At 38.2% G+C, this 72,089-nt stretch overlaps 1 protein-coding gene across 2 annotated transcripts; it reads left to right on the forward strand.

The window, feature by feature from the left end:
* Positions 1-258: 258 nt before the first annotated feature.
* LOC136410181 (homeobox protein abdominal-A homolog) lies at positions 259-29,490 on the forward strand. 2 transcript variants are annotated; one of them, XM_066392218.1, is made up of 3 exons: positions 259-1,370; positions 6,717-6,749; positions 26,867-29,490. In XM_066392218.1, exons 1-3 carry the CDS (start codon positions 722-724, stop codon positions 27,271-27,273), a joined length of 1,089 nt encoding a protein of 362 aa, XP_066248315.1. In that variant the 5' UTR covers positions 259-721; the 3' UTR covers positions 27,274-29,490. The 2 variants fall into 2 exon arrangements, with proteins under 2 accessions (XP_066248315.1, XP_066248314.1); XM_066392217.1 differs by having other exon boundaries at positions 260-1,370; positions 6,717-6,761.
* The last annotated feature ends 42,599 nt before the right edge of the window (positions 29,491-72,089 follow it).

Raw genomic sequence — 72,089 nt, forward strand, 5'->3', positions numbered from 1 at the left:
TTTGCCCATTCCACAATATTCCCATCTCTCTCATCTCATCATACCTTTGATTGCCTCTCTCTCGCAGAGATGGCGCCACAAGAGAATATTTCTATATGTGGAATATTGATCATAATGCTACTAGTGATATACTTAAAACGTTGCACATCACAAAAGTGGATGGGAATTCCGTGCAACGAATATCATAAATAATTGTTTACGTCCAAAATATTTTGGTTGCAAGTTTGTTAAATTTTATTTTTGTTTTGATATTTTTTTGAGAAAAAACGTTTAAAAGTATTTTGCGAAAATTTTCCAATAATTATCGCGGCATTAATTGAACAAATACGACGGAAAAATCTGGTGGAAATCGGCATCGGCAGCATCACAGATCATCTGCGAACCGAAAGTTGGAGTGCGGCGTGGCCGGACGCAGGGCAGGCACCGCACATTCTGCGCAGTGTTGCCATTGGCGCGGGCCGCACCTGCTCCGATTGGCGCCGGATGGAGGGGTGCGCCATTACGATCTCTAGTACCGCGGATAAGGCATAGAGGGCTATAGACTGCACATACATGGGTCATAAAGGATTCGAAGAAGTAGAGGAGAAGGACGCGTAAGAAAACACTCTGGGTTAAACGAGTGCCGGCGGTCGTAAAATAGCGCGGCGCGAAATTGCTTCACGTTCCGACGGACTATGGTAATCAGTGCGCGAATCGGGTGCAGTGGTCAGGCCCCAAAGCGATGAGTTCCAAATTCATCATTGATAGCATGCTCCCGAAGTACCATCAGCAATTCCAGCATCAGCACTTGTTCCAGACGTCCCCGGTCAGTACTGCCTCAATCGAAGCTAGCTTAGCTTCAGTCGTCAACTACAGCTCGTCCGCCGGTTCTCCAAGCGGTTCTTCCCCTCAGCACTCAAACAGCAGCGCCTCTTCCACATCTCCGGCTTCCAGAATGTATCCCTACGTGTCGGCAGCGACCGCGGCAGCTCATCACCACCACCAACAACAAGCGGTAGCTGCCTTCAATGCTGCAGCTACAGGGTCTATGGTGCCTGGAGGGTTTCCTACCAGCGCCAGCACCGCCGCCCTTGCAGCCGCTGCAGCTGTAGATGCAGCCACAGATAAGTCTTGTAGATATACAGCTGGGTTGACTGGCAACGTGGCCCCTACAGATTCGATGGTGAATTACACCTTGGGGCACCATCACCAGAATGGTGCGGCGGTGTCGGCAGCTAGCTCAGTCAGTGCAGCTTCAGCTTCGATCGCTCAGTTTTATCATCAGGCAGCTAGCGCTGTTGTCGATCCTTTGAATTCTTGCTCGCAACCGACGGCAGCCGGAGGACAGCCCATTCCTGACATACCTAGATATCCTTGGATGACAATCACAGGTAAAATCAACAGTTCTTTTCCAGGGTTTGTGTCCAGATTCAAATTTGAGCTTCACATATTTGAAGCTGAACAGAAGATACGCAGGCGATCTACTGTAAATGGAAGGAAAAGTTGTTGTTTAGTTGTTATTAAATCAACAATGTTGCCAATTTCTCGTTGAGCTGGGCATGCGCCACTTTCTAGTGACTTTTGTCAGGGTTGAGACATTATTGTAAATTGCTCTTCAGGAGGTCTTAATTTTGGGGCCCGACGGATTGAGGTTAAATGGGACGCTGAACGACGAAAATTTGCTTTAAAAAACTATAGAGAACTGCTACAATCTCCATACTAAAATTTGCTAAAAGTATATGATCCATTGCGCAAGATTGTATATTGATTAGATTGCATACGTCACGCATGCGCGTTAATCCAAGCTAAAAATTATCGCGCATTGTGTGAACGCCATTTTGGTTATCAAGTATGTTTCATAATAAAAATTCTATTAAACCTCTTAAATTGAAATCGCATAATTACTTTTTAAATGTAATTTGAAGACTAATTAAAATAGTAATAATTACAATAAATTACATCAATGTTACTGGCAAAGTGGAATACTAAAAATATAGCGTGAGGCGTTGAAAGTTTAGGAAATTGTTTGAAATATTCCTGGAAATTCAAAGAAATTCACATAAACATGCGATTTTTATCATATATCTTGCAGCCTATTCTAGTGGAATTCTTTCTAAATAAAGGCGAGAGTTTTGGCATTTTTTCCTAAGTAGGTATATTCATAAAAATTTGTATTAAACGAATGAACAAGACCAATCAAAGCACCTCGAGTTCCATTTCCACTTCCTACGGCCCTAAAGTCAGCTTTGTGGTATATAAGTAGACTCTGCCCTACGCTGAATTTCCGAAAATCAAAGAAATTAATTTCCTGTAATCTTGATAGGGTATTCCATAGGGTATCATCAAAGAGGTCGATTTGATCAAAATCATGGGAATCGTTCGAGCCATCTTTGTAAACTAAGGGAAATTCTCTCTATCCTTACAATTTTCAAAACCATCCTATTTTAGCCTATCCCAGTGGAAAGAATTGCGGCGGAATGTAGGAGAAAGTTTCTGTTTACTAACCACGATGTTAACCAGTAGTTGAAAGGCTCTTACTGCAGCCTTTGATTACACAAAATCTCATTCTAATCTAGTTTTTCGGCCATTATAAAATTCTGCAGTTTTTCAGCTGTGATCTTTTGTTTTAGGGTAAAAAGATTCAGATGATCTAAAATTTCCTAAATTTTGTAGATGTTTGTTCTTCCGCAGAGAACCTCTACCCTTAAGATCAACGAAATATCATACTAATTATTCACACATTCATTGAGACCTTCACAGTGATGCACTCATTTCAGTTTTCACGTATTTTTCAATAAAAATTCATATAAAAAAACTTCAATTATATCCGTTCAGTTTAAATATTACTTTTTGAATTATTTTTGATGACGCTCTCATGAAAAAACCTACAAAAATTGAGGAATGTCTGCAGATGGAGGTGAAAACACATTTACTACATCAGTGATTCATTTCATGTCAGCTGGCATTGCTCACCCGACATTGAATTATTATATTTTCGAGTATTTCTCTACAATGTAGAAAGCACTGTTATTATTAAATAAAAAACCATTTTGGAATCCCATTATGTCCAATTAAAACTGTTAGTTATCAATGGGCAGTTGGTCAACGAAAAGGAAACCATTACGAGGTTAAAAGGATTAATGGTACTAATCCTCGTCGGGCTCTACTTTTTCCTCAGCTATTTTTAGCTGATTATGTAAAACAAGCAATTAGAACACAATAAAAATTAGGATTTTATTGCTCTCAAGCGATTAAAATTAAGTATTTTAATGAAGAATCTGTCTGCTTGGTTAACTATGATGATTTAGTGTTTATATAGATTTTAATTGGGATATTAATTTTTTTTGCTTTGAAGAGTTAAATTAGGGCTTTCCCTCTTCCGTGAAACAACCCCAAGAGAAGCATATTCAAATGCGCTTAGTGGGGCATAAAAACTTCTACGATTTTACCATAAACAAACAATTTTTATCGAGGTAACACTTTATGGGTGCTTAAAGGATGTTTTACAATCTTTTTATTGGCCAATATTTACACACTAACTTCTGTGGCAGCCTTTTATCACCATTTTTCCTAACAGTAACCATTTCGACAATTAATCGTTTTTAAACGGTAATAAACATTTTACGAGTACAGACCGAGGAAGATGCTTCCTTGTTGTGAATGGCCAGCTCCTGGTTTTACTACTGAGATTTAGTAACATTTTGTTTCAATTGGCAAACTCACCAGTCAAATAACGATAATTTTATAGGTCTATTAATACATATTTTAGTAATAAAACGGCCTTGATTTAGCAACAAGGATATCTCATGTGAAGTAAGTGGGAATAATGGTTCTAATAGGTTTTATATGCGGTCAGAGAACGGAATTGGATTTTAGTGTTCTCTTTGTAGTTTTTTTGAAAAATCGCGCATATTTATCAGTTCAATTTTTGGATCAAATTACGAGCCAAAGCTATAGGAATTATTAATGAGTTCTTCGAGTTTTACCCCCTTAACCTAGCGCGCTATTTGTGACAACACTTGATCATATCTCTAAGTCTGAACTCTTGTTCCGACCTCAAATATTCAAAAAATCGTAAATATAGTAGTTACAATAGCGAAGTACCTTTGATCGCAGGTTCACGCCCCTTTTACCACTGACTCGAACGTGTGTCTTGTTGGAAAGTTGGATGTCCGAATAACTACATATATGTATTCCAATCAAATGCCGGCAGTTGTGCGATGTTGAGACATATTAAGAGACTTCTCAATGCCTGCAGAAGGAAAGTCTATCCTGTCGAAATGGAAATGCTCAAAATTTCCTACTTAGTTGAACCATTTTCTAGAACTTTGCAACAATTCCTCAAACAATCTCTCGATCGTGACAGAAAAAGACTCTGATGATGATCTGTCGAATACCTTTTAGAGCATCATGATTTTAGGATGAAATTTTTTTGGTTTTTAGAAATTAAGTAGGATGCTGATCATTCTACTTGCACACTCACAGAATTGTCTTTCGAAATTCAAGCGGGGCAGGGAGGCGTTAAGTGGCTGTAAAATGCTTGTAAACACCCCAAAAGTCGAAAATTTCCCCCTCTGTCTCATGAAATTATTGTACTGCAAATGTGTACTGCAAAATTCGTTTTGGGGTGTTCCTCAGAGCACTGTCTTTTCCTCCGTACATTACGTATCAACGGCCTGGCGGCCAACCTTTTGAAATCTGAGTCACAAAGCCATACTAAACTGCAGTTAATTATGTATTCTAATAATTGCACTATGGCGATAACAGCAAACAATATAAATGAGCTGATCGATCAGGTCATTACAATTATTGGTTTACAGCTTTCTTAATGGAGAAATAACCCTTTTGTTAATAAATCTAAGACTAACTACATGATCATTACCCATCGTAAATTCTAACAGTAACAGAATAATGTCAGAACAATGTTTTTCACCCCGTATGATGTACCCCCATATTTTTTAAAATAGACTGAACCTCAAGCTAGCAAATATGTACCTTTGGTCGCTCAATGGTCGCCAAAGGTCACGATTCAATGCGCCCTTATTGAAAAGAAGATGGTTTTTGTTAACGCTTTTTACACTGTTTAAAATACCTACCTCTTATAGTTATATGTGGTTTACAAATGTCATGTATCTTGCTAATCGGGTAATTTTTGTGGTATTATTATGGCATTTTTGCATTATTGTTGTGATTTAACTTGATATAACTGAAATATTTTTGCCTCGAGATTTATGAATGGCAAGTATTTTAAATATTCTATAAAACTATAATAAAAAAATCTTTTTCATCGAAAACTGTTAATTTTATAGTCACCGACAAGAGTACTTTTTTTAGTGTAAGGTTTTGGTCTATCTAAAAGAGTTTAGCTCCTTCATCTTACAGGCTAAAAAAACTGGGTATTATTCTATTAGAGTCAGGCCATCTTTGGTAAACTAAACAAGGCGCCTTTTTAAACAGTCAAAATTAAGATTTTGTGCTGTATAAATCCGGCAGATTGCTCATAGGTTCTGGGATACTCTGCATATTGACTCACAGTACTGCAAACTGATCACCTTTTGCAGGTATATTGTGCGTTTACTTATTACCGTTTAAGCTGTAGGATTTTTTTTGGGGCCAATTTGCAGATCCTGGCAAAATTTGTTTATTCTTTAAAAGAATAAAAACTACTATTTTCCTTGAAACGGACATTTTATTCCTATTTAAATTTTAGAGAGGTATACGGGAAATTTAAAATCGACTTTTTTCTTTGGGACTTTCTATCCTAAACTCAAAGCCAAGGTTTCGACGAATACCTAAACTTTATGATATCTGGAAAACTGGAAGACGTTCATTTCAAAGGAATGTCGACTATTCTACAGTACAAAGAGATAAACAGACTTCAAAATACCTGTAAATAGATAGAATCCCTAGAAAGGGGCGTTGAAAGTTTCCCTCAGCCCAATAAATTGCGTTCCACTGGAAGAGGATGATTTCGAACAATATATGCCTAAAAAACGATTTTCCAACAATTTCCATGATCTTTACAGCAATGACGATGCCGTATTGAGCGACCTATATCGAATCATAATGTTAAGACCTAAATTTTTTCGATTTCTAAAAACGTAACTTCGTGGTTATCAGTCCGTGGGTCTCTTATATTCACCAAACTGACGTACTTTAATTGAATTTTCACTTTTACAATTAGACGCTTCTGCTCCACTTGATTTAGAGGATTATTTCGAAGAATTTTGTTGCGCTGCACGGTAATGTCGTAATAGAATTTAGTGCACCCCAAGAAGGTGAAAATTATCCCTAAATTATCCTAAAATTTAAAAAAATCTATATTTAAAGTGAAATACTTAAAATCGAGCTTCTTTTTAGTCTCAATGTTACTTTAATTTTAATTAGAACCCGGCATCATCCATCCTCCTTTGCCCTGTTTCGAAAAAGTGATATATTTTAACAAATAACGATGTCAACAAAATAACAATAATTGTTGTTTACATTAGATAAACGTGTATTGTGGCCGCTTAAATTACAATTTGTGTTTAAATAATTGCCAAAATAGGCCATTTAAATAAATTAAGCATCACCGAAGCCCCAGAGTATAATAAAACGTTTAGATAAATGTATATGGAATACCAATTCAACATTTGAAAGACACTTCAAAAGTTTTATTTCAGGTCTTGTCGAACCAACGAGAAATTGGCAACTTTAGATTTGATACCTATTTATTCTCTATTTGTTTTCTTTTTTAGACTGGATGAGTCCCTTTGACCGGGTCGTCTGTGGTGAGTACAATGGTACATATTTTTTGATTTTCTTATTTTAGTTTTAGTTTATTTTTAAATACCCCATAGTAGTTACGGTTACCAAAACACTGCATTGGTGTGGCAGAAACTTGCACCCCTTTTCAACCTAACCCTTCTTTTACCTGGAACCCAACAGAAAAAAAGAGAAATCTTTTTGCACGGTATATTTATTAGTGAAAGTTGGCTTTTAAAGGGTTGCACTGCGTATCTAAAATACGGTCAACTAGCAGATGCTTATTTAAAGCTCTACTCGCATTGTGTGGTCAGTACTCGCCAGAGCTATTCCAGTCTGCATAAGTACCTAATATGGTTTAATAATACGGGTAATAAATGCCTTCAATTTACATGGACCTTGACTGCAGTTAATAGAAAAGGCGATCGTAGGATGCCGTTTATTTAGGCATTATGTGAACGATGATTATTTAATTGCAGTGAAACATTCCTGCTCGGTGCATATAAGAGCCAAGGAGAAAAATACCCTTTTTTCGACCGCTGAAACACGTACATAAACTGTAACTTGAATACCAAACTGAACTGGCCGTGAACTTGTATTCGGACAGCGTACATTTTTATAATATAAATAAAGTTTGTCAACAGGCCGTAATGTGTCACTTTGTATTAGCACGAGGCACCATCTTGGATTACCCGATTATGGTGAATAAAGCATTTGAACTGCCATTTTTATCGCCATAACGGTCGGTTTGTGGTCAGTTTATTTTTGAACTTTATTGTTTCATTATACATTTTGACGGTCTCGCTATCTTTATAAAGATTTGTATATATTTGATTACATTTAGGACGAGTCGTAATCATCCTTTTTGGATTAATTTTAATCATTGGCGAGGTTCCAGGGACTTTCAACTCCGAGGCGATTTATTAAAGGGGGACGCTTTTAAGTTGAGAGAAGCGTTAAGTGGTTTACAAAAAGTATTTCTTCGTTAAACTGCTGGAGAAAATAAGTTAAGTCACCCTTAAAAACGCATATCCCCACCGTCATCCCTGCGAAGCAGCCCTTAAAACTTTTACGAGACCCTTTCACGTCCCACAACGTCTATATATTAGGCCCTTTTGCCTGTCGCTAATTTCATGGAGATGCCCTCGTATGTACTTACCACAACTGTCAAAATGGCCCAACGTTTAAACCGCGGACCCTTTTTGGCAATTTCGAGTACGACTCCCCCTCGACCAATATCCCTACAACTGATGTCCGTAGGTCCACTTCAAGGGACTTTTACGGAGGGTCAATAAATTTTAACTAAAAAAAGTGTTAAATTGTCTCAGAGGAAGTTTTTGATGGTCTTATCGGAGTCTGAACGTCTCGAGACTCGCATCGGAAACATGCATAACAGCACTTCACTAAAGCCTGGCAAGGTAATTAATTAAGCCTAAACTAGATGGTAAAAAATCTCTTGAAAGTGATATAAACCATGCGGAATAATTTTGTGCATGTGTAGGCGCCTTGCAGTCGAAAACAACATATACATACTTCATAAGCCAGCTTTACTTTGCTGCTTATCGAGCAGTACCAGGGGATATTTATAAGTACTTTGAGTGTTTGAAGTTTTGATTGTTGGAGATAGTCTAATGAAGACACAGTTTTCCGAGTAGTGAACCCATAACTTAGGGCCAGCGTCAATTAACGGAAAGTTCAACTGTGTTATTTGAAGTCTCTTGTTCCAAACGGAAAGCCATTAGGGCTGGAAATATCGCTCAACTTTCCCACGACTGGAAAACCATCAAGTATATTACCATTAAATGTCGGTCGTGAAGCAGTTGCAAAATAACTCTTTAATCGACTTCAGTTATTTTTCTCTAAATCACTTTTAGTGCCCATTAAAATTTTAAAAATGATTTTTTTTATTTCTGGATGCATGAAGTTGTTACTACTGGTGACAAATGTGAAGTTTGAACTCTCCGAGGGACTTCAGTGGTACCGCTTATGGTGAACATATTTAAAAAAATGTTAAAAATAAAAGAAACAATTACCCTTCCAGCAGAAAAAGTAACTAAGAAGCTGAAAAAAATCCTGAACTTTCTGCCTTGCTATATGAAATGCCGGCTATTTAATGTGAAATGGCAGGAGGCTTCAAAGCGTTTTGTGAATACCTACGTACAAAGGAGCTACGAAAATTACTTATTGTTATAGTTCTACCAGCTAAATACTAACTTATCATTGCAGCAGAAATTTTGTCACGCACCCATCGAGAACACAAATGTTTGTAGTATAGTGGGTGATTTGCAAAGCCAACATTTTTAAGTTCATTGACCACCACTGTCCCTAAGAAAATCGCCTCAAGAACATGCAGGCAAACCGTGTGTGACTGCCAAGAAATCCAAGACAAAAATGAAAAGAAAAAAACACGGAATAACAAACAAACGCGTGGGTTATTAGCAGTGCAAGCACGTTTAAATGGTGATTTATGGTTTTTCCTTCTTTGGGTGGATGGTTTCTGGTTTGTTTGGGCTTCTGCGGGTATTTTGTAAAATTATTGAAAACTGATATTTCACTCTGTGTGGATAGTATGTGAGTCAGGCGATAAGTTTTTAGTCACAACAAGGCACTTTTAGATACCTACAAATTTTAAGATCTTTTTAAACAAGTACAAATTATTGTTGGGTGCTAGAGGGTAAAAAGTAGAACGATTTGGCTAAACTCGACTTAGACAAAAGTTGCTTGTTCTCTTTCAAATTGTACCTAAGGGATTTTGGGCACGACAAATGCACAAGCGTCACCTGTCCAGCTAGCTAGCGCAAAATGGTATGGAAATAACTTCTCGTTCCGGAAAAGTTTATAAATTGAAGATTTGCTGCCCCCCCCCCCCCTCTCTTCAGAGATGTATCTGCTGCTAATCTCTCAATCCCCCAATCTTCTACTGGTCTTTTGCTGAACGAGCTATCTTAAATTTTAAATAAATTCCGAGATTCGGAGAAGAATATTCTTTTCAAATCTTTGTGTCAGTGTTTTTTGTTTTAACTTACCTTTCTGGCGTGCTGTGTGTTGCCTCACGAAGTGGATACACATTGTGCGATTCGAAGTCAGCTCAATAAATCGTCTTTTTGGTTGCTACTTTCATAATAACCGAGTGATAGCGAAGACCACCCTCAAGCAGTTGCAGATTAACTGGAGGAGGAACCCTGAAATTGTTGTTTTGGGAGTAACAAAATTAGTTTCGACGATTTTTATCTGCTGGTGCGTTATACTCATTTGCATCAATGTTTCTGCAACACCCCGTATATCTGCAGTAATTTTAGGGTTATAAGAGCTCTTCTTGGGTGAATCACAAATTTGTAATTCAAGAGTCAAATCACATATATCATACAGAGGTGCCGTAAATAGATCCGGAGGCCCCCCGCTTTACGACGTGCTGTACGTCTGCGGCATGCACAACTTCCACTTTCCCCGTACATGAGGCCTTATCTTGGGACGTCTCTAGAGCCCTCTTCAAGCTATTTTATGGCCGACAGTCCGCACTCACCCTCGCACACCCCTTGGTGTTATTTGGGTGCAGGCAATGTTGCCGAACATAGGCAATTTGCCTGCTTTGCGAATTCGCATTTTTTATGTAGAGGGCACTTTGTAACGTTTATTTTTAAGACGGCTCTAAAAACCCTTTTCCAAATCAATAAATCATCCTTTACGAGCTTTTATTTTTATTTGACTAGCCGTAAATCTCTTTTCCTAGTTGCTACACACTTCCAAAATTTTTATTGCCGTTTTATGGTCGCGTGGGACTAAGCCTCCAACAGTTAAAAATAAGAAGTTTTAAGAATTAATTTTTTTTATTTTGGAAAGCAATGTTCGGGCAATAATTCATTCACTGCAAATCACCGACGTTTTTAACGCTTATTCAACAAGCATATCTAAAGGTCAAGCACAATTAGTGTTAATTTCAACATATTAAAGGTTAAATTTAATTTAAATCATTCTTTGATGATAGGCGCATAAAATCGGTTTTGTTTTAATTTATCTTTGTTGAAGTGTCCAAATTGTGCAATTTTTAAAGCTCAAAAGAATACCGAGCACTTCAGAAAACGCGACAAATTGATGAGACTGGAAGAATGAGGAGAAAACATCGATAATAACAAATTCATGGCCACCATCAACTATCGCATGCAATAATAAGCTCATTCCAGAAACCATATTGTTCCGTAAAATGATAAATCGAGAAATGTGAAATTCCCAGTATCCATCATTGAAGGACACTCTCACAACAAACAATTTTAAGACCCTTTGTACTGGTAGATCAAAGCCAAGTGCCGATACAAGCAATTTACCCCCCTTATAGGAGGAGATTATCAAAACATAATAAAACAATTAACAGCCAATTAGAATTAGTCAAACAAAGGGAGTAATTTAGTGTTATCGGCCGCGATGACATGTAACATGCTATTACAGCACTCGTTGCATTCAGTTAGTAAACAGATCGTGTTTATACGAGACGCCCTTTGAGCTATGTTTAGGTCTGGTTGCGATACTTTAAAGTTTTGGTTTGTTTTTTGCGTGAGGAATATTCAAGAAATAGAAGGAAAAGGGGCCGAATTTAATTAATCATCACATTTAGGGACAGCGGTTGGTATTGTCGAATTTGTATTCCTTCGCCTACCGATTACACCAGTTTGCGCAGAACATCCCTTTTATCTCATCTTGTCCATCAATTTCTTACAAAATTCCGAATCTAGTCACTAGTAAAATTTAATGGAGCTAGCGTTGGCAACGGAGGGCATGCCCATTTCTGATGTAGAAAAAATTGACTAATGTTAATCGTGTCGATGCGCTCCGTGAGCACAGCCAAATGAAGTTGCCGATATCTCGGGAACTCGTGGATAAATTCAATGTGAGTCAAAGGCACCTAGATTGGCTCATATAAATATATAAGTTTTCTGTCGATAAGTTTTTTCACTATGAAGCTTTTACCAGTAAAATGTAACACCTCGAATACCAATTTAGACTTCAATAAAATTCGCGAATGATTTGTTTGATGTTTAATCAATTTTTTAAGACACGTTTTTCGTTTTTCTACATAAGATATTTCTCCGTTCACTTTTTGAGGTTTTCGTCATGCAAAGCCTTCCCATCCATTGAAATTAAATATTAAAAAAATTCATTTCTCCCTTCCAGCACAACTCAATTTCTAAACCGCCTCTGGAAATTACACAACTGGGAGCACCCCATATTTAAAAAAAACCAAGAAGGCAATTTCAAATTTAAAGCCGGGCTTGCACAAGCCTTATTGGAGGCGTAAATTTCAATTAAGCTTCTAGAAGCAACTAAGACGCTTGCTGGTTCGAAGCACAAACAACAATTTCCTAATCGATTTTATTAGGGAGAGCCCCATTATTTCTACTTCTAACTTCGTTTAGCGTCAGTTGAGACAAGCAATTCGTTTTCGAGTTGGAGCAAATTAAATTTATTGTTCTGTTTTCCTCTCCCGGGGAACGGGGGAGGGTTGTTAAAGGGAGAAATGGCCGATAAAACTTTGGGTTTAATAAATTACAAAATGTCGTCTCTTCTTCTTAACCAGGTGGGCATATGCAGTAGAGCCCCATTTAATTTGGCGCCCAGTCCATGATTGACCAGAGGGGTCCGGCAGCATCCTTTTCCCTGGGGATGCAGCCCTCGGAAGGGTGTTATCTCGTTGGGCAGCAAGGATGATACGTGATTATCATACAAGCAGGTTTTTCAGGCTTAGGGGCATTTCCATGGCCAGTATTTATGGTTTTTGCTTTCGAAGGGAATTGGAATATTCGAAGGGGCTGGAATAAAATTGTAAAGGATTAATTCTGATGGTCCGAAGGGGAAGCTAAACATACAAATTCCCAGAGATTTACAAGATATTATACCATGCGAAAAGCCCCGGCATCTGAATTTACAGCTTGAACTGGCCCTTTCATTCCCGAGATTAAAACTCATATTTTATATTTTCCTCCTCCAGGACCGGCATCTCTGTCTGGCTCGCTCCGTTGCCCTCGCCCCCATTTCCTCGCAACTTTTCCCGATCCATTGCCTTTTCTTTCAGAGTTAATGAGTTCAGAAGTTTTCAAGACTCGTTCCGTTTCACACTTTGCTTCATAAATTAGCCCCGGGCCATTACCGGGATTGAATTTTTCGGCAGTTTAGTGACCCCCCACGCCATTCCACCACGAAAGTTTCCTTTGCGGTTAATATTCCGGGTTTCGGGATCCAGCCCCAATGTGAAAATGTGCTGTTCTAATGCTAATTTTTAGCTCGGGCGAATCGCCGCAAATGAATTGGCCTGTAATTTGCTGAATTTTGAAGCGATATTCGGTATACAATGGCGTGGGATCTGGGGAATCTCCTATGAACTCCATTATAACAAGTTGTCGAAAACCGTAAGATTTATGAAGTCAGCTAAGTTGGGGCTAACTTATGCCGATGACACATACATTACGCGGAAAGAATGTGAGGATAGTTTCAAGGATTTTTGGATGAGAAAAAAAGGGGAATTTTTAGATCAAGGGCCAGATATCTCAGAGAGCAAACACATACATCTCTGTTCTCTTATAATTTAACTATTAGAGTTCCTGTAGGCAGGAGGAAGAGGAGAGACATTTTTTTAAAGCACGTTCTCTTCTCTTATCCTCTTTTACCAAGTTTTGCTCACACGTCTTTGATTTAAAAAATTGCCTTTCGTTGCCGGACCTCTCGATCCTCCTCCTCATGCAGAGCATTGCCAGCTGACTCATAAGTAACAAATGCCAAAACCGTCAGTCTCCTTAATTAGTTTATTAGTTTACAGAGCCGTATTCCAATTAAACTTGAGAGTAATTGCGGTCGTAACAATAAATGTCTCCATTATGGTGAACACAATCGTTCAATAAGCGATTAAAATAAAGTCGTACGCGATTTTTCGAAACGATTCTCGTTGACTTAACGATGTTTATGATTCAATGTTTTATTGTTTGTTGTGTGTGAATAAATGAACGCGGAGTGATTTTGTTTTTTAACACGTTCGGCTCGTTTTCTTCTGATTATGCCGGCTTTATCGCTGATCGTAAAATGGTTAGCACCGTATTAGTATGGTCTTTGGTTCATGCCGTCGACGTCCAATAGTGGCGCCTTGGGTACCCAAGATCAATCAATCGAGAATGCCTAAATTTAACTTTTTCCATAACATCCCCTAAATTGGAAATTGAAAAACAACACCACTAAAACCATGCACTTCTCAAAATAGAGAGTCCTCTAAAACTTGGTCTTGAATAACGCCTATTCTCTCGATAGTCATCAGAAGAAACTGACTCCTCGTCACCCTCATATTCGTCACGGTCTTTATCATCACGCCAAATTTCCACAGCATTTTGATGTACAAAATGCTGTTTTCAAGCTTAAATTCTGTAACAAATTTTCACGTCTCCCTCATACATTTTGCCCCCGATTCATTCACATGCCATAAACTTAACGCCTCTCTACGTGCACTCCCAGCTAATCACCCTTATCTGAGAGTTAACGATATTGGTTTAGGCAAATGAGAGCAATATCATACCTCGCCTGCACAGTTAGTTATGCAGAACAAACTGGCGGTTTGCATAAATACGTTGGAAGCTATGTTTGGTTTAATCAGCTAATAACTGTTCATGACCTGCACTGAATAGGCATCTAATTTCGGATACTGTGTGTCTAAAGGTATTTGAGGAGGAATGTAATAAAACTAAAATTACTAAAAATAAACAGGCCATTTTAATATCTTATCCGGTATAATTTGATCCATAAATCCAGAGTTTACGTCTTACACGCACGCGAGGACCTGCGGAGAGAAAGAAGTTCACAGTCATATTTCACAATCGGTAATTTACGTTCCAGTGAAAACAAAAGTTGGTATAAATATGCCTAAATTAATCTAAATATCATTAAGTCTCAAGGCTCCTAATAAATTTTTTTACCTGTTTTCGATGCTGCTTGAATCTGTTGATATTTGCCTATGTATATGAACTGACTCATACGTGAATGCTTTTGTATGCGACTGGATATCATCGACTATTGTCTTCTTTTTTTTTCACAAAAACGACAGTTATAAAGGCATTTTTTGCACTATCGAGCTTTACCCCTCTCTTAATCTCCTTCTTGAAAACTCTTGAAATCTTTGTTTTTTGTTCTGAATAAACTGGGAATTGGAATATAGATGTTAGTCTGTAGTTGGGACAGCTCAATAACCCATAAACCTCCATCTAGGTGTTCTCTATATACACACTGTAGGATAAGATGCAGCCCCTGTTTACAGGATTTACAAGTGTCGTAATGATATCTTTACGAGGCCGTTAAAACTGAAGGTGTTTAGTATGTTTTACGCACCCAAATTACGGGCCTCTAAAGGGTTTTATGGTACTTTGGAGTAATGTTCGTCGCTTTTTTAGGTAGTTTGTGCCGGTTTTACTACTGTTTGTTTTGCCTTTGATTTAGTGTGGGAATTTCGCGATAAACAATATTTCTGGGCGCGGTTACGAATAAGAAAACCGATTTCTTTTTAAGCATGGGCCATGGGAAAAGCGTGACCACTTTGTTGCCGAGCGATTTTAGCAACGATCTTTAAGAACCCTAATCCCATAATGGATTCCATCCTCAAGTAAATTTATTACCCGAAACTTGTTTTATCCGAAGCCGGCCATAACAAGCCACTATCAGGTTATTTATCTAATTTGAATATCTTCGGCCAGACGGGAATGTTATTCAAATGTGACTTGGACAAGGACGATAAATTACCGGAGGACATTTCTTTATTGTGGACGCCATTACGGCATTATTCAGAATAATTTTCCATTGTGCGGTGATCCACGCACTTTGCATATCTCTTTGAGGGTCTCAATAGCCATTCGTTGACCCTCAATGACGAGCACCCTTTATTGGGAGATTTTTTTACCTCTATCATTGCAAATTCCATCTTTTTGTTTTAGGCACGCCTCCTTAACACGTATTTCCATTATTCCACATACAAGCTTGACCATTTACGTCGAAATGCATACGGCACCACATAAATCTTTCCGCCCATAAATGCAACTAATTTAGCGCAATTAGTTTTCAAAAACTCTAGAGGCAATAAACATCGTCTGCATAATGAGCCAGAGGCACCATCGAAATCGACAAAAGATCGTTATTTACTCGCAACGACAGCTAATTATGGCTACACATCCTTGTAATTTTCGAAATTGCGGTACCAGGTACTTATTATGAAGGATCATATTTAATGGCACCTTTCATTAGGTGTTCTTGGACCATGAGAATGGGCGGCTTGGGATATGATTGTGATGGTTCATAGAAAATTGTGTGTGGTTGTACCGTGAGGATGGTTATTATGTTATCTTTCTCACTTCAGCTCTGTGCTGAGGTCATAGAAGAAGTTCTCGCAGTGAATGAGAGTTCTTCTCAATAATAAAAAGATATTATGTATCCTCGGGAGAGTAGAAATCTGACAATGGAAACTCTTCGTTATCGCCAAGAGAAGAAAGTTTTCCACTAAAAGAGAAAACGTTGAGGAAAATCAGTTAATGGTGAAGTGGAGTTGAAAAAATCTATTTGATTAATTTCAGACATTTTTTAATTAAACATTCGTAAATTAGGAACTCAGTGAGTCATTCTAGTAAATCTGGTAGGAAAAGCATATAAAACGACCCTCTTTCAGTCAAAAAATAAGTTATATTCAGAGTGAGTCAAAAAGAATGGGCCAACACCAAATTGGAGATACTAGTGACGAAAATATTGTGATTAAGCTTAACATGGCTTATACCAATGTTGCTGGTTTAAGAGATACAATGTGTTCCAAGTTTAAATTGTATTTCGAAATTTCTTAATTAAGAAAGTTTTGATAGTATAAGTCTGAAAATTGGTAGTTTTTTGTTTTTTAGTGTGAGAATTGCGAATTTAAGGTTATTTTGACATTGTTTTTAGAGAGCGTTAGTTTCACTGTATTATTTAAATACTTTAAGATTTTTTTAAATCCCTTAAGCCATGCTTAAAACAAGTCGAGAATTTAAAAGAACGATCAATTTTACAAAGAAAATGCACTCTTGTTTAGGTTGTCTAAATTTATCGGTTTTTAAGTTATTTTGCATTTAAAAGATTCAACATATTTTGCTATGATTTTTTTATTCTCAAAAGATGAAAAGGTACGGAGAAGTAATTAAAGCAACAATACATAACAATAATAATTATTGGTAATAGTGATAATGACAAACTTCAAATCAAATGTTTCTGAATGTTAAACAAAATTTTCTTATTATTTTTAAATATATTCGTGGTTTCGCGTACCCTTTGCCGCAGCTCCTGAAGAGTATGGAAATAAAAAAAATTAAAAAAATGAAAAAAAATCATAGCAAAATATAATATTGAACCTTTTAAATGTAAATAACTTAAAAACTAATAGATTTAGACAACCTAAACAAGAGTATATTTGCTCTGTAGAATTGAGAGTTCTTTTAAATTCTCGACTTATTTTAAGCATAGCTCAACAGATTTTAAAAAATGTCTTAGATTACTTAAATAATACAATGAAATCAGCGCCCTCTACGAGCAATGTCAAAATAACGTTAAAATTCGTAATTCTTACACTAAAAAACATAAAACTACCAATTTTCAGATTTATACTATCAAACCTTTCTTTATTAGTGAGAAATTTCAGAATAATATTTTAATTTGGAACAAACTATATCTTTTAAACCAACGACGTTGGTATAAGCCATGTTGAGCTCAATCACAATATTTTGGTGATGAGTATCTCCAGTTTAGTGTTGGCCTAGTCTTTTTGACTCACCCTGTATGTAACAAGTCAAATCAAAAGTTATAAATGTTTTTTAATTTAAAATTTGTGAATTAGGAACCCGTAGAACCGCAGTTTCAAAATTTAAAGAAAGTGGATAGAATGAATGAGAGTTGTTTTATGATTATTCATTTAAAGAAACACCTGGTGATGTACATCATTTTACGTAAAATTACCTGAAAGCTTCTCATTTACAAATAACTTCTCATTTGTACCTCTTATCCGGAAAAAAATCTTCTGTAACGAGGAGTAAATGCGCATTTATCTCATTGTCATATGAATCAGACTATCTATAGGTAAACGAAGAATTTCATGGGCATTTTATGTCGGCAAAATTGCCATAAGCAGTTAACAACAATTGGCCATCTGCACAGAGATATCCGGTTATAGGTTTACTTTGGTAAACGATGCTAATGCAGGATCATCTGAAAAGGTGATAATAATGTGTAATAACGTATTGAAAACATGATAATATGAGAGTGAACTGAAGATTTTGATTTTAAGAAAATTCCCAAAGTCAGTCTACTACGGTGGGAACATGTTAATAAAGGTAATTGAACAGGAACAAACTAAACCTAAAACAATTTTCTTGTGCTGCGGCCACAAAAGTTTAACGAAAACCGCGAAATGAGAATTCCTGCTCATAAATTATTTTAATGGTGATGGGAAAATTTTACCTTGCTAATTGAAGATGCAGAAACAAATGTATATTCTTCTTCTTAATGTCTTTGAGCGGTGCGTCCAACTAGTTCGAGGAAAACTAAGAAAGGCTGTCCTAAAAGAGAGAAACGAAATATATAAAATTGCTCCTCAAATCCAAATCTCAATCAGATTCGTGAATTCACCAAAGAGTCTTTTTAGAAGTTTCTCCAATTCCATGCTCCTTATTATAACTCTTCCAGGTTTCCCGGATCTGTCACATTCGACTCCCCAATAAAGCAACTCAATAATCAAAGATAGCCGCATCAGGCCCGTTTCGGATTCAGGTCTTAAACGCCAATCATAACCAATATAGCACATGAGCACAAATTGCAAAGGTGGGGTCGGCTCTGGTTATCTTGGGGGGGAACAAAAGGCGAATTCGTTTGTTTCGAGCCAACGTTTACGAGCCCCCCGATGGTCGTTTTATCTGGAACACATTTCAACCCATCTCCATCAATCGATTCCGGGGAAGACTCCGGGAATGACGATTTAGTGTTAGTGCCAGTCTCAAATGGTCGTAATGTTTGATTTCGCCATAGCATGTAAGTGACAGCTCATGCTTAGGTGGCATGGTGAACCTGAAAGTGTAATAAAATTTAAATGCAATTCAAATTCCAAACAAAAATTAGATTCCAATGGTAAAAAGCAATTTATAAGCAAAATGGGGCAATTTAATTTTAAACGAGACCCGGAAATTTTAGCAATGCAGATCAGCTTCCATGCTGTGCCATAGATAAATTACGGTTTATAGGAAGCAGGGAAGGCCATAACGGCAGAGGGAGGAGTAATTAATGGTTTAATTGCAGCTGGGGTTGAATTCGTAATTGCAATTAGGCGATGCCACAAAATTTAATCGGGATGCGTATGTACAGGCAATTTTCATCTATCGGATTGTAATGGTATTTTAATTATTACTAATGACATTCGGTGTTGTGGCCTTGCGGAGTGAAGCAGTTAAAAAGAGGCTTTTGTGATGCCACTTTTACGAAGCAATGGAGTTTAATTTTAAGTAAAAAAACTCCCAGCTTTTGCCCATATTTTCTTCACGTGGTGGTGAGGAAAAACTCAGTAGTATATACAGCTAATTTCAGGTGATGCAACAGAAATATTTACAGGAAAGGTCGAACTCACTTAACGAGTAGCGAAAAAGTCGCTAAAAATGTTAAAATTTTAAATATAATATTACCTGGGATGAGTGGTAGAATTGGAAGTCCCCACCCGCTTCTGGTTACGTTTATGGCTGCGCCTACTCACAAGGAACCAGACAGTAATCAGCAGCAAACGGGCAAAATTACTGGTAGTTCGAAGATACAACACCTTCATAGGTAAATGAAGCAAGAGAAAAATTTTCCAAACCACAGAAAAATCACCTCAAAAATATTCCAAATTACTCAAATTGTAATTTAAAGCAAATCCATGTTATTAACTTAAGAAACAGGAGAAAAAACTGCGGAAAGGAAGGACCTTATAAGTGGCACCTCGTGTGGAGCTCCTTTGGACGTCTATGAAGCCACAAATTATTTTTCAAAAAAAGTCAACAAAATACTTCCTTGAAGATTAGAAAAGGAGACATAATGTGCAGTAAATAGTAATACGAAAAGATAGAGACGCAGAATATTGTTTGATCAAAAAAATCACGTGTCTTACGAATTAAAATTCAGCTATTTTGAGCATATTATGCAGAGAATTAGTAAACTTTAAAATGTTTAGGTACTGCCAATGAAGACGTATAAAGATAGGAAAAGAACTCTTTGACCTGCTTCGGACACATCTAAAGGCAACATTGTTTTCATTAACTCACACGCATTACTGTACATGAGAAAACCATGTTAAAACTCCATTATGCTACAAGTAAATTTTACTGCATATTAACTTTAATTATTATTGTAACTTTACAGCTAATAACTCATTCCGAAGCATAATTTTAATAACATTTCCACATGCCACGCCAGTCAAGTATGTGCAGTTGTGATTCATTGGATTCAATATATTTCAACGAAAGAGCTCAGACCTATACACATAGAGAGAAAAATATATTTGAGTTTGAGGCGCATCCTCGACAGCGCAACGTCATCGTCTCCAACAGGATAGAGCCTCGTTTATGCTGCACTCTATATGCAAGCGGCCATTGAAGCCATCGAAACCGGGCATAGAGAGCGGTTGTAATTGCAATGAGACTCTGGATGAAGCTCTGGAATGGCTGGAATAGAGCGTCGCACTTTTTGTGCCTGTCTCCCGTTTTATTCCGTGCAATCAGCAGTTTTGTTTATCGTTGTTTACGGCCAAAGGGCAGTTTGAGCACTGCTGCGGAAAATGTTATTTCGCACTCGTGTCGTAGTGCCAGCAGAAGGCTCCGATAAAATCATAATTACTAAGCCTTGATTCAATCCATAAAATTGAGGTTAGGAACGCTGAGTAGAGCAGTGTGTAAGCGTGTCGATTAAGCTCTGACCAGCAGCCGTAAAGGTTTTATGGGTACTAAACCATAAACCATCACATTACATCGATTTCGGGACTGTTTTGCATTGTAATATTAAATATCGGCTAATTTTATGAGTTTATTTGCGGCTAACGTGACCAAATGTGTGAAATAGGTTATTTAGAAGCTGTTACTTTTTATAGTTGCAGACGGTGGTAAAACAGTGTCTTAATTGGACCCGTTAGTTAAGCGATCGAAACATGTTAAAACAGTCGTAAAATCAAATTCCTATTCAGTTAGCCCATTATAATTGATAATTAATGGTTTAGTGCAACCACAGGCTAATTCATTAAACTTTAAACAGTTATTAAATCCCCTAATTTGTTCTCCTAAATTGTGATAATAAATTGCCTGCAAAACACCTTCCCGACAAGCGCCGCTAATCCAGGGAAACGAAAAGTAATAATTTCACTGCTTCCTTAATTTAAATTTTCACCTCAATTCAGGCTTTAAAAGATTTGTCAGGTGCTATCATTAAGTGCCCAATTTATTTCAATATTGCGCACCATAAAGCCAAGTGAAATCCGAAATTATTATTTTGGCGTGCGTTTGAGAGCACTAACTTTCTCCTTTTGATCTTTATTTTTTAAGCGAACACACCCTTTCGCAATGCCCCAATTCCGAAGAGCCCTTTCTTTTTTTAAGCATTTGCATCATAGTCAACCCCTTGTTGCAACTTTCTAGTTTTACTACGTACCCCCTCACAGGGGGCCATAAACCCTTTTTTTTTTTATTAAGGTAGTGAGAAATGAAAGTTTCTTTTCATCCGCCAATTCCTTGCCAAATTTACAGCTTCAGGTACGAGAAAAAAAACGCCACAAAAGCATGATTTTCTAAAGAAAGAATGGAATTATGTTTGTAAACATTCACTTTACATAACGAGATGTTAACCTCCAGTGCCCTTACGCACTCCCCAGCCAACAAATCTCATTTTACTGGGCAGTTTTCCAACTTTATTCCATCTCTGGATACTCCAGGAAATGTACTTTTGGAGATACAACGGATATTGGAAAACCCGGTCGGGAGTTAAATGGGGTAGGAAAATGATGGGAACATCTGTTAGATTTCAACCCCATTCAAGGTACGAACTAAAGTCATATTTTCAGAGGTAAAATCGAAAAACCATCCAACGAATTTTTAATTAATCGGAATGTATTCGTAATATATTGGATTACATGGTCTGGGTCATTAATTGCACCCCGTGCCCTCTCCGGGTGATTTAGCTCGGCATTCCGGACGTCGTCGGCTGCATTGCATAAGGGGTGGTCGGTTGCCATGGCAGCAAGGGTAGAGGGTTTTACGCCATATTGCGCCCAGTATCGCTTCGTATTGTATTCACTACATCAGAGATGGGCTTTTTGAAAATGGAATATGATGTATATGGAGATCGTGATGGAACCGAGGGCTTCCCAGAAATGGGCATTCGTGGCGGTTAGTTAAGGGTTGTTTTTTCTGGTCAATACTAAATTTGCAAATATTGTTCACGGGTTTTGGGAGCTGTTCGGTTCAATTCGTTAAGCAGTTGATTGTTGGCGGAACTGGACTTAATACCCTTGACAAAATATCCTTTGATCTGATATGTTGTTCGACTTTGTTGTAAATCTAAAACGGGACGGTTCGCAACGCAATATTTACACAAATGTCGGCATTTTTAAAGCCGTAAAATGATATTCAAAATTAAAAATTTTATTGCTTTTCCCCGAACCCACGGAATTGTGCCAAACGATAAAACTACTTCTTTTATAATTAGTTCTAGACGTATTGTGGGCAATGGCATTTGATTTCAGTCTTCGCCTTGTCCTTTCCAATTCCCACACTGAATTATGACTTTTTCTCACTTTCCCTGCTAATCAGTAAAATCCTAAATACATCATTATTCTAGGCGTAGCAGGGTTAGTATTCCTTGTGACTATTAACAATGTCAGTAGTACTAATAAGGCATACTAAAACACCGAGAAAAGTTTGCTTCCTTTCGACGCGCATATAGGTAAAACTTGCACGCAGGACATTAGTATAATAGTCCCAGTCAATTACTGTCTCTAAGCAAGGACATGTTTTTAATTTATCTATGACTCACCCTCGTTTGAAGCCTGAAAAAAGGCTTAGAAGTAACAGTTTTTCTTGCACTCTTCTCCATGATAAAGCCGGCCATTCCGGTGATTGTTTACGACATTGTTCCTCAAGCGATTTCGAACAGATTAATGACGGGAGATAGGACCCTGTTGGGTTATTAATGGCCATAGTTACTGTTGTATACCTTCCCCATAAGATAAAGATAAAACCCAAAGATAAAGGGGTAAAATACGCGACCGTGCCGTTTAGCCATTCGCAAAGACCTAGGATTGAATGCATGAGGGACTTGGGGCGATGTGAGTTCTAGAAAAAAGCGAGGCTCTTATTGGGAATTTAAAGAAAAAAAGTAGATCACACAAAAAGGAAAATCACAATTGGACGTGCCTAGTTTATGAAGAATATGAGTTTCGCAACACTCCGGAACCAACCAAAGCGAGTGTCCAGCTTTCTGCAAATTCTCAATAGCTGTCGTAGACACACGACCTACGTCTTGTCGTAATTTCTTGTCCTTGCAAGTTTCATTCTCGCGGTCCATTATATATGTACGAATTTACCTGAACTGTAGGCGGATGATGGGCTAGGCGATTCATAAAGATTTCGCTAACTATATGGGCCAAGTCCGATCCAAGCAGCCAGAATTAGGCATGATAAGAAAGCTCGTCTAAGCAAAAGAGGGCGAGATTCGCAGCCTTCACAAGGAAGCCATAACTATAAAAGTAACTGGCGAGGGAAATGAAAAGTGCGAAGAAAGGTAAAAGGGGGTCGGCAACGTCATCTAGACGGGACATTGACACATTTTACGAGCCCCTAGATGGGGGGAGGCGACGAGACTGTTGCGTGCCATTTTTTGTCGAAAATTTGCTCAATCGGATGAAGCGGGATTACGGAAATGGGTCTGAGGCTTGTTTTCCTTGCCGTTGAGGCCTTATAAGCAGAAGAATCGGTTTTATTTGTAATTTAACGATGCTTATCCGTGGCCACAAGTCAAATAATTCGTGGGGAAAAAAGAAAACAAATAATTGGCTATATAGTTCGTTTGAAGTGAAGTGAAATGGCCCCAAAACGGCGGCATCTAACAATATCATGTGTGATAATAACCAAAAATATTTACGTTGATCCGCATCGCACAAAGAGACTGGCACATCGTAAATGTCAGGAAAAATTGCTAGAACCGTTCAAACAAATAGTAACCTTGTTTGTTGAATATTTATATTTGAAGACTCTCGTTTTATTGGTTATTATAAATAATCTCTGGTTATTTGAATAGCTGCTAGTTTGAATTTTTTTTAACGAGATTCTTGAATGATCGCCAATTTCGAATTTAATTGCCAAAACCAAATCTCCGAAGGACCAAAATTGAAACAGTTTTTGCAACAATATTTGCCATTCTTTGAACTCGAAATCCGGCCATGACTACAAGAAAACCGTGATCGTAATATGGGAGCAAAGTCACGATTTGGGCACCGGGTGCAGCGGAACGAAAGAGCTTAAAGCCCAGAGAGGCGGATGCCAAAAGGGGATGCCCTTTCTACGTGCATTGAATATCGTATTTCACTTAAAGTACCCAAGTTTTTTTCAAGAAAAAAGCCCTTGAACTATTGGTCCTTAAAAACCATTGGAAAACTGGAAATTGATTCGTAATCTTTAGCGAAAAATACAATTTCGACAGTAAATTAGGGTCTATTTACAGACATACTATTATTATATATACATATATTCGTATCATAGTTTTGGGGATATATAGGGTGTTCCAGAATATGTGGGTAATCTCCCGGACTCATAGAGGATGCAACAAAATAACACAAGTTCCTATAAAAGTTTTTTCTACAGACCCTTCTTATGGAGATGCAAGCTCCTAAAGGGCGGCTCTGGAAATAAGTTTTTCTTGAATAAGTTTTAAAGTACTTAGTGTAATTAAATGATTTTTAGTATGATGGACGTTAGACGATGTTCCTTAAAATTATACCATTTAAACAATTTGACTTGTTTAATTTGTTGGGAACGGACCAGCTTTAACACAAAAACCATACTTTTTCTACATCTTGTATCAATAAAAACTGCAAAATAACTTTTTTGGATAGCCTCTATCTTAAACTAAAAAAAAGTATTCTCGCTCATTATCGCAAAAATGAACCGTTTTTGAGAGAAACCAATTTTTACCGAATATGGTTTTCATTAAATAATTTTGTATGTTCGATCAATATGGGTTCTTTCTAATCATATGCATTTCTTGGCTTTAAAAATTGAATATTGTTGGACTCTCCACAATGCTCTAAAATTGTTTTTTATGACCTCACAATGTAAAACAATTTTTTCCAATAAATTTTACCTTTTGTCTAAAAAATGTTGTAAAATTTAAATTATTAATTGATTGTAGTACACAAACCATATTCGGTTAAAATTTTCTTGAAAATGGTTCATTTTTGCGATAACGACCAAGAATACCTTTTTTTAGTTCAAGGTAGAGACTATCTAAAAAAGTTATTTTGAAGTCTTTATAGATACAGGGTGTAGAAAAGTTATAATTTTTGTATTAAAGCTGGTCCGTTCCTGGCAAATTAAAAAAATCAAATGTGTTTAAATGATATCATTTTAAGGAACCCCATATAACATTCATCATACTTAAGAATTATTTAATTACACTAAGTACTTTAAAACTTATTCAAGAAAAACTGATTTCCACAGCCGTCTTTTAAGAGCTCTCCGTGGAAGGGTCTCTAGAACAAACTTTTATAGGAATTTGTCAGGTTATTTTGACGCATTCTCTATGAATCCCACAGATTGACCACATATTCTGAGAAACCCTGTATAGGTAGACCCGATCAGCCCCATATTTAATCTGCAAACATTAAAGAAAATCGCTTCCTAAAAACTTATCAGAGCTTGTAGTTTGAGTTTTTTGCAAGGTCACCCTCCTGATGCTCTCTCAGTAGATGGAATTTGTTCATCCGTGGGAGAAAGTTTAATGTTCTCTCTACGTGTTTACGGACTTTTGAAGTTCCTGAATATCTCCCTCCATGCGCTAAAACCGGGCATTCCATTGCAGTGAGTTTAGTTTTCCACTCATCGCAACATTTGGGTATTTTATCTGCCTTGAATTTTTACTTAAGAAGGAAACGTTTAACTCTATAAATTCTCCAAATTTCAAGTTCGTGAACATTCCCGTTGCCGACAAAACTTTGCCCTTTTGACAACATTGAAATTCCCACCTCAGAGAAAACTGTGCTCTTGCATTAACCTTGATCTCCAAGATCAATTGCAATTCATTCTAAATAGAAATTTTTGAGAAAATTACGGTGTTGTTCCGCTACAAATATGCACTACGATATGAAAACTTTATGTCAAAAGAGCAGAAATCACCAGTGTCGAAAGACCTCTTTGCTTTTCGAAAACGATACGTTGCGGCGCCATACGAGAAGTCCTTCCATGTCCCTTAGGGGCGCAAATGAAGATAACGTCTCGCTTAGCTGCCTGGAAATGGCAGCATGTGCAGTTTCCAGGCTGAAATGTACGAAAGCGAGGGAATGTGAGAGATCGTGTAGATAGGGCTTTAAGCCGGGTAACTACCAAGAGACATTTTTGCCACATATACTCCCTTTATGTGATTTCGATGAAGCCCCTGAAGAATAATCAATTTTTTACTCAATAACACTAATGCAATTCCGGTAGAACAATTTGATGCGATGCAACCCTGTTCCAGAGCATTTCAAACGAGGTCCGGAACTCGAACGCGAGCGCATTTGCCAGGACGCTAAAGCAGCAATATGCATTCAAATATTTAATTAGGCACAGGATTTTGTCCGTTTTCAGACTCAGATGAAAATGGTTATGAGGAAATACGGTACGAGGTCGTTGGGGAATATGAGGCGATTTCCCCGACTTTATGAAAACTGTTTGTGCAGCATCTCTACGAAAAGTTATCGAGCTTTTGCGGTTTAAGTTCAGGCTTTGGTTTTCTCGTTAAACGTTCCTGCAGGAATTAATTCATATCTGCAGTTTCTGCCTACCGAAACTTTTATTAATAATTATGACTTTTAATTGCAAAATACACTGACGTAACTACGTTTCCCTTTCAGGTCCGAACGGATGTCCAAGGAGACGAGGTCGTCAGACTTACACCCGTTTCCAGACGCTGGAACTGGAAAAAGAGTTCCACTTCAACCATTACCTGACGCGCAGGCGACGAATAGAGATCGCGCATGCCCTCTGTCTCACCGAACGTCAAATTAAAATCTGGTTCCAGAATCGGAGGATGAAGCTCAAAAAAGAACTGCGCGCAGTGAAGGAAATTAACGAACAAGCCAGACGAGAGAGAGAGGAGCAGGAGAGGCACAAACAACAGCAACAAGAGAAACAGAAACAGAGCATGGGTGGTGGGGGTGACAGTCTACACCAGCACCACCACGATGCTCTGAAGATGAACATGACGAAAGCTGAAAGTCCGTCGGATCTTCTGAAGACTGTGACGAAAGTCCCTACTTAAAGAAGATTATTGTGCCATGTTTGTTTTTGTGTGCGAGACTGTTCGTTTTTAATTTTTCTGTTGTGTTTGTTGCTGCCTCTGTCTTCGAGGACGATTGTATATATAGTTTGTCTTTGAGGTCATTTCGCGATTATTTATGTTTTTTTTTTCATTGAGACTGTGTAGTGCTTGAAGATTTGAAAATACTTTGAGTTTTGCCAGTGGACTTCTCGGTAGGGAAGCGATCTTCCGAGGGTGCAAAAACGCATTCATTATCGTGCTTTATTATTGTTTTCTGTGTTAAATTTCGTTGTAAATAATTATTAGCCTTATTGCATAAGTTTCCCGTTATGATTTTTATACTTAAAGTATCTTAAGTTATTTTATATTATATTGTTGATCAGGCAGAGAAAACTGATCCAAAACTCATTTTTATTAATTGTTGTGATTATTTTCTTGTTGGAGCGTTATTTTTTGGTTCGAAGCTTTATTTAATGCAAACCGATTTTTTATTTTTCTCGTGCTAAGTGTTTCTTTGTGTTTGATATTGAGGGTAATCTAGCAATAAATCGACTAATTGGATCCTTTGTTAATCGTTGCCTATATGTGTTGCAAAAATGTTCACATTTTTATTTCGGAGATTTTTGGTGACTTTTCAAAATTGTGCCAAGCTTCGCAATTTTAATAACGGTAGATATTATTAAAACGAATAACTTATCCGCCGCAGTATCCATAACTACCTAACCATCACAAGATATATGTTACATGGTGGGTTGTCCCACTTTCTGGAAATATTCTAGTAAACTCTATACGTAATTTGGTGTCAGGGTAGAACAAACTTATATTACAATAAAGGTTTAGAAGTTTAACGCAAATGTGTATTTTCAGCAACCAAATATTTACAAGATATACATAACATTAGTAAGTATTCCCATTCATTCCTATTCCTGTAACGGCAACGCCGTGACATCGTTGTCTTGAGGGTGGCTTGGGAGAACGGAATCGAATTTGATGTTTACTAAATCCCTTTACATTTCAGACCTCCCCTCTGTCCAAGTCACCAACTCCCTCAGCAACTCTCCCTTCTGTATGCTTGTACAAGTTTATTTAAAATCCTATAACACAATATACCAAAAAAAGCACATATTTCTTACAATACAGATACGTAAAAGTGTACAATATTTTCAATAAAAGAAAGTTGTAACTGTGTGAAGTGTTCACGTGGAATAATTTTCTATTTGTTCATACTCAGTGTTTGTAAAAATATACAAGTATACGCTATTAAGTTTTGTTAACGTTTCTCTTGATTTCAATGATTCAAATTTTTCGTTCGAACAAGAGCATACAGCTGTTAAGCAAACATTACTCAGTGTTGTACCTAACGTATTTCCAGCCTAAAATTATTGTATTTAGACGAGTCGCCATAAGTGTTATAGGTGTACAGTTCAACTAACCTGATGTAAATATTGTAGGCTTAACACTTCAGCTTTCAAGTTCTTGGCTATGTAACCTAATACTGGGTGAACAACCATTTTCCCATTTCAAAGAAAGAAAATTCTGATGTTTTGCCTAACTGCGTATTTATTTTGCATTACTATCGTAAAGTGATATTAAGTGCATACCATTTGATATTAAGTGCATATTTGTGCAAACTTAAAAACATAACAATTTTTAAAATGGGTCAGGTTCAAATTTATGGTCGCCATTACTTTTAAAGTGTAGAAAGTGATCGTGTAGTGATGCTTTAATTCTCTTCGATTTTGTTGCAAAAGTCGACTTTTTGATGTTATTGTTCTTTCGCAACTATAAAAAAGTGCAATATTTTATTTATTTCGATTTCTTTTCCATTCTTGTTCACTCTTAATGCACAGACGTCTGTGCAATAATTGATCGATATTTATTGAACTGTTTATAGTACTCGATAAGTCTCGTAGGAGTTAAGTTTAAATTACTATGATGTTTCGTATCGTACGATGTAATATACGTTTTAAAAACGTCAGTAAGAGCTTTTGGTGGTTTTTGGCTCGATTTTTTATTAGAAAATGAGGCCCAAAAATATGCTTCTGGCTCTGCGACGTCATACCCTCAAACCGAATTAAAATTGAATGTACTATAGCTAGTTGTACTGTTAGTGGGCTACGATTAAGCTTTGATGCCATGTTTCTTATATTTACCTGTAAAACCTTAATATAATGTAAGTGTACAGATTGTCTGAACTGATTAAATATTTCTTTGGAAGATCAGAATTTTTATTCGCCGACACCAAAGCCACCACACAAGCTGCGGCCCAAATTGGACCCAGATGTGTGACATCTTCCAATCTTGATTTTATAAGAGCTAAAAAAGCGGTTAAGTGGGAAAAGCTAACGCCGTTCTGAAAATGTTTTTACACTGCTTCGCATTTGATTGATTTTCGAAAAACCCAAAGCTTGCGCTTTCGACAGCTGCCGTAGAATACTACAGATCTAACTTCGCCATTTGGCCCCGCTCTTACGCGAAAAAGTAACCTGCCTTGTGCGTACATGTCGCCTATAATAAGTGCTATAATTTGTTTGAAGTTGAGTCACCACAAATGTAGTCCGCGAAGCTTTCTAATGAGCCTCCCGGACTTACGTGTAGATATAGCTGCGTAGCTGTATGCACTGTCACTAGAAAACTGTCCCCTTGACTTAAAATAAGGTTGCCCTTCGAGCTAACGTTATGTCACTGAGTCCACTGCTTCAAAAATGAAAGTAAAGATATGAAAAAGAGCATTTTTGAGAGAAATGGATGCATGAAAAGCCAGGCAAATCACGGAAAAGTAGCTTTGGCATTCCATAAGCTCCAAAACTAGCAACTTTGTGAAGCACATACTCATCGCTGCGAGCCATGCTTCAAATCAAGTATTTGAGTCAAATGTTAAGCTCAATGAAACACAGAAAAATACTAACATAAAGACGATGACAGTCACATATAAAGATGCCCTAATCTAATCGAAAGAATGGCGAGTAAATAGAAATACAATGAAACTCAACGAAACAAGAAAAACTCCTGACGAAACGGGATAAAAAGAAAAATCTCATGTTTCCGTCTTCCTTGTTTCGTTCTACAAGAAAGTTCAGGTGAAACTGATCTGCCAGAAGATTATCACATTTTCCGATTATTTTAACATAAATAGGTTTTCCTAGTTCTCCTCCCTCTTGACAATATAATTAAATGTTCAACTCCCTGATGCATTGAGCTTTGCGCCTCAGCTTTTAAATAGAGCTATAATGAAAGACAGGGAGAAAAATGCGAAGACTTCAGTGCTGAAGCATGAAATTGGAAGTTCTCTTTGGGGCCCGATAAAAAGTGTCTTATTTATTGTTATCGCTTTCTGTAAGTTAGACTAAAATCTTATTTAACACAACGTTCTTTTTCAGCGTCATTTTTTAAACTATTTTTGAATATCATTTCCGTTATGTTTTACATCCCAATAAGACAAGCGAGTCGCCGCTTCAACCTTTAAGCGAGGAAAAAATCAAAATCGTAACTCTTAACATCTCGCCATCACAGAAACATTGTCTCAAATAATAGACTTTCCCTCATGAGTGACTTATAAATAAATGAATTATTGCCTCGTAAATATACGAGTGACTTGTTTATTAACTTGGCTTTTCTATGTTTTACGTCTGTAGCAACCTCTTCCTGGAAACCCCTATTAACACAACCGGATATCGTTCGCAGCTTTGATGCCACTTAACAACAATTGTTATTTGTTTTATGCGGAACTGGAACGGCGGAGGGAAGCGACACCGAAGCAGTAATAGAGACCTCAAAATTGAGGCTCGAAATCGAGTTGCGAAATGTGAATGCATAATGAAAAAGTGCGCATAACAATATGTTCCAGGCACATAACACACAATTTTCTGGGGTTTCCTTCGCCTTTACTATGTAATAAGGCCCTTTACGGAGCCTGGATAGATCGGTGGAGCGAGGCTGATGTGGGCAAATCGGCCATGCTGCGCCTAAATTGATCCATTCAATAACCGCAATGTGTGCTGCCGCTCTTTCCTGCTTCTCTTATATTTATAAAGGAACATTCACAGGGTTAAGGAAATTGCCTCGGCTTTAGGTTCGTTCCTAGGTGAGAAAAGTGGAAACCTCGACTGAGAAATTCCATTTTTGTTTCACGTGGCATATGCTCGGTACCCGGCTAATTATGGTTCCATGTTAGCTCTATCGTCAGTGCTCTCGCGGCATAAAATAATTCTTAACATCTGGTTAGGCAGGCGGTATGCGGGATTTTTCTTTTCTTTTTTTTTAACATTCGGGCGATTGTAATCTAATCCATTCGAGATGCCATGCATGGAAGACCTATCGAGGCAAGAAAATAAATTTTTCAGGTGCCATTATTTTGTTATCACGGACCGGCCGACGGGAGAGATTAAAACTTCTTCTCAGAATGATTCTTCTTCTTTGTTTTAGATCAGATAGAAACTAATCTAATTCCACATAATAACCCATAGATCGCCGTAAAACAAACATACTTTAAACTAGGAAAAGAAATGAATGAACCACTTCAACGGCAGTTGATACGGACTTCGTGTCTTTTATTATTTTTTGATGGGCCCGGTTTTACGGCTTTTCTTCTATCCGGCCAGAAATTATACGGTCTCCTTTTACGACCGTTCCACTTTTCGGCGTAGTTGTCAGTTTCAAATCGATTTAATAAGTCTCGAACACCAATTCAAGAATTCAGCTCTATCCTGGTCTCCTCCGGGAATATTGGCTCGAGGAACATTATTAGCCGAAAAAAGTAAATTGTACCTGAACGCTCCTCAGTCAGGTACTGCGCTCGAGGATGGACCAGACGAGGAGAAAAAGAAATAAGAAGGGCGACGAGACATAATTCTTCTTGTTGGAGATGGGTGACAGTTTAAACGGAATGGCGTATCGTGTTTCTTTTTGCCGGAATGCAAAGAACCCGATAGCTTATCCCGTGCTCTTGACGGGGCCGTTATTAATGGAGATTTTTATTTCGTTTTGGGACTTGATGCGTTTTATTTGCTGCTGGAGAATGTAAAATACTTGGTGCAACTACCAGGGAGATAAGTTTTAATTTAGTCGGTGCACTCGGAAAAATGGATTCTCTGAGACAAAGAAGCCGATGCCCGCGAAGCTTTAGTGTGACGTCATTGGTTGTACCACGAAAGATCGGGGCTAACAACTATCTAGCTACTGGGAAACCAGGTATGTGTGTTGCCGGGGAAGTCCGGTTTCTGTGCAATGACCAGCAAATGGTTCCGATGGGTGAACGCGTAGAGAAGGACGTTTAAACTTCCCTCTTTAGTCTGCTGAAATTCCTTTCGCTGTGGTGGCAAGGGGGCGATTTGAAGATCGCGCTTTCAAAGTTCAGGTATTCTTTGAATCAACCTCGCCAAACCAGCAGGGGCTCCGCAAAATCTTAGGAATTTTTTGTGCATGATTTGCAGAGATTCTGATCGATCACAAAGTTGCAGCGCCACATGCTTCTATTGAATTTGGCTTCTCTCCGCTTTCAGGTTTTAAAACTAGTTCTTTTCACGGATTTTGAGGTACGAAATTCCGTGGCCAAACCGAGAATAAATACTCAAAAACACACCTTTTTCTCTGAGGCGGATGATTCAAGATTTTTGCCCTTTCAGGAAATCATAGATATGCCTATCCAAAACTGGGAGAACTCCTAAAGTAAATAGAGGTTGCATAAGGAAAAGGAGACTGCAAGAGTCTTCAATAGTTCGTCAGCAAACATTCCCGAATCTATGAGCACGGAAACTTCGCGGATCTTCCCAAGTCCAACTATTTCGTCAAAAATCGCTTTGAAAAATGAAGAACTGAAAAATGCATTTTCGTCATGTGATGCTATGTTGCTTTAAACGTGGCTTCACGGTTTCGCAGACCCTGAATGGGATGTTCTCAGTATATGGAGATGCCTGCGTTACTCACCAGATAGTTCGAAAATGGTATCGAAGATTCGAATCTGGCGATTTCAACATGGAAGGTCGAGCTTGCTCAGGCCGACTTCAGGAGATTGATGAAATGCTTTTTAAGAATTTCGTACACGATAATCTTCGAATGACAGTTAGATAACTCACCAACACTCTACACAAGTCCGTTTCTACCGTGCACGGCCATCTGAAGAAGCTAAGATTCTCAAATCGACTTAATGTGTGGGTGCCACGTGAAACGAATCAACGAATGGTGCTGGAACATATGAATGTCTGCGATATGCTGCTTTAACGGCCCCAAAAAGAACCGTTCTTGAAAATAATCATAACAGACGATGAAAGTTGTATCCTATACAATAATGTTAGCCGCAAGAGATCGTGGGAGAACCAGCGACGCGTCTGTGCAAATAGGAGCCAAGCCAGGACTTCACGCAAAAAAGGATCTTCTCAGTATTTGGTGAGATTTTAAGGGCATGGTATATTATGAGCTTCTTTCACCAAACTAAATCATCAATGCAGTGAAATACAACCTTCAACTGGACGAACCGAAGACTGCCATTGCACGGAAGGGTTCTAAGTTGACTAACAGGCGTGAAGTTGTCTTCTATCATGATAATGTCAGACCTCACGTCGCAATGTCTATCCGTAGGAAGCTGTTAGACTTCGAATGGGACGTTCTTCCCCGTCCTCCATATTCTCCCGACCTTGCCCCACCTGACTACTATTTCTTTCTTTAAAAAATTTTCTTCGAGGCAAAGTATTCGAATCTTTGAAAATCTTCAAAAACCGTCTTGATCAATGCTTCGCCAATAAGAAATCTTCATTTCGGAGTAAAGACATCGTGCCGCTCCCCGAAAGGCGGGCCAAGGTTGTTGAACAAAACGGTACATATTTGCTTCAATAAAGTTTCCCTTTGTGTAAAATATTAAGCTCTTAATTTATGTTAAAAAATTGAAACAAATTTTCCGAACAACCTAATAGAAAGGGCTGGCGAAGGTTTCCGCTTTAATCCGATTGAGTTCCCTGCGTTGGAGTGGGCTGCAACGTGGCGATTTTGCAAAACACGTTTTTGAAGTGATTTCCTAGATTTGCCAGTAAATAATGTCCTTTAATTCTATAGGGAAGTATTTTCCGGAGACGCCGCCCTTTGTGCCTGTCCCGCCATCAAGATTTCCAAAATCGCAATCGAAAAAAGGGGGATTTCACGTGTCCACAGCCTTTTTGGTGCAACGTTCATTCAATTTTCACCCACCCGAAACATTCTAAATTATGTGAAAAAAACATCTACAAATCTCGTCCCTCGACACCAAACCGTGGTAACATTATCCATTTTCCAACCGAATCTCTTCGTTAGCATTGATCCTACACATTTACAGAATATCTCCCTGATCTAAATCCCCAGTAATTTAGCACCTTCTGTAAGAATCGACTCCAGTCCGTGCTGTATCGCACCCGGAGCTCTGCAATAAATTGAACGCGGCCATTCTCGTAAAATAGCCCGCCAACTATACTCGGGTGGGTGTAACAAACTTTCACGATAACGTTACCCAAGATTTGTAACCCATCGCTAATTAAGGAAAGAACAATCCGAAAGGGAGCAAAAAGGAATCCTCCAGTCTCAGGTGTATAAGGGGGAGGGGGGGATCGTGGGGATTTTTCTGGAGCTTTCTTTACCTGGCAATATCGAACCCGTTTCAGGGGATATCCGTCTCAAGTTCACAAGAGAAAAATGTCAGATGTTAAAATTTATTAAGGCCATTCCGCTGGTACACGACCATTTCAGGTAAATTAAACTTAGTTTTCCAATGGTTTGTTTGACAAATAAAGGAGGAGCGAAGTGATTTATGCGTTTCGAAAGGGCCGTGCTGTACATGTTTCTTTGCAACAATCGCCAAGGATAAAGCTGCAACAATTTTACGACAGTTTTATCGATACCTTTGGAACGTATTCCCTATAAGCGAGATTTTAATACAAAAGACGTTCCCCCTGATCCCATAGTCTACACGTCATCGCCAGAGGAGGCATCCCCATTGTGAGACATCCTTATATATCACATTTTTATTAAAGTCGATAAATCGTAATTTTCATATTCCCAATTCGCGCAGCTCTCGAGATTGGCCCTGCCATTAGGGAGTCACAAATTACGCTCCTGCTGTCAGACGCAGGTTGCCTCAACTTGCAGGAGAATGTTTTATAACTCTGTCACGCGGTCTTTCGTTTTATGACCGTTTTGCCGGGCCTATACAGGAATTGTTTTATTATGGCTGCCAGGCTGGAATTAATATTTGAAGCTGTGATACCAGTTTTAATGGCCGGTTTTGATACATTCGAATGATGACGGCCCGAGGCGCACAGACGCCGAAGTAGTTAACCCCACGTTTTTGAAGTCTTGGGTTGGTAGAGCCTCGTTACTCCAAATCCAAAATCTGGGATCGGAAAAATTCCTAAACGTGGCACGAATCACTTGGTGACGATCGGTGCGATCCATCAGCTCGAGCTGGATGGATTGCTCCCTCTCCACCAGTTCCCGAGATATGGGCCTTGGACGTGTGGAGGTGGGGATGTGCACCTTGGTTTTTGACAGCCCTCCGAAGTGAAGGTTATAAAAAATGATTTTTTTTTGGTTCTACAGCCTCGGTGGAGGTACCCGCGGTCAATACAGATTCCGTGTCAGTCAACGAGAGCAATAGATATCACCTCAATCGCTATCACTCAAAAACTTGAGATGCTTCCTGAAAATTTCGAAAGCTGCGATGAGGGCCCAGTTACAATCACTTTAAGCGCCGATCTTTTCGGAACCAGAAGAGCGAATGCGTTAATAGAAAAGAAGAGGGTGGGAAGCCTCAAAATGCTGATGAATACGCAGCGAGACAGAAGAGAACTTTTCTTGCAGCAGTAAAAAGTCATGCTTCATAAACCACCTTATGGGTCCAGATATTCCATGAATCATCCATAAGGTGATTTATGGACTATCTTTTGGAATATATTTATAGAATATCTGGGAAATCGTTGTGGTATCAGTTATGACGTCGAAAAATTGTGGTGGCAGCAAAATTATACTCATCCATCGAATTTAAAAGGGCTGAAAAGTGGTGAAAATGCGCTTCCATCCGAAGCAATTCATTTCCTGAACTTTCTGGTGGCCGATGGGAAACTACAGGTGCATTGCAATGGGATGCCGGCTGTTGTGCCATGAAAAAAGACAACAAAAAGTTCGAAAATATCTGTGATTACGTTGAAAAGGTTGATGAAACTTTCCTCGTTAGTCTGATGGCTTTTTCCCACTAAGTGAGGCAAAAGGGGAATATTGAAATTTACTTGTTTAAAGTGGTTTCGCAAACCCTCCAGGAATTCCCGAATCAATTTTCCTCATGTTCACAGTTTCTGGAGACACTCCATCGAGTGCCCTGTACCTTATCAAAAACGTTGAATGTGAATTTCTTTGATTTCTTGACCAGTGGCCGCCAATGAAGGTGTCTGGATATGTATGAATTTTCGACTCGAGAAGCTCTACCGCGTTCACGTAATAACAAGGGATTGTTCCGAAGAATAAGAACTGAACGGGTGTCCGGGGCGAGAATAAAACGTGGAGCACCCCCGAGGGAGAGTAAACCACCCTCGGAGGAGTAAAAATTTCACAAATTCGAATATGGTGATTGACAGAAATGATGACCGAACCGGATGATGTTGGTTGATAGTGCAGGAATAGGTGATACGTTCCTCAGGATTCAAAGGAGAGAAGCGAAAAGCCTTAACAGCAAAAAAGTGTCGATTTTGAGGGGAAACAATTCCGTTGATTAACAATCACGAACGTTCCATTCCGGTTGGAGACGAGCCTGACTAATAAACCAAACAAGACTCCTACCTGGTCTCGTGGTAATTATGATTAATTAACTAAAGCCAAATATGCGTGATTTGAATTTATTCTATATACGGGAAATCAGTTCTTCTGCTTAATTATGGGCAGTAGAGGGGAAAGACGAAATGATCAAAACAACTTGCACGCTGCTTTGGTAATAAGTAGATCACTGGCATGCGTCTAAACCGCAAAAGATAAATTAAACAAATTATATAGGAGCGACAGCCATGTCGGCGACATTAACTGTTTTAAATTCCACGAAAGTATCCGCCAGCACTGACCTAACTTAAACCTTTTTGCTTGGAGTCTCTAACTCTAAATAACAGCTAGCTTCCATCAAGGTGAATTAGGTTATTTAGCTTTATCACTTGTTTTTATTTTGTGAAGGTACTTGGGCCAAGAAATTAATAATTTTAATATGCACGTACGGAGATAAAGGTGGTATTTGTGTTTGCCCTGTGGATGTCGTAAAATGTGCAAGCTCCCCTTTGTCTGAAGACGTCATAAATACCCCTTTGGAAATTAAATTGCCCCAGTATCCCCATCACATAAAATAACCGTAATATTTTTATTGCATGTTCGCACATCGGAAACCCAATATTATCACACTATTTCAAATTTCAAATATTACCAAAACAAGCAATATACCCCAGTCCAATTCCTACAACAAAACATCAGCTGCAGAGACAAATCTGCGATCCGACAGAGAACCACCCCCTCTCTCTTTCTCCCGCTCTGTTCCGAGTTTAGGTGGGGCGAGTGACGTCACGCGTTCAGTTCCCGCCTTTGGCCGGCTTATGGGCGGGAAATAAACGAAATTTACGAGGTGATATAACTGCTATCTGCCGGCCGTCAAACGAACCATGCGGAGGCCATTACCAGTCCGCTATTGGTTAAACCGCTTAAACGACATGCCGTCGGGCATCGAGAGCGAAGGCGAGCAGGCGAGCGACAGAGAACGTCAACGCTCGGCGCGTCTGTGATTGCGGGAGAAATCGATTGAGATTCACTTATGTGCCAAGGGTTACGACACACGTTTGAGGTAGAAATCCGACAAATTGCGAGTGAGAGAGCATGATGGAGCTATAAAGCGGTCGTGAACGAGCATTGCCAAGCGTTTCGCGGCATATTTAAGATATTATAAGGGCTCAGGTTAAACGGAGAATTTGCTTGGAAAAAATATGTTATGAGCCGTAAAGGGCTTATCTTTTTATTATTTTATTTCTGGAGAGTGAGATGAGGTTGTTCGGAATGGGTTCGAGGGTGAGGATTGCATTGGATGCCCTCGTGAAATTGCGATAGCTATAGAGTGACTTTGACGAGAGGCGCAAAAAACTTGGAAATATTAATTAAAAGTTTCTGATGGTTGCCGCACCAAGGCTCTCAATCCATCCGGAAGATGTCCAGAGGTCATCCTGAAATGTAGCTTTATCAACCACCATCGTCAGTCATTTCTCTGCCTCCCATTTGTCCCTCCAATATAATAATTACTGCACAATCTGTCCTATCAACTCCCAAAAGATACGTGCAAACCATTTTCCACAACTGCGGTCATAAACTCTAACTAATGGACATAAAATGTCCTCCAGCCATTAAAACCCATGTCCCACTCCTTGTAAAATCAGGTAAACCACAAAGTAGAGCGTTAAAACACCACCGAAGATCATAAAATTGGCATTTACGATACTGCGCCTTTTTACTTTAACGATCTTAGATGATGTTTATTATTATCCAGGTCGTCGTAAAGTCGAACTTTGACGATTTCGGCGCGTGCCTAGGACACACCGTATATTTTCGTCAAACGCACTTTTACAGTTTTAACTGCAGTAAAAGTCGCCTTAACGGCCATTTTATTGCTGCCACGTTACTGTGTTACGGTGGCTTTTCTTATGCTTTACAACCACAAAGAACTGTCACATAAAAATCGCATCTCACCGGTTTGTAACACCTTAATGTCTCTATGATGGGACAGAGGATTATAAAGGACATCATTTGCACAGCTGGTAGTCCCCTTTAGAATCCTTTTGCTGCATAAATTATGCCATGTATAAGTACCCCCCTTTCACTGTAATCAATTTCGGGGAAAAAATCGTTTATCACTTAAATTTATATTTTTGTTTTTGGCTCACTCTATACCGTTAAACCTCTTTCTGTTTGTTGTAGGAAGAAAGAAGAAATCTGCAACGAAATGAAAGTGGCGCCATCTAGACCACGCTGTGCAAAGCGTGTGTGCCACAGGGATTTACAGCTGGGATTCGTTAACGAGGTGAGTTTATCTCGAAGTTACGACCACTACTAAAAGATGTCGTTATATGTTTTAGCTGCCCATAAAGTTTTTTTATGACATTTTCATTGGTCGCTTCTTGTTGTTTTCAAAGTGAAGATTTACTGTCTCTCGTTGTTTGAATTGTTTATTCAATTTAACGGTTTTCGTTGTTTTCAATTTTAAGCACTGTGAGAATTGATTACTTTGGAAAATTTTTATTTATTTTTTACTTTTCAACGGTGAGGAGCAAAACGGCCAAAACCAAAAGCAGTGTCTACTCTGCGGGTTTTGCTCTCGCATCTATGGATTTTTGATTATTTAATAAAAATTAGAAAGGGACTCCAATATCGTGACTAAATCTCTATTTTTTGCTTACTCACTGAAGAATAAGTTTTACCAATTCCAATTTACCAAAAAAAAAGGTAGAGCTATATAATTTTTTACCTCAATTTTCCACGTAGAGAACCACTCACAATAGTATCCCACTCAAAATTTATACGCCTCATTTCACTTTAAATCACCATCACTTTTGAAACCTCACTCGTTCAAACATCTTCCCTACAAAGCTCATCTATTACTAAACTCGGTACCTGGACTATCAACCATTCAACTTTCTAAGCTTCCACGAATTTCTTGAAGAAAGAGTTATTTTCATCAAAGGATTGTAAAAATTGGAACTTTCTACTTTTATTACCTTCTTTATGGTACCGCTTGCAGAAAATCGTTTTTATGAAAATTGCATACTCTAAAAAGCGATTTTTATTACCCTTTTAGTAAACTTGTAAAAATTTAAGGTAAATCAATCACCAAGCATCATCCCTCTTTCTTGGGAGTGACATACTATAGTCCCTGGTCGTGGTTTATTGATTGATACATATCAAAGGCCTCTTTTGGGTTGAGATTAATTTGAGGCAAAGGCACAGGCCTTAGGCCTCTAAAGTTTCAGGCCTATAGGGGGGATATTTCTACTAAAAAATAGAGGGCTCTAGCTGTATTTTCGAGCTTAAATCTCGCCTGAAAGTATCTTATATTCATGACTTGATCCTTCTTCTGAGAAACTCGACCCCAAACCAAAATTTATAACCAGGATACGACTTTAAATCCGTCTTGAAAGCAAAAATTAATGAGTATAATTTTTCGTCTTTTGAGTTCGAAAAACATGTAGAAAGCAGTTGTTTAGGTGACAGTTATGGCCGACAGGTAAACATGTTTTTGGGGTGTGCCCCTTGTGCTTTCTCGCCGCCATAAAGCTTTCAGAGGCTTCGGGTTTCTCAACCCATTTCGGAGATCCTATCTGCCGTATTGGGCTCTCTTGTGAAGGTTTAATTTAGTCGGCAGTGATTTAGATGATTTGTGATAGATTTTTGTTTCGGTTTTGTAACACAAAGAGGCCGATTAGGCTGTTTTCGTTAAAGGAAACAGGTTGAGGTATCAGATGGCAAATGAACAGAAATATATATGTATCATTGGAATTAAATTTTATTTGTTTAGTTGTTAGAAAGAGACAAATTAAGCACAGACATTGGCTAGTAAAGGTGCTTACTAAGACTTATTTTTAAAGAGGGTTATGCGAGGGATTTGAGGGATCTTTATGTATTGTAGGTGTTCTTTAAAAATCGCTAAAGTGAAAATTGTTCTCAATATTTTCCTATAGCTCCTACTGTTTATTCGATGTTTGCATCAAATAGTTCTTCGGTTAGTTCATGAATTAACGGTGAAAATCTACAGGGTGATTAAATTGCAAAAAAATGCCTACAAAATCCACTATAAAGACGCTTAAAAAAAGGTTTCTTTAATACAAAGTTTATTAAAATATAAGCAAAAAACTAAACAGTTATTTTCGGAAACGGTAAATTATAATTAAACCGTTCGAGTAAATTCTACGAATTTTGTAAATTTTAAATTTGCCAATCAAATCGGGGTTTCAGAATTTTTTCAGACCCTCTAGATTTCGAGCGAGTATTCCCATGAGATTCACCTTAGTTGGCATACTCTGTAGAGCTTCAAGGCCATTAGTATTAGCCATTTCTCATAGTCGCGATCACTTCTGCTTAGGTTTGTTTTGAAGAATCTGGAAGGGGTCATTTCGAATTTAAACAAAAATTCAGAAACTGAGCACCAAAACAGCAAAAAAAAGCGAAAGTACTTAATAATCATTTTTATTCTAAGTTTTTAATTCATTAATTACACTTTAAACTCATTATCAGGTACCATGGAGTAGCAGCTGCTGTTTTATAAGTTTACAATGTTTAATAATAGATTGAAGTTACATGTTATATGACGATTACTTCCTATTCATTTACTAATAAATAATAGAAAAAATGTGGAGCAACTAGACTTAAATGAGTAGCTGCATTGAAATACGAACCTCACGATCTTAAGTAACTTTAACAGTGTTATTACTAAGCAGAATTAAGGTAGGTAATCTTATTAGGTAAATTCGCAACTAATTAAGGTAAGATTTGAATTTTAGTAAGGAAACTACAATAATTCATTATACCTAAAATGCTAGTATATAAGGTGATCCAATTGCTATGGGCCACTATTCCTGTTTTCTAAACCGTAAACGTTACAAGTTCGATTAAATTAGACAAAAGTTGTCAAATTTGATGACAAGTTAAGATCTCGAGGCTCTGTTGCCAAAATGTGTTCGGTTTCGGAAGTGTTGGAAAAAAAGAAATTTTGCCGAAAACGTTTTTTTGTAAATAAACCGAACTAACTAAAGGTTAGGAAACTAAGGGTTTTTGAAAAAAGCTTTTCTTACAAAATTTTATTGGTTTTTAAAGCTGTATACACTAATGTTAAGTTTTAAAAAATAGCACTTTTAATTTCTGAGATATCGACACTAACTTCAATTTTTTAAATACTGACCTGGATTCAATTCTACAATAACCTGAAACATTCATTTAATTCCTTATTTCAACAGAGATACCTAATTTATTTTGTCCTACATTAGAGTTTTAAGATTAGAGCAAAATAAAATTTATATTTTCCAAAAGACAAACCTAAAAGTATATGAAAACGAAACATGTTTTTGGTAAAATTTCGTCTTTTCCCAATACTCCCGAAACTGAACAAATTTTGGCAGCAGTGCCTCGAGATCTTAACTTGTCATCAAATTTGACAACTGTTGTCTAATTTAACTGAACTTGTAACGTTTACGGTTTAGAAGATAGCAATAGTAGCCCATAGCAATTGGACCACTCTGTATACATATAAAAATACCTTAAAATATCGATGATACCAATATATGTATGTATATCTAGGTTAGTTTATCGTCTGGAAATGTTGAACAAATTACTAAAATTAAAAAGTTTATTACTGGAGTAATCGTGGAATATCTGGTATTAGCGTAGAATAAAGTAATAGTTACCGCAGTAGTAACTTCAAGGTTTCTGCCCTTGAAGCAAATGACTTAACATTTAAAAAAATTACTGCCATATAATAGGTTGGTATATGATTTTGGATAGCACCACTAAGGACATATAATTAACTACTGTTCCATACCGACTTAAGTAAACTAATTTAAGTAAGTAATAAATTTAAATGCCACAGTTCTCCATAAATAGGTAAAGAATTTTGTGGTTTTGTCTCTATATGATATAATCATAACTAATCGACATGCGATTTTTTAGTTAAAACCTAGAAAAAAAAAACCGCGCTCCTCACTAGTAAGGGCTCTACCTCTTTACCTGCAAGCGTTCTGCGCCTAAAGCTACAGTTCTACTTGATTGTTGGTGTCTCCGAAACAATAACCGCATAGTTTTAGGAAAAGGCGAATTTTTTAGTATATAGTTGCTTCCACTACATTGCAGGGTCACACTACGTTTCTCCATGTTATTAGAGGACAAACCATAGGAATATAATCCCTAATTGCTCATTAGGAGGCGAATTGGGGCCCATTTTAGGACCACACACCACAAACAAATGGAAAAAAAGGCGGAAACCCATTCCTTTAAAATAACAGCCAGTCTGCCTCGTATAGTTTCAGCAAACACGCAGGCAATTCCAATTTAAAGAAAGATACGAGGCACAGTTTAATCTTATAAAATATTCGCGCCCATTAATTTGAATAAAGGCAACATTAAAACTTCTCAAGGTGGCAATGAATCTCTCGTGGTGCAGCTTCGCGGGCGGCGTTCTCTCCGGTTTCCATGGAGACCCGCCTTTCTCCGCCAATGGCGGCACTCCGGGAGGTGGCTCCGGATGCTTTAGGGGACGGGATGGAGATAGTTCTCTTGCTGGGCCTGATGGGGGAGAGATGGACCTGAAACCCTGCTTGCAGCTGAAAAGAAAAAATAAACGTTGTGAAAAGTTTTTAAAATGGTTTTGGGGTATAGTTTCTCTCGGTGATTAAAATTACAATGGGCCTGATCTGGTTTATTGGCTGGTCTGTGGAAGTGACGACATGACCACTGGAAAAATAATTGAAAAAAAACCTGTACAAGCTACTCGGAAATTTTTGTTTTTTTTACAAAATTTCGCATGCAAGAATCTTTTTGAGGTTCAGCATCTCCGAAATTATCCCAGATAGTGGTAAAACCACATAGTAGAAACCATACTTTTTAATTTCAGCTTTCAAGTTTTGGCAAAAATTGACTAAATTGGGCATTTAGGATCAGAAAGACGAAAGGAGTTAAATTCAATTTCTTTAAAATTTTACAATGTACAGTACTTTTTGAGGCTCAATAGCTTCGGAGCAAATACTGGCGGATACAGCACATGTGTAACAGAAATTATCATTTTCAATTGAAGATTTTAAAGTTCCAAAAATATACAGGGTGAACTATTACAAAACGTTGGCAATTAGAATCGAAAAGACGAGGAGATTTCACCCACAAGATGTAAAATAGATGGTTCAATCAAAAATCTATTGAAAGGTACCCACAAACACGCCATTCCACTATCGTTTCTCCTCAGGAAGTATGCGTAATTTAACCATTTTGCATTTGATGAGGTTCTGAGAGATGAACGCAATAAAACAAGACTTTCAGGCTAAATATTGTTTATCCATACCTACGTATGATTATATTGATACAGGGTGTTTCAGAACTATGGGATCAAATTTCTAGAGATTATTCTATACTACGGTAGAAGACATTTGAGTATAAGAACTCTCGTTTGGAAATTTCTCCCTAAAGCGCTATGACCTTATGCCGCTTTAAGACAGTTATATGCAAAAATGTGTTGTATCAAGTTTTAGTACGTTTTATTTTAATTTGTTTCGACAAAATAAAACCACAGTAATTGTTCAAAAATCTTGAACTTAAATGCCCCTATTTAAATGACGTATATATGATTTTTACAGACTTAGTTAAAAAGTTGATAACCGTTTTAAACGACTTGAAATGCCGCAGTAATTTATGCAATCAGGTCTTGCTCTGTTTCCACTGGCGTTTCATAAATCAGAGACTTTATATGTTACCACAAAAAGAAATCTAAAAATGTTAGATTGGCTAACCTAGGGGGCCATAGAACTGCACCATCTCTGCTGAACCAATGTCGTCCGAACTGATGTTCAAGAATCTCTATTACTAGTATTGACTAAGATAAATATTTAGCAAAAAATATGCACACTGACACTTTGAGCAATTACTATAGTATTATTTTTTATAAATAAATTTAAATTAAACGTACTAAAACTTGATAAACACATGCACACAACTGTTTTAAAGTATTATAAGGCCATAGGCTTCAGGGAGGTACTTCCGGACATGGGTTCTTACACTCAAACGTCTTCTATTGTTACACTGAATAATCCTTAGAAGTTTGATCCCCTCGTTCTGAATCACTCTGTATATGTATTTTCATATACAATGTATAACAACTACTGGAATAATGAGGTTATACGGTTTTAATGGCCTAAATCTATTAGACCTCAAACATTTGCCTGCTCTGGTTGAGGCAAACTTTTTATAAGCTGTTTAGGGACTTCCTCTTCAGGAACTAAACTTGCCTTATTAAGCTTTGAAATAATTTTTTTGACGATCTCCCTTTTCTACATACTGAAGAGGTATTTTAATTTTTATACAAATTTCCAAAAGTATACAGGGTGTTTCCTAAATATACGACGCAAAATTAAGGGGATTTTCCTCGAGTCAAAAACAAAAGTCTCTATAAACACGCCTGGAATCGCTTAATTTCCGAACTACAGGATGTTGTAATTTAAAAAAAATGCTTTATTGTTATCTAAAACATGCTCGTATCGAGTTCATTAAAATGTTTCCCTTTTGTTAACATGCACCAAGGAATGCCCTATAAAATTAGATAGAGTGGACAGCAAATGGGCATCATCCATCCTCGTCCTCCTCTTATACTAGGTTGATTACAAAATGCAGTACTATCATGTCTGAAATTTTAGGTACCGAAATTTAATTCCATCGAAGGGCCAATATTAAGACCTGTGTCTTACTAGACCCAAGTCGTCGTGGTGACCGCGAAATCCGATCTAAACAATATTTATTCCATGTTTTTTTGTCCAGGTTTAATATGAAACAAACAAAACGAACCCTTTTTTGCGGCCTTAGCAGGCACCACTTTTATCTCGTGGCCTGCGTTGTCACATTTTTGCTCGCATTTGTCGATATCGTTTAGCACGTAAATCGTCAGTTTGTACCAATAAAGCTTAGTTATAGTTAGGAATGTTGGTGGGTGTTCGTGTGCGGAACACTATCGCTGAAACTGTGAATTCCGAGTGATTTGAACGTGATTATCTTGGCAGCGATTTTCCTGGATCACCTCGCTTTGGCCCTACGAGAAAAATCACATGAAGGATCCAAGGACAGAACCAGGTATGTGACAAGTAATGCTAAGCGAGAAAAAACGATTTTACTGCCTGAAATCAATTAATATTTTAAAGTTAAAAAATAGTCAAGAACTATTTTTTTCTTTTTATATTTTTAACTGTTAACCATTTTCTACATGAATATGGCAACACATATGATTATTTAATTATGGTTAATTATGGTTAATTAAGGTTCTTAAAAACACTTACTGCCATTGGGCTACAAAATCGTAAAAGACTCATTATGTCATCATATTTTGCTTTTGCAATTAATAGAGGACCTATAAGAAGACAACACTATTCACACTCTTAGAATAATTTATTTTAAATAGTAATGTAGCGTTATGTGCTGAGACTGGTAATTCAAACCCGCTTTCTTTCATATTCGGGTTCATAACATCAATTCGCTTTCTTATAGTAGAAGAAAGTATTGTTCCGTCGTAACTCCACCGATGGTAGACATTACGGTTATCCTCATAATTAACAAATATTTTCTTTAATTGCTGAATTGAAAAAGGGCATTTGGTGCTCAATATCGATGCAAAAATTTTGCATTAATGCTATTTAATAACGTAAAAATAAACTGAAAAGTCGTAAACAACTATCAGCAGCATCTAGCTGCATTTTCATGACAAAGCTGCTCCTTTCGTTGGACGCGTGGACTTAACTGGTTTCTTCCCTGTACGCCAAAACTTAAACTGTCCATTTCATATTATTATACCTTGTTTTCTTCCCTTTTTTAATGTGTGAAAACGTGCATCTCCATGCGAAGAATTAAACTGGCTAATAATCAGTATTTTTGAATAAAAAGGACATATCTGGTTGTTTCCCTGTACCCTTCATATCTACGTGGTACCTTTTAATCCGAACCAATCATCGCATCAGCCAATATGATTATCTATGATCAAATCATAATTTTGAGGTATTTTTCGCTTTCGTTCTTCCTACTCGGATAGCTCAATTGGGACGCAAATTTATGCCCCTTTATGTTATAGACTTTTTCCAAAACCTTGAAAACCGGTGTCAAAGTGACTCTATCTTTGAAACTAATACAAATATTACAACCATGTTTAGGCAAACTTCTAGAGATCATTTTTCATAAATTTGATGTATTTTCTTAAGTGTGTGAGCCCCTAATCCTCTGAGATACTAACGGTTAATATCTAAAAAACGGTGAGAACTAGGTAGGCATCACTTATCACAAGATATCTCATTCACTGTCATGTCACTCCGTTTTCTCTGTGACTATGCCTTCGACTCTTAAATGCGACTTCTCAACGACCAATAAGTTTATGTTCCATAAACCTATCGGTTGATAAATCGATTTATCTCTTCATGCCACGTGGGTCACAATTTTCCGGGACACTCACGCTCAAAGTTTATGAAATCACCATGAAAAGTTCGCGTTTTGGAAAATTGTGAATATCGTGAAAATTCGAAAGATAATTTACTTGAGGCCCGTTTTGAGCCAAATTAATCCCGAAATTTCCAAGATTCGAACGGTCTGAATTTCAAAGACGGCAAAAACTGATTGTACCTATATACGTCCCGGTTTGAAAACTTTGAAAACTGAAGTGAAGTTCCACCTAGAAGTTCTTTGAAAAGCCAGCAGGAAGAACCTGAAAAGACACTGTCAAAATCATTGCGTCATGAAAGGATTTCTGAGCTTACACATGCAAAGAGTCCTCATTGTTGCCGTTGGTTGATGGTATTCATCCTCATTCCTAATTTTTGAAGAATTTCCTGTTTCCTACGCTTGGAAGCCCTCATTTTTAGCTGCATATTCATGTCTTTCGACCCTAAAAAATACCATATATTACCAGACGATACATTCGCTCCAAGTCGAAGCTACAATGAAGTCATTAATTATGAGTCCCGCGTTGAAATCTGAACAATAACGGCGTATATCTTAATTTATTTGCCCTTTGATTCATGGGCTTCCAGACAGACATTTCTAATCTCAAAACCGGTTAGCGACAGACACATTTGTCTTTTTTCTGTGTTGTGTCCTTTATGGTGCAAGAGGAAGGAAGGGGCATCGCTTCACATGAATAAAACTTGGCCGGCAGACGGGCCATTCCCTACATAAGACGAAACTGTGAATAAATTTACTTAAGTTATCACATTTTGATGCAAACGACTTTATTATAACGCTATTGAATATAAAACAGAAAAGGGTGACATGAAGGACTAAATTTGTAAAGTTTAAGTGTACCGAGTCAAGAGGAATTTTTAAAAGAAAGATGGAGATTGTATCCATGCACTTAAAAATCGTGTCATGGGATCGACATAAACCCCCATAAAAATTTAAAGGGAGGATTCGTGGAATATTGGGATTTGCACCCTGAATATAGGGATCGCTCGCGGCAGCTCGTTCAGAGATAAAACAGGAGCGACAAAGAACAAATATTGTGAGTCGCATGAGTTGAGTTCCTTACGTGCCAGGAATGGGCGGGATGGGCAAGATGAAAAGCGCCATTGCGACGCCCATTAGCCCAACTTTGGCCCGCGAGCTGCTGCAGGGAATCGTAGACCCGGTTTTCTTTTCTTTTTTTTCTTTCGACCTGCCAGGAAGGGACTGAGGCACGTCCCCCGTTCCCGACCCCCCGACACGGCTCCACGAGAAAACACCAAGTCTCTCCCTGGATTTCCAGATATCCCTCAGGCGACATAGGCAATATCTCTTATCGGATCGCGTTCCGCTTCACTTCCCGATCCGCTTCCACCTTATCCAGGGCCCTGGAATTGCATTCGGGATGGAAAGGGCTTATTCCAGAGCGCTCGTTCCTTTCACCTTTGGTCCGCACACTTCATTTAACGCGGATAATGGCCGAGTCTGCGTCCGTTAAGTCACGCTCTCCTGACTTCCGATTTCATGGACGAATTAAAAGTGGTTCTGGATATAATAGTAATAACTCCAACTTAGGTTGGGTTGGTAATGGTGGTCGTTGTTGCAATGCGGTTTGTGAGATATAAACTGCTGGAGAAAAGTTCATTGGAAGGCGCGAAGCAGTTGAACTCGGAGCAGAGTCGTACTGAGCACGACATATTGAGGGGTTAAAAAGTTCAGAAATTGCCGCAGGATGCACAATTATTTAGTTTCTTTAACGAAGCGACTCCACTGAATGTGGGACAGTCCTCTGAATTATTGAGACCTTCTTCGAAATTCGAAATTTTTAGGGAACCATAGTCATAACAGAGAGACTTGGAAAACCATCTTACAAGGTGTACTCTAGAAAATTACCCAATAAAATTTCTATTTTTAAACAAATTTGATGCAATTCGTTAGAGACGCTGCGCTACTGACTGGAGAATTTGAAGCCCTGAATATTGTTCAAATTCGGGAAATTACAAACGAGCTTCCAGACGCCAGGACCGCACTAAACGTGAATTAAACAGAAGTTAAAAACTTGAAAAATTCCCCCAAAATGTGAAAATGTCTTTATAGAAGCGTGGCTGCTGACCTTGAGGCAGTCTAAATTCTTGAAATTTTTTTTGCATTTTTAAAGGATCCAAGGCATACTTTAAAGGGGACTTCAAAGCTCCTAGAAAGTTGCTTATGTACCGTGCTATATTTAAGCAAATTTGGAACAATTTTGTAGAAGACAACATTCTACAGACTTTAGATCATTCAAAGTTCTGAATGTTTTTTTTCTATTAAATTATTGTTGTTAATTTGGTCCAACAATTAAGTAGGTCAGAAGACAGATTAAGGTCTGCTTTAATGAATTTTTTTAGAGCTTCTGGGGCAGTTTTTTCCGCAACTAAAAAAGCCACCCTTGGCTGCCAAATAGTGTTTTCTAATGACAAAGATAAAAACTTCCAAAAGCCGTTTCCGAGCGGGAGAAATAAACAAAACATTAGGAAACATTCCGTAGCCGCTCAACTCGTCCCCAAATAGCAATAACCTTAAATCAGAGCTCTATGCCATTAAAATAAGAGCAAAACTCCCCCTTAGCGACATTAATCAGTTTCTGTTTGTAAAGCTGGGGAAAAGCCAGACACTTTATTGGGCAAAATCTCAAATAAACCCGTAGAAAATGAACTGAAAACTGTGGTGCCCTTGCTATAGGGAATTTATAGTTTTGTTTTGCGTTTTCGGGGGCTATAGTGTCAGAAAAGCCCGAGTTTGTATTGATTTTGCAGCAAATTTTGAAAGAGAGAGTTTTAATAACTCGACATTATGAGTTCCCCAAAAGTCGTACAAAGAACATTTTCCAAGGGCTTAATCCAATCAAAAATAGCGTTGAAAAACGGGAGCATGTAAAACAACGAGATTGGAACGTACCCTCGGGGTGAAAATTGCTCCAATAAATTTAAACACTTTACTCAGCCAGTAAATTAAAATTCAAATTGGGGCGAGCGGGGCGCACGACCCTCGGGCCGGTCCAATCTTGGACGATGTACGGTTATGGACAACTCTGGGAGTTCCGGTCGATCTGCTCCCCGGAATATGCCCTGGATATATGTGGTTATGTGCGGACATATCCGTCCATCAGCTTTTATCGCCCCGAACAAATACAAGCGGGACGTCTGCTGGGGGCGGGGGAGCAGCCCCCACAGGGCTGATGTACGCTGATTGCGAGACTGAAACAAAGAGAAGGGTTTTTGGGGAGGTTTAATTGGGATGCACGGGAGTTATTGCGACAAGCTTTTTATCTCTGATGGGGGGCATTATAGTTTCCGAAACTCCCGAAGCCCTCTGGTGGTCGAACGAGGTGTTAATCCGCTTTAAGTCAGAGTTGCAAGGGATTCTCGAGCTTATAAATTCGGGGCTTTATTTAAGCTTTCACAACGTAAGACGGGACAGCAGCAACGCTCTAAAATCGGGACCCTCTCAGCCCAGATTTGCATATTTGAATATCAATTTTATCACTTAGCTACCTCGGGTGATATAGTCATAAGTCGGGATTTTGGACGGCTCGATTGAGTAAGAATGGAGAGAGGACTTAAGGAAACTTGGAGTCTTTTTGCTCAATTTTGTGGCTAAAAGTTGGATTTTTGCGAGCATCGTATCAGTACCTAGAAGACGATATTCCTAGGTTCCAGAGGAATGAGGATCTTGACATCTAAAGGAAGGATCTATATAGACGAGCGAAAGCTTTCGTCCAGTATTTCCGCGATAATTAACACTTCGAGCCAGTTAAGCCCGCCTTTAGGTACTTTTTCTCCAGATAATAATGGTTCTATATTAAATCTAAATAATGAAGAAATTAGTCAACAATAGGCCACACTGAAAATTATTTGGAGGTAAACATGTCTTCCCATTACAATGAGTCAAAGCTCTGACTGAATGATAAAAAATCAAATAAGTAAACGTTCAAAAATAATAGCAACTACCTTACTTGCAAGTACTACCTGCATAACATTTTTTATTCGACTAGAAAACATATTTATTAAGATATTAAAAAAACAACTGTGTAAAAAAGGCATTGTATTGAAATTTAAGACCAATATGAGAAATTTAAAAACTTTTATTATTTTGAACCACTGCACGCTTTGTCGGCCTACATAGACATGTTTTACTGATTGCAATTAACAGGCTTTGGTGCGACCCATCCTAATGAGTAATTTCTTCAGCATTTGGATATAGTTTAGATGGTTTGGATTGACAGCTAATAGTGAATCCATCTAAAATTTTATTTTTATTAGATAAACACCGCGTTAAATAAATACCTTTTTTATCGGAAAAAATACTTCGAAATGTTTCGCTTTGGCATATGGTGCATTAGGTTCTATGCCAGTGGAAGCTTTTGTCCAGTACTCTCGCAACAATTATGTATAATACATACATATATGCTTATCATAAAAATTGCAACCCCTAAAATAATGCGCATTTTTAATGAAACTTTGTAAATATATTGACAACACTATAAAATAAATGATGTGACTTGCGAGTAACCCGAAGCCCAGAAAGTCTTTAAAATTCGAATAATGTGTTTAACCACTTTGTGAATTTACACTCTCAGAAACTAATCTGGACATGCTTCTAATGAAATAGCCAATTTCTTCTTGAGGTAGTGTATTCTTGGCAACTTGAATTGCATTTCGCAACTCTGTTAAAATACGTCATGAGTTCTCCAGCGTAGTTATTTTTCCTCCTGTTAAGTTCCATAGGTGTTCTATGGGGGAAAGATCAGGAGAGCGTGGAGGCCAAGAAAGCATATTAACATTGCGACGTTACCGGTGAGCCACAATTATACAAGCAATATGTCGCCGTGCATTGTCTGACTGGAAAAGCACGTTTTCAACACGTTGAATGTATGGCATAGCTATTGGTTCTAACACTTCCTGTATGTGACTCGCGGTGGTCTATGTAAAATCTAGTCAATTGTACTATTACTACAACTACAGTACGTATACCAATTTTGGTTAAATTTGGTGCATTAATTCCAGGCATTGCAATTTTTATGGTAAGTAATGAATTATATAATTATATCGAGCTTAAAGTTGTCGCAGATTAAAACCGCACTGGACACCTTGCAGCCAGTAAGATCGTTCATACAGGTGGAGTTCACACGTTTTGATCCGTCAAGTCTGATTTTTCAAACCGAGATCTATTTTCGCAATTTCTCGTTTTTGCTGCACCTACTTTCATTCAAATCGCACTGTAGGCAATCTCGCCGCATTGATTTGTACGATTACAACAACTTATCCTTCTAGTAACTTCCATAGGCATCCAATCTGAACTTCCAATCGAAAACCGCTCGAGCCGTTTACAGCAATTTAATAAAGTGGAATAAACTTTAAGTGGAAGATTTGGAATAGCGTTTAAGGTTATTTGCAATAAAGTTAAGTAAAGCGAACTGCTGGTAATATTTGCTCGCCGGGCAACTCTCGCGCTTAAACAATGGGTGTAAAGTTTTCTTAGTGGCTCCATAACCGTAAATTCGGAAACTTTTTAAAACATAAAACCCAAAATTTACTGGGAGTTTTTTGGCTGGAGTGTAATATCTAAATTTAACTTCGGCCCTCATATAACCCTTTCTTGGCTCCCCTTTTCGATACATCCGGATTTATTGAAACCGTGTTTGTTGGAAGTGGATGTTATATTAAAAAAAATCCTTTTTTTATTACCGATAAATTCCCACTCTTCATTAGCATAATATTGTGATTTGATACCCGCTAGTATAGTGGCAGTTCCCTCTGAATAACTGCCTCATTAACAAGGCATTCAAAATGAAGAAATGACCGCTCGGGTCCATTGGATCTCCGATTATCGTGACCATATCAGTAATTTAAATTGAGCCTTCAAGCTTTTATACCAGCATGTGGCGGGTGCATGAGGGACCATTCACTCGTTTTTTTCTGGTTCCAAATGTCTCTCTTATATTAAATGTAATGGCTGGCACTGCAGGTAGACTTTCGGGTGGGTTTTCGGTTTACGTCATCTCTTTTTCTCTTATTTCCGCGGAGAGCGAGGAATCCAATTCGAAATTTCTCATTTTAACTTTTAAAACTTCCATTCTGCTGATTCAAAAGCGGAAAGTAAAATGTGGAGCAATTCGCACGTAGTTTTATTAGAGAAGCAGATGAAACGTATTGCCCGGGATTCTAACTTATTGAATCTCATTTCCGGGGATCCGTACGGAGCCATTTCCACGTCCTTACGACTGGTCCGTGACTAGATCGGGCTGCTGTTTTAATAAAAAGAAGCGCTCCGATAACTCACGTTTAGTTGCTGAGAAAAGAAATTAGAATTTAGAAAAATGGGCGAATGCTGATTCCCAAAGAAAGCTCTGCGAAATGTACGAAAGCTCCCTGCCATTGACAGTGGAGCTGGTTCCCTCCAAACGGTGCCAGACCCTGACAAAATACTTCTTTAAGAATAGTAAAATAGTTATTATCAACGAACCTGCACTTGTGCCACGGGGCAGATGAACGCTCTTTCGGCGGACAATCCCCGCACCGCCCAGAAGGGAGCTTGAGAGAACGGTGAGAGGAAATATCGGGCGCAACATAATTATTTCTTCGCCGATAACCTTTAACAATGATACCTTCAAAATGTGCTTTCACAAGCAACCTATTGAACATCTCTCAACCCCCTGGCACGGTCCACGCCCTCCTCCCATGTATCTCAACAAGTGGTGCCTTAACAAGCAGTGCTTATGGGGATTTGCACTTTACCATCATCGTTATATTAATTAACATTTTTTTTAATTCCTGCCTGGCGACGTACCGTTATCCGAAAATCTCTGCAAATTTACGAACACGAGCTGGAAAAGCGGCTATATGGGCCCTCATTAAAACTAACAGGCACTGCTGATCAATCGAATCGATAGGGCAGGCATCAAAGTATTCAAAACGTGTTTTATACGCAGTTGCGGGTAGGCTCTCTATGGAAAATGGCGCTTAATATGCTTTGATACCCCATAAAAGCTCGCTAAATCGATATTTATGGAATATTTTCCAGGATAAATGGGAAAATTATCTGGTCCAACTGATAGGATTGGAATACGTGTTAAATTAAAAGTTTCATCGGTTTGAGCAAAGTTTATTTGGATTTTCATCCCAAAAAGTTCTGCGCTGAAAACTTTAAGGGAAATAATCACTTGGTGCTCCATCTTGGATATTTCAACTGAAACGGCCAGTGAGCTCATTTGGCTCGACGTTTATACGTGTGAGTTAGAGCGTTTCTTTCGTTTTACTTTGCCGCTTATCTCGGAAATAAATTCCCGATTTTAATGGAAACAGAAACCATTCCGGTGAGATACCGATGCTACTTTCTGGCATTTTTATAATTGGATCTGCGACTGCCTTAAAAGTCGCTTAAAGCCGGGAGAAGAATTGTTTGTAGCTGCTTTCTTCTTAATTGCAAGTAGTTCTGTAAGCCCGAATTTCAGCTTGCTTCCACACACAGCCATAACAGTAAATAGCGGCAGTTTACCATCCCGCATATCGGCTTACGAAAGATAACAGAATCCAATAATCCAAAGTTAATATTTAGTAAATAAACAGCGAGACCGAAACCCGAAACGGCAGATAATCCTCTTAATGTCCTTAAAGTGTCATTAAAAGCGAAATTTCAGAGGAAAAACGGTTCGGCAGACGCTCCCGTGCGTTGTTTGGCCTGCTCATTATCACCGGTTTAATTGGCACGCACACCAGATCCCATTTGACACTGTTCCAGAAGCTGGAAATGAGCTTTTTGGAATTTGATGGTTATTTAACCGGTATCCAAAAAACGTAGTTGCATAGATGGGGAAAAACCATTAAGGAAACTTTTTCGGAATCTAATTTTAAAGAGCCATTCCCTCCAAGCACAAGGATGCGTGTAATGGGCCCGGGCGCTTTCTTAAGACGGACCCCAACACGTGTTACACCGAGCTTCCATCAAGACGATATTAGAGTCGGCTTCGGAATTGAAATAACTTTTAGAAAGCGCTTTGCGCCCCCTTAAATCAGGGCTCCGCTGAAACTGAATTAGTTTTCCGGGGGGATGTAAATCGCAGATGCGCCTTCTGCGGCCGGAATTTCACTTAGGGAAATTTGCCGAGCGTTCGGAGTTTGCGAAATTCCAAATGGTCTAAATTAAATTTTGTTCTGCGGGGAGGAGTTAAGAACTATTATGTTAACGAGCCGGAGAGTTGGTTTTCCTATAATTGAATCCGGGGACTGAAGAAACTTCTGAGATCAGTTTCGCCCGCAGTGCAAGAAAATAATGAGGAGTCCTCGGCTAGATTAAGCTAGACTTGGCCAAATTTCGTACAAATGCTAGCAGAAATGCATAGCAAAAACGATAAACTTTCGGCCACCCTATACATGTAGAGCTCGTCGAAGCGATTCATTTGGGATATTTTTCATGCAATTCCTCCGCGGGTTCCTGAGATCGGCGCCCGAGTTCCCATAATTTTGAAAAATGATCGCGCTTAAGACGGACTCTATTCCGCCACCGGTCTTCACGTGACGCCATAAGTGTGGGTTTCTGTTACGTTCAGTAATTCCATAAATTATTATAGACTAATCGAAGTAAAATTAAGCAGTGCTTTGGGGGCAATACTGACGTCAAGGAGCCTGTGGTTGTGCCACTGCTTGTTTTATTTTCATTTTCTCGTAACGTTCGGGAAAATTGCACTTTGTTTGATTAGAAATCAGAGGCATACTCGATTCGATCGGCAAATTTCTGAGGATCAGGCAAGTTCCTTGCCAGGCGTCCTTAAACTATCGTTGTCGAAAATGACGCGTTATTATGTGAGACTGCGAATAACCCAGTAAAGATTCAAGTCTTGGACTCGCGGAAATGCGTTTTTGGGTATTTAGCAACTGAATCATGTTCCCGGTAAACGCTTCTTAATTAGTCTCTAATTGTTCTTATTTTGCTCCCGCATGGGAAACTGAGAAATTTCCGAAAATTCCCCTTCGAAAACGCAAAGGTATTCATAAGATGTTCCTTGAGAATTAACTTTATCCTTCATGAATATTTAAGGTTCATTTGATTATTTCAAAATTGCTTTTCGCCTATCCCTTTCCGTGTATCTGGGTCTACGGATAGCCGTCCTGAGGGCGGTTTGTTTGCTTGTAAAATACCGAATTTACATTTAGAGTGCCGGCAAAACTTCTCCGGAATAAACTTTAAAACTAACAAATACAGTTATTGTTCGGGCTGAGTTACCGGAGACCGAGCCATTGTCGAAGTTTATACACTCGAAGGGTCAAAATTTTGCATAAGACCCCGGCGGAATGTTTAGCCGCCACCCCCATCAACGAGTTTTCTGGAAATTAATCCAGGATCGTGTTTAAAGCTCGAACTTTCGGCAAGTTCATTTAAGCGGGGGGTATCAGTTTGCAGCAGCCGCAACATTCCCATCTTTCATCCACCCGGTTTTCTAATTAAACGGCTGTTTTAATTATCTCTGCAAATAGGGACTTAGTTACAGAATTTTTATGTTCAATGGTGGTTTACTGGCAGTAAAACCGCCGATCCAAAAGGGCGGTCGTCATTGAAATGTCAAAGTTATGGTGTGTTTTACGAGGCAAGCGGTTTCTAGTACAACGATAAATGTCGCTTTTATGGATTGTTCAGGTGGCATTTAGACGGGCAGAAGCTTATTATTTAATTCATATAAAACTGTTTCTTTTAGTTTTTCTGCGTAACATCTCACTGTTTTCTGGAAATTCCCCACTGTTCCGTATCCATATGACAGTTCTTTGAACATGAGTCAACAAACGATCACAGTTGGACGTCCAACCTCCAGTTAACTGAGTTGAGAGATGAAGGCACCTACTCTCACTAAACAGTATTGGCCATAAATACAGCAATTTTCCATAAATTAATCTTTTTACATCCCTTTACGATTTCCATACCATTTCTTTATACTACAGGGTGATTGCAAAGTTGGAGTTATCCTTTCACCAGAGAATAGGACTTAAAAAAATAAGATTTTTTTTCCTTTGGCGCTTTTCGAAATATCAACAACAACGGAGATACAGGGTGTCAAAGTTTTATTTAAAAAATTAAAATATATTAATAATTGCCAAACTACTTGAAATAATTAAACACAATTTTGTAGCTGTTAGTGATAGTCAAATTGCATTAGACCTATCACTTCGATCATTTTTACCAAAAAACAATTTTTTTGAGTTTTGGCTAAATTTCTAAATAACAATTGAACTTACTTTTCAAAATTTGAAAAAAAAACGAATTGACAAGTTATTTCTTGACCACAGAGATAAATAAAACAAAATTTTCTAGCCGCCTTCGATCAAAGATTCAATAATTTGACATTTTAAGTTAAAACAGCATTTAATTTTAGGCGCGCAATAAAACGGTTTTGATTTTTTTACTCAAAAACCGTGCGTTGTACCGAAAAATAATAAAAGAGCTTTTCTTTTTAGAATTGAATAAGGAATTCAATAATAATTTTTATTTTTAGAAAAATCAGTGGCATACCATTTTTTTCAAAAATATTAAAAAACTTTTTTTTTACACGCGTCACTGGTAAACCCAAAAATAATTTTATTTATTGAAGAATTTTCCTCCCACGTAGCTATTGACATCTACAAAATGTTGTTTAATTATCTTAAGTGGCTTGGCAATTATTAATCAATTTTAATTTTTTCAATAAAATTTGACACCTTGTATTTCTGTTATTTTGAAAAAGCGCCAAAAAAATCTAATTTTTTGAAATCTTATTCGCTGGTGAAAGGATAACTCCAACATTGGAATCACCCTGTATTTGTTAGAATAGATATTGATAACAAAGCTGATGTTTACTCTTTCATTGGTTAAATTCCGTTTCATGGAATTCAAATAATTTTTTTTCGATTGTTGACTGGTCAGAAAGGTAGCAACTTCTGCATTTTCAACATTACATTTTACTTTAGTCATAAAACTTGGTATATCTAGCATTGCAAACGATTTAGTTGCATCGTACAATAGTTGTTAAATCAATGGGTCGAGGTAAAACGGTTTCAGAATATTTAAAGAAGATTGTAATTGAGCGATTCAATAATGGCGAAATACCTATCGAAATAAGTCGAAGTTTGGGCAAAAATGAGTCGATAATTTTTCGAATTATTGCACAATTATCATTGGCTCGAGACCGATCCCTGGGAGATCTAAAGCTACTTCACAAAAACCAATCGCTTGATTATTAGGATTGCATAACAGAATCCATTTCTGCCATCAACTAAAATACTTGGTCAAATAATAGAAATAGGAGCGAAATATGTTAATGCAAAAACTGTACGAAGAAGATTAGTGGATGCAGGACTGTTTAGTAGGAGGTCAACTAAAAAACCACTTTTATCCAAGAAGATCGTAAAGGTCTAATGACATTTTGTTAAACAATACATTAAGTGGATTCCTGAGCAATGGAGAAGAGTGGTTTTTACTGATGAATCGAAATTCAACTTGTTCAGAAGTGACGGTATAAATCATGTCAGGCGTCCTGTGGGAAAAAGACTAAACAAAAAGTACATTGCACCAATAGTTAAACATGGTGGTGGATTGATAATGGTGTGGAGATGTTTTTCTAGTCATGGAATGGGCTCCCTTCACAGAATTGTGGGAAAGATTGCTAGATTTATATATGGGGACATTTTAAGAGAACATCTAGTACCATATATGGATGAAAAAATGCCCCTGGGATCGTATTTTCAGCAAGACAATGATCTCAAGCATTAGTCGAAGCTCGTCAAGAAATGGTTAGAAGATGAAAAAATTGCCGTTTTGCCTAGGCCATCTCAAAGCCCAGATTTGAATCCCATAGAGAACATGTGGGAGTTTGTTGACTCAAAGATTCGTGGCAAAAATTATACAAAAGTAGATGATTATTCATTACATTAGAGAATGCTTGGGGACAAATTAGTGAAGACTTTATTAATAAATTAATTCTATCAATGCTAAAGGGATGCGAGGCTGTAATTAAACAAAAGGGTTACTGTACTAAATATTAACTAAATATGAAATTTGGTTCTATTTCGTACAATTTGTATTATAGAAAATCTACAGAAATGTAAAAGTTACTATCCTTTGGACCAGCTAAAAATTAAATCAATTTTCTAATACCTTTTTGTATGATTTTTTTATTATGTTTTTTTTAGTATCTTAAATAAGGTGTTAAATAATCATTGATGAAAATACGTATTGAGTTCTAAAAATGATATTTCCAGTTTTATTTCAGTATTTTAAAAATTGCTATATTTATGGCCAATACTGTATGTACATATAACTAGTTGTGAAATGAAACCTTTCTAGATATCGGTTTAGATTACAAAAAGTGTTATTTCATTCGTCAAAATTAGAAAATAGCTATTTATGTAACCAGTTAGGAAATTCGTTATTTTTGTAACGAATGAGATTTTGCAAGACGAGCGAAGCGAAATCCCGCAATATTCCACTCCTACCAGTTACGTAAAATCCTACCAAGAATCCTACACGTGGTTATTTCTGATTTTGCTGTGCGATAGAGAAGATTAAAAAAGTTGAGAAAACGGAATAAATTGGGAGGTAGTCGAGCTGCGCTCCGAAGAACCACAGCAACCATTGCAGGTACCAACTGCTGATGTGTTTTTAAATAGCAAACACGGAGACGCCAAACGGATAGAACGCATTTACAACTTAGATAAAATTCCTTCAAGGTTTCAATGGCTTTTTTAAGGTATTTCGAGGTCTGAAAAATGTTATCTTTAATTGATAAATAGCCAATTAAAAGTAAACCACCAAAACACCTCTTTTCGGAACCCATTTTCATTCAAATGAGCCTTAACGAGCGTCTCCCAACCCAATTTGAATGTTTGATCTCAATCACATGGTAAAAAGTGTCTCTTCGGGTCGCGGTCGAAGATTATTTAAATTCCACGTTATTTAGCTTAAACTTATTCATGGAACCCAGTTTTAAAGCCAGTTTTAAATAGCAATTATGCCAGCAACTTTTAATCTACATAACTCTACGAAACAGCCCATAAAAGTCGACGAGGAAACTCAGAAGCTCTCTATTCAAAAGCGAAAAAACTCCAAATGCGACTTCTACATTTGAATACGGGCTACGGACTATATTACCATCGTATTTCACGGTTAGTGCTTGTTTTGTACAAACTCGACGCTCTCTCTATCGCAGTTTGTTTGCATTACTGCCATCGATTCGCCGTTATTGTAAATTTTTGTGGGCAACTGGTAATGAATGGAATATTCCTCGATTGAGTTTTGCAATTTTAAACATCCACAAGTCACACAACTGTGACCCAGTTACTGCCGAATTTACTGGCCGATAAAGCTGTCGAAGCAAAAAAACAAGCAATTTCCCCCCAATACGGCATATCTGAGCGGAAAGGGCAAAGTGTTCCGTTGAAACATTAAAAGGGCACCCCCGGAAAAGTTATCCGCAATTTAGGGATAATTTACAAGCAGCCAAGAGGCCATATCTGTCGACCGTCCTGCTATCCTGCTTGAAATATGATCAGCCATTGCCAGTATCCATCAGGACTATCACGTACCTCATTAAGAGTTCCGCAGATCGTTTACGGATTTGTGTACAAAAACATAAAAGAAAAAGTTTTTTCTTTTTCTTTTATGGAAGAACCGCTGATTGCATCAGAATAACTTAATAGCCAATTGAGAACCATCAAAATTCGGTATTCCCAATAAAAACCTTTCCACAGCGAGACCACGCCCATGGAAAGAAATTTATATGGGCCGCAGATAAGATCTCGAGAAAGTTGTTTAGGTATTGGAAGCCATGTTGTCTGTTTAATTTCAGGTAGTCAGCTTAGAGGAATTTGTGCCAGCGTAAAGACGGCTGAATTACAGTGAGACCCCTCTTTTTCCCTAAACCAATAAGTCCCCACCATAAAAAAGTCATTTCCTGACGATTTCGAAGTACTCTTCCCCGTTTAATAAAACTGTGGCGTACTGGAATCGCCTTAACCCCTCTGTTTATTCCTCAATTCTAATCAATTTTAAGACACTTTGCTTGATATGTCCCCTTCCCTTTATCTTTATTTTGATTTTTACCGCCGGATTTCGAGATAGGAGGGTGAAGATTGTAGGGAAACCCAAAAACTTCCTCTTATTAAGTGCTGATTTTTCTCTTAAATCGACCCATTCGGATGCTATTATTATTGATAAAATTCGATATATTCTTTGCGGCAAATCCAGACAACATAAAAGCGGTAAAAAAGTTAGAAAGGGGGCAAACTGCAGGAAGTTTGACGAAATTTTATTTGAAGGTCTTGCGAAATCGTAAAATAGACATCAAATTGATTCCGCGTAGATATCCAGAAGCTCCTAAACGCCACTAATTTGAACTATATTTTGTAAGCGCCTTATCGGTCCCATTGAACCTGGATACCTCAAACAGGGCCCTGAAGCACTGAAAATGAAATTTGAGGAACTTTTATTGTATTCTCCTAAAGGAGTTGAGCTCCTAAAGATTTAGATATTCTATGAATTTTCTTGAAACATCTTAATAAAATTTGGTCAACCAAACTGGGCCATGAATGGAATAGAAGCAGTACACGGCACTATACTCCGAGTCTGGATTAAGCGAATTCTTATAGAATGGCCTCATAAATGATGTACTGGGGTTTCAACCGAGAACACTCCCAACACTTAATTTACTACAGGGTGTTATTTAAGTATATGGCCAAACTTGAAGGGGCGGTTCTTTGGGTGATTCTAAGACGAAAAGTTTATATAAATATAGGTCCCGTAATGCTTCGTTTTCAAGATACAGGGTGTCAAACTTTTTTTTTTATCGGTACATATTAGAAAGAACTCCTAAATAATAAGACGCAAACTAATATGACGCTGGAACATGATAACAGATTCTAATGTATTACAAAGGAATATTTTAAGCTAGAAATTGTTTGTCTCCTTTTGCTAATAGCCTGCACAAGGGTAACGCCGGAAATTTAAGAAAAAGCAAATAAGAAAAACGCATTATTAAAAATACAATTAAACAAATAGGACGCAATTTTTTTAGTAAAAAAAATTTACAATAAGTAACATGAAACTTAGAATAAATGCTGAAAAATGTAATTTTTCAACTTCAATAGAAACATTAGCTCATCTTAACAACGATTGCCAAACACCTTGAAATATATCTATCTCATAGTTCCATACCGATGGATTAATTATTCTTCACTACTGATCAGAGTTCTATGGACGAAATACTTGTATGTTACCACATAAACAAATCTAATGGATTTAAATCCGGTAACCTGGAAGGCCATGACTATATTTAATTTCAAAAAATATATAAAAATGTTAAAAAGTCAGTAGCGCAGATATAGTAATAACCATAAATAACACTACCAAATTTCAACAAAATCGGCTAAAGGATTAATAAAACTTTTATAAGAAAACGATATAAAAAAAAAGTTTGACACCGTGTTTTGAAAATAAAACATTACAAAAGCTAGGTTTATATAAACTTTTCGTCTTAGGTTCACTCGAAGAATCACCCCTCGAAGTTTGGCTACGTACTTAAATAACACCCTGTATATTCTTATCTTTCCTATACTGCCAAAGTCTCTGGGACACCCTATATAAAGTTTTTAAAACCCCAAAGATTTGATGCCCTCTTTGTCCAAAACTAGTTGAAAATTCAATGCATGTAAAACAGAGATGGAATATAGGGAAAGGGGGGAGTTGTAGGTGGAGAAGAACGGTCCCGAACAAAGAAAATGTATTCATGAACTCACACAGACGGAAAGCCGTTTTCCAAGACGCATTGTCATTCCCTTGGAAACGACCCTCTGGGGGTGCGTTGAGACATTTTCATTTTAGTTTCCTCGCTATACGGAAGTTGCCGGCCCGCTGGGTAAACGGGAAACTTTGAAACATGTCGGTGATTATAAAAACGGGCCTGAATTATGTAGTTTTCTAACTTTTGGCTGCTTAAATTAACCATTAACGAGACACCACTCGAAGAGTGCTTATCGCATCTGTCTTTCCTCCACTTAACTGATGAACACTAGAGAAACCTGTCAAGATGCCTGTAACCTGGTGCTTAAAAAACTGGAATTCTTGTCACAGTGGGAAGCTTTAGAAAGCATCCCTTACTAATATGGACAACTAAATTCCCAAAACATTATTCATCCCTGACGTCCGTTAAAATTTAGGGCCTCAAATGAATAAAACCTCTCGAAATTAAGCCATTTTAGATATTATAATTCGGCCAGTAGACCATGAATTATACTTTCACATAGCTCACCTTTCTCCCTGATGGTAATATACCTACCCAGGTAAGAGCACCCTTTGTGAAAAGGCAAAAAGAAATTATTTCTTTTCTTCTAATCTTAGAGAAAGAGAGAGAGGGAGAGTGCCTCATGTGAATGTAACATCACATCCATCAAGTCCGGACCCTCCCTTAACAACTCAATGTTCTTTCTCTGATGGCGATATACCGCAGCCATTAAACATTAATCTTGCGGAAGCCTTTGTTCCGAGGGTTATTTTAAACCTCACGTGAACTGGAACGTTATACTTGGGTGAGGTAATTGGTTTTTAAAATAATCTTTGGCAAATTTTATTTAGGAGTGCCCGAGATGACAGCTGGAATTGCTCATGTTTTGCCAATAAATCGTCCAGTGATGCACCGTTGGGGTTTTGTAGCCCGTGAAAATGGTCTGGAGCTAGCTGAACAGTCTTATTTTCAATTTATGTTTGAGCGACAAATTCAGGTTTTTTAAGGAGTAATGTGTCGTTCCGAACGGCTTGGAGTGAATGGGGAACACAACGAACATCCCAACTGATTACCCTGAAATGTTCGAAACATTCAAATGCAACTGCAACTTAATATGCCCACATCCATGTGTTCAGATAAACGAAACTCGGGGCAACTTGGCTTTGAAGGGTGTTTCGCACACAAACCACGTACACCTCTGATTTGAATAGGATGACAGTGGCAGAGCAGGGCCCTCAGAGCGACCTCGCAGAATGAAAGATCGATTAACCTTTACGGCGAAAACGCGCCAAATAGTCAAATTTTCAAAGGTCACGAGGTCCATTTGTGCACCAATAAATGGACAACAAATACTTCAGGAATAAGTTTATTGATCGGATATGAACTCTATATTGACCATGAAAAACCTTCAATCCGACGCTCTTTCAAGATCGCGAAAATCAGTATTAAAGTTACCCCATAGGTCGGAAGCCGAAAGGGATACATCAATCCGCCCAGTGCAGGCCTATGAAGATCGTTAATACGGTAAATTTAACCTGTATTTGTGATGCGATTGCTCTTCGTGTTTCCGAGATATTGGCGTTTAACGTTTAAGAAGTTGGGTACCTTCTTTTGGACATATTCAGAAAAATATTGATATTTTAGGCTGTAACCGACATAGATCCTGCACTCACTCTGGACGCCTCCAATCTCACTCAATGTCTTTGCATCTCAGGAACTAAAAGACCTGCCTGGTGCATATGTACTTATCGAGCTCGTCGAGGCGAAGAGTTCGATCAATGTCTAGAACACAATTGGTGCTCGGGTTCCCAACGTATCGGCGCTCGACTTTTTAAAAATGGTACCACCACCCTTTGGAAGTTTTGAAATAAATTCCAACACGATGTGGATTCTAAATTGACCCTGGATACCCCCGTTGGGGTCCCGGGGCCGTAAAAATGCTGTTAAGCTGGCGAGCGGCTGCCGCAAGTAAAAAACTGGCAGAAAAAGGGTTTACCCTCACGCGCCCTGCCGGTGATTCATTGCTTCTTTTTGTGTATGTGAGTAAGCCGAGAACTAGTAAGGCTGCGTACAAGAAGGAAGCGATTATAATAATCCTCATTAAAATGTTTAGTAGCAGTAGTAAAATAGTGATTTACACATCGGTGAACTATTGATGACCAAATTGGGGTTGTGGTTATTTATCGAGCTAATAAATAGAGTTTGCGTTGAAAGCTAGTTTACCAGAATCATTCAAATCATGATATCGCAACAACAATAGATAAGCAGATAACAATACAAGAATGTTTTCACCTGTCGTATCTGTTGTTGAAGGGGTCGAGGCGCAAAACTTCGACTTCATAACCCGTAAAACGAAAGCTTGGGAAGGAAAACACAACAATGGGAATGCCAGTCGCTGTGAAAACTCTCGAGGAAATGCAGGGAGAAACTATAATCAAAGAGACTGGAAGGGTTTCTTGAATAAAAAGGGGGCCCTCAAAGAAATTGGAGCGAATCAGAAGTGTGGGGACCTTGAAGGCGAGTAGTTTAATAAGAAAGAGGAAGTATGGATCTTTTTAGATAAGCCGAAGTTGTAACCTCAGAAGAACCAGTCTTTGCGATTTGAATATAAATTCGGCTTATCACACAGCGCCTTGAATGTAGCCTGGAGTAATGTTGATCGTCCGTCATAGGAATGATCCAGGCTGCCAAACCAAGATAGAGGTTTTTTTAGGAATTTTTTTCAAGACAGAACTTCATTAGGAATTTGTATTTATGAGATCGTTATGCAAAAAACTGAGAATTTCTTTGAATTCGGCTATTGGGAGAACATTCCTATGAGAATGTCCCCTTGGAACGTCTGAATAAAGTGCCATAAACGTCTCTATTAATTGGTAGATCATGCAATATGTCGAGACATTCATCTTCCCCAATAGCCTCTTGAAGATCTTCACACCTGGATAATGAAGCGGAGGCTCTAAAACTGTCATCTCTTCAGAGAGCTCCCTTTCTTTTACGAAGCTCTTTCGAGAATTGTTAACCATTTTTCCTAAATTTTCTTCATGTGAATCTGGCTCGAAAATCAAAATCGTGACTAAAATTCCACCAACATCATCAGATAAAAATTTGTCATAAATTTCCATAACCATAAGCGTTGCCATCCTGTTATACCAGTGGCACGGATTTTTCATTCTTTGAATGAAAAACTGAAGGAGCTATGGAACAAAATCATGAGCAAATTTGAAATTTTAACACCCTGCATATGAGAAAAAGGCACATAGAACACACTCATGTAAATCAACACTCTATTTAATTCATTCGTTAAAGAGGGTCAGAAACTGCTCGACTTTCCTGTAGGTACACGCAATAAATCATTTTGCTCTATTTCCGAGGAGAAGTGAGACACGTCTCTTAATAGAGCCCTCATAACAGAATGTTCGCAGATATAATATGCATGTGCCATTTCTCTCGAACTCCCCAAACTGCAAACACACACAACATCCCATTAACGAACCCGGCAGGGTGTATATACCAAACAAAACGACCCATAAACTTAAATCAGTGACAGCCTCCGCTGTGAAACGAGTCTTGTATTTCCTGATAATGGTCTTTCGATTTCGCTAAGTAAGTTATAGATCTCGAGGCACCTTCTCACACCTGAGCCCCAATCAATTCCAATCCTACTCGCCCCCATTTGGCCCCGCTCTTCTTCTTCTTCAGCGTAATTTGGTTAATGGCCTCCCGCGGCGCTCACCGGCCATAACTCGCCTCTTACAAGAAATAATGGCCGCCTGTCACGCTTTCAACCTCCTCCCCCCTTGAAAAACCTCCCCTTCTCGGGGCTTAACCCGGCTACAGGGCCGGTCTGACCGTCGCCTACGGCGTTTCTGCGACCCTCAAAAGACCTCCTTTAGGGTTTTTCAGGCCGTTATGCCCGCGTCTTTGTCCATCACTAGCCATTGTCCTTAGCTTGAATGGTTTTAGATTCTCCTCGTTTCAACGTTATTTCATTTCCTTTAACGGTTTACTGATGATATCGGCCCAGCTACCTTTGACTGAAGTCAACTTCTTGCGAAGCAAAGTAGGCTCAACTTTACCCTTTCTAAATTCCGGCCCTTTCTTTAGAACTAGAAGGGATCCAAAGAAACCATCAGATCTTTGTTTTTTTTTTTAGTCGACAATAAAGACATTTCCAGAGTATTATGTCGCATGCTTGTAATTGCTCAGACGCAAGGAATTTTAGGTGCAAAGGGCTATAGATTTGAAAATGTCTCTGAGCGGCCCTAAAGCGTTATTCCAAAATCCTTTTCATGATTATTCTCCGTAGTACCAGGGCTTGAATAGAGATGATGCGTCGATAGAAGGAGAATTTTAATTAAAATCCTTGAGCCTGATTTATGTCACTTTTATTCTCAGTAGGATTTTTAATTGGATTTGTTTGTTTTATTCATGTCGAGGGGTTTCCTTCGGGGCGATGAAAGGGACCGCCATTTTGGGGATTTGTCGTCCCTTAATGAACGCTGTAATTATTTTTAGTTTTAAATACCGAAAGCTCCTTTTAAAGAAAACGGCTTTATTAGTTTCTCGCTTGATTTATACACGGTTTCCGAATGGAACCTAATACCAATAATTCGAATTAAATTTTGCAGTTGTTTGCGTGAAGATAAAGCTCGACAAACACCAGCGGCAGTGGCATCGTGTTTTCAATAAGGAGACTAAATATTCAATGGGCAATGTTCTTCGAAATTGCCCATCTTCTCTTGGAGTGGCCCATTCCGGTGCTCGCAAGAGCCCATTCGGGCGCTCGTTCCCTCCGACGCTACGACTCCGCCATGAGCGTCGCGAAGGGGGGTTTTGTAAATCAACCCTCAACTCATCTGAAAATCTGTAAAAATTGCAGTTGTTTGGAGCATTTCCTTTGCATGTGCCACGTTGATCCTTTTGCTCTATTATCGCGTCTCTATGTCACTTCTTTATCACACCAAAGACTCTACGATTTAGGTTTCAGCTGCTGTTCCCGCGGGCGAGCCGCTGGTTACGGCATGATTATGTTATGAGTTGATCATAAAATCTTGACGATTATTTGATGATGTTTCAGGTAATTAGGTGAGATTTTTATTTCTACCTGTTGCATTGGGCAAGTTTGGATCAAAATACAAGAGTCAGCAGCAGGTTCCGCTTCAATACTGTAGCACTAATGGGAATTGGTCATTTCGCAGAGAGGTTCAAGAGATTAGGTAATCGCAATAAGCCTAAGCCATTTTGGCCATTTCGCTGACCATTAACACCTGAGTTATAGTGTGGTGGAAACAGGGGCTTAACTCTAATCTACGCTGATTTATGGGGATGACAAAACGAGTGAATTTCCCCAATAATTATCGGCAATCCTGCTGCCCATTTTCTACGCCATTTTCAAATGTGCATTTTACATAATGTGATTACTCTGTAGAACAAGCATCTACATCGTCGAATGTTAGACGCTTTCAGTGGGTTGATGTTTTCAACGTATTTACGGTACCGCTATTTTTTATTTTAACTCATTTTTAGTCAAATTTTAAATTAATTTTTTCTACTGGAATTTCACTAAATCCTTAGATCCAGAACCAAGGAATTTAAGAGGAAATTTTAGTGACATCTGCAAAATTTGTATTCACCATTTTCTTGCAGAATTTTGATGAATTTTGTGTAAAGAATCGCATTCAAAAACGTGTTCTCGAAATTTGATGGAGTTTAATTAGAAAGGGAGAGAGAGAAAAAAAAAATTATTTCATAAGAAATAAGCTATCGACCAATTGGCCTTTCTGCCTAGTTTACAATTAATTATATCTTTAATAATCATAGTAATCGTATCTGTACGTATGCGGGCGGATGGTCCTCCTCGCGCGCTTCTCCTGGCCCTCTCTGATTTGTACATCCAGCCTGATTTGCAGGCTGCGAAATTTGAAGGGAGATTATGATTAACTGAGGTTTATTTAGAAATATCTCGAAAGTGATAACAGATACTACCGACCGAAAAGTATTACTGCAGTGCGGTTTGTGTGTGCTCATGAGAAAACTTTAAATATCCAATGTTCCACTACGTTTGCAAGGTATAAAAAAACAATTTAATAGATTTTTGCTCTGATCAACCTTTTGCATCCCGCCCTTCCTTTGGATTCTCTTAAAACATGGCTTCCAGGTTACTTCTACACATTCGCATGCTGGGCTAAATCCCTCAACAACGAAGTAAACCATAATCCGGCCTATAACTTTTCCACTTTCCTTTATATAAATCCGTCTTTCTGGGGAATTTATTTTCGATAAAAGTTTAGCAAAGGCTCCGTTTGAATAGGCCAACAAACAAAACCTCTATCGATCTCCTCGCAGTTTAGAATCTGGTTTTCATTGATTATTTTACACGTGTCAGAGATTTATTTCTTTTGCAATCAATTTTCTGTTTCATTTAAATATTTATTCGGCTTTTTATTTTGCGTAACAGAGGATGTTTATACCACATTTTTGTTGTGACAGTACAGCGGTCATTAGGGAGTTCGCTCACGTCCAAGATTGGGCAGCCCTGGAAAGCTTTATCCGAGCTTATAGTCCAGTTAATTAAAAAAGGTCCCTATTTATTGAGTTTTCGGTATAATAAAGCAGGACATTCCTCAATTAGATAAGGGTTAGATGAGGAAATATCCTCAGGGGGGGTAAAACGCTATATGCGGAGCAGGGCTTAACCACGCATTCCTCCACGAATTATTATACGTAATAATGGGCTTTTCTCCTTGTTGGAGATAAATTTCCACCAGAATATTATGAGGAAATTCGAGCTAATTTATTGGGTAATAACTTTTACTCACCATCCTATTAATGATTCGTCACAACAAACACTCACATAAAAATCACTACAAAACACAAATGTATTTCAGCATCGTACCCATATCTCGGTGTTTCCACTTAATAACCCATGTAAAGACACTTGAGGATACCCTCGTTGATGGACCAAACTGCACTAAAACCCTTAAGAGCGGTATGTTCTTGTTTATCCTTGGCTAAATGACAAGAACCTCTAAAAAACAACTTAAGGTCGAATTTAACAAGGGTTTATTAAGATCTACCTTTGCTGGTCTTATACCTTTAGAGTAATTGGGAAAAATGCTGGGTAAAAAAAGGTTTGAAGGTCCTTCTAGACTTCAGGGTTGTAAAACTAGTTATTCACCCTTTTTGCAGTTTTATTGCGCTTGACGATGGTGCCGTTTTAAAAATATCGTTGTTTCCTTACTTGGAATTATGAACAACCCTTACAAATCCTTTAATAAACAAAAATAAACAGATCGAGTTTTCGCACCATTTCCCCAAACAGAATTCAGTTTACGACCCTTCTGAGCATCATACATGCCTCCCTTTAGAGACTCGACCGAATTGGGGACCCGAAACTTGCAACTTATCTTTCCCTCCTTTTCAAACTGGGGCCTAAGCTAAATGGTTATATGATACTTGTGGTATATTCAACATGTGATTATTTTTTTCGGAGTTATTTTACATTTTGCAATTTCGCTCTAAATAAATTTCGAGCTCGTAATAGAGCCTGCGGGATGGAAATAGAGCGTTTTAATATGCTCTGGGCAACATATTTCCTGCTAAATCCCCAAACCACGTATCAATTATGAGGTCGTTAGGTGCGCCCTGCACGGGACATCATAAGCGCATTTACGTGTTGCGACTAATGAGACTAACGAGAATTCATAGTTAACTCGTTGACACTCCCTTTATGTCTCTACTTAGTGGAACGCTTGATTTAGAGGATTCCTGTTATGATTTGTTAAAAAATAAAAAAAAACATTAAAATTGCTTCTCGTACAGAGGTGCAATTTTCTCGAAAAACCACTAAAAAGCTAATGGAAGAGGGCCATTATCGACGATTTTATGGTCCTCATGTTCGTTTTTTTAGCCTAAAAACCCTCTTAAATTAAACCGTAAAAAAGAAGTCTTAAGTGCCCCCCTTACTCAGCTTTAAAAATACAATTCTCCCTATTTTACGCCCAAGACAACTGCATCAAGCAAACGCAACGTTTTATTTGGCTCACTACATACATTCGATACGTGGGCGATCGTCGGTTGTTTAAAATAAAAACAAAACAGCTGAGGAGTTCCCGCAGAGCGGCACAGATGGCTGCACTTGCCTGATTAAAAAACAAAAGCATAGCGGAGGCACCTGCACCAATAGAAGTGCACGAAATGGGAATTGGTTTTGGGCGTCGTTAATAGAGTGAGCGCGTGTAGCGGTTTTGAATTTTTATTCTTTATGGAAGAATTAATTTAGAAAGAACTACCTCCTCGGTGGAGGGATGTGCAATGAAAAATGAGGAAGTAATGTGGATTTTTTTTAACCAGGACAGGGGCAAAAATACAGTTAACTCCATTTAGTACGGCTTCACCCAGTGCCTAAAATGAAAATCACATTTGGGCATGATTTCCTAGGTAGCTCATATGTTTTATTGCTTATGCACGATTTACTGATCATAAGAAGTGTTTATGCTACTCACGTGCCCAGACCTAAAGCAAATAGTTTCCCAGTTTTAACGTCTGAAAATTCAAGATCTCTGAAAATGCAATTTGTGCTTGCCCGTTTCGAGCAAATAAGTAGTCATCAGAGAGTCGCTAAAACCAAGTCACATTTAACGTTAACAATTTTAACTATTTTTTCCGGAACCTTCAGCGGAAAACGCGATATAACGAAATTTATAGTCGGCTCTCATCTTTACCCCTCTTCGCAACGTACTGGATGCCAGCTGATGCGCTTCCATTAGTCTTCCAAAGTCACTAACTCCATGTGATCTTTACACATCAAGGGCTTTTTCCAACGAAGGGAAAGAAAATTTATCTAATAGAT

Source organism: Euwallacea similis, chromosome 8 (genome assembly GCF_039881205.1).
Source record: "Euwallacea similis isolate ESF13 chromosome 8, ESF131.1, whole genome shotgun sequence".
Classification (NCBI taxonomy): domain Eukaryota; kingdom Metazoa; phylum Arthropoda; class Insecta; order Coleoptera; family Curculionidae; genus Euwallacea; species Euwallacea similis.

Coding starts and splice junctions, on each gene's coding strand:
- LOC136410181 (XM_066392217.1), top strand. CDS start 722: ATGAGTTCCAAATTCATCATTGATAGCATGCTCCCGAAGTACCATCAG. Junction 1,371..6,716: donor TCCTTGGATGACAATCACAG/GTAAAATCAACA, acceptor TTTCTTTTTTAG/ACTGGATGAGTCCCTTTGAC. Junction 6,762..26,866: donor CGTCTGTGGTGAGTACAATG/GTACATATTTTT, acceptor TTTCCCTTTCAG/GTCCGAACGGATGTCCAAGG.